A 60,948-nucleotide genomic window follows, 5' to 3' on the forward strand; every position below is an offset into this window, starting at 1 on the left:
GAAGAGAAGGAGCAAGTTCTGAAAGCAGCAAAACAAAAGCAATTCACCACATACAAAGGAAACAACATAAGACTAAGTAGTGACTACTCAGCAGCCACCATGGAGGTAAGAAGGCAGTGGCATGACATTTAAAATTCTGAGAGAGAAAAATTTCCAGCCAAGAATACTTTATCCAGCAAAACTCTCCTTCAAATTTGAGGGAGAGCTTAAATTTTTCACAAATGCTGAGAGACTTTGCCAATAAAAGACCTGCCTTACTTCAGATTCTAAAACCCTACCAACAGAGAAACAAAAAAAGGAGAAAGAGATATAGAGAATTTTAACAGACATATTTAGTACCTTACATCCCAAATCACCAGGACACTCATTTTTCTCTAGTGATCATGGATCTTTCTCCAGAAGGTACCATAAGCTGGGACATAAAAGAAGCCTCAAGAAATTTAAAAAAAAAAAAAAAATTGAATATACTCAAAGCACATCCTCCAACCACAACAGAATACAAATAGAAGTCAATTTTTGAACTGTAACTCCACTATTTACTTCCTACATGATACAAAATACACAAACTCTGATGACAAATCAGTGGTTTGCACTCAATGTAAAATACGTAACTTTAGACAACTATGTGGTGGGGGAATGGAGAATAGGAACATAGTTTATGTGTCCTATTGAAGTGAAGGTGGTATCAAAGAAAAACAGGATTGTTACAGATTTAAGAGGTTAATTTTAATCCTCACAGTAAACACAAAGAAATCATCAGAGAATATAACCATAGAGATAAAAACTAGAGTATGGATTAAGAGAAATGGGGGATGGGGCAATGGGGAGATAAGAAATGAGTGTAGGGTTGCTGTTTGAGGTGAAGGGAAATTTCTAGTAATGGATGGTGGGAAAGAGCATTACAACATTCTAAATGTGATTTATCCCACTAATGGAATGCTAGGGAGGGGGTGGAATGGGAAGATTTAGGCTGTATATGTGTTTCCACAATCAAAAACAGAAAAAACAGTCTAAATACATGACAATTGAATGCCAAGGATGATCCTGGATGGGATTGGAGGGTGGAGGACAGGAGGCTCAAAAAGACACAGTTGAGACATAAGGAAAAGGAAATATAGAATGTAAGCTTTGTATCATTGTTGAATCTCTTGTACTTCTTAGCTGTGCTTAATGGGATTGCATGAAAGAATGTTCTTATTCATGGGAAGTGTATATGTGAATTACAGTGTTATGCTCAAGGGTGTGTGCAGCTATCTCTCATATGTTCAGAAGACAGAGCAATAGATGATGGATGATAGGGAGGAAAAGAAATAGCGATGTGACAGCATGTTAAAGTTGGTGGATTGGGCTATCAGGGGAGGAGGTCAGGGTATGATGGAATTCTGTGTATGGGGTCAGTATTGTTTTTGCAACTGTTCCTATAACTTTGAATTTATTTCAAAATAAAAAAAAAAGAGCTGACCCTTCAAAATGCCACTAGAAACCAGCTCTGATACCCAGCAAGATTCACCCCAAAAGAGGTGGGCAAAGGAGGGAAAGGAAGGGGAGGCCTGCTTCTGGGAGCAAGGACTTGTTGCCACACCCTTAGGGGCACAGTGCTGAGCATGGGGGCCAGAGATCTGCTCATCTTTGCTGGCTTTAAACAACCCTTTCCTCTTTCTGGGCTGCAGTTTTCTCATCTGTACAATGGGAGTTATACCATGCACAGATCCAAGGTTCAGGCACTGCATAGACATGGATGCCCAATGGGCATTTTGTGGTGGGGTGGGGTGGTGTTTAAGATCTTGGCTCTGATGTCAGGTCGACCTGGAGTGGGAGGCAAGTCCCAGCCCTGCCCCTTAATGGCTGCATTCTGGGCAAGCTGCTTCCTCACAGTGTACTCATCTGTAACCCAACTTGTTTCATAACATTCTGTGTGTGCACAGAACATGGCACATAATGCATCTCAGGAAATGGAAGCTCTGTTTAAGTAAAATGATTTGCCCCCCAAAAATGCAGAATTTATTAACAGCCCCAGCTTACAACTCTATCCTGCTTCTGATTGTGGGCCCAGGGTTATACAGGGGGCTCAAAGCCCCCTGACCAACCTTGCAAGGTTCTGTCCCTGCCCTCTCAGACACCAAGCAGGAAGCCAACAGATCCCTCTAACCAGCAACTGGCCTTGGCCCTGAGCCAGGAGGAAACTCAGTCCACTCCCCAAGCCTGGCCACTCCCAGGAGAGGAGATGCAGACCCAGCCCCTGGCCATGGGGACATGTCCCTCAGAGCCTGCTCAGAACTTAAACCAGACTAATTCAGATAAGACACTAAATAACATCTGAACCAATGTTTCTGTCTACAGATGGGAAACCGAGTCCTAGAGAAGAGAAAGGACTTGCCCAAGGGAGCTGGAAGCAGAGCTGACTTGATCAGGTGCCTGGCTGACCCCTCCCTTCTCCTTGCAGGCCCCTCCCCAAGTGAACCTATCATGTCTTTAGAAACAAAGACACCCCAGGGTGAAACATCTGGAGAGCACCCATTACATCTAAGTTTGGGTGGAATAAGAACAGGAACACAGCAAGTTCTTAACCTGAAAGCTTCTGGGAGTCTATTCCTCTCCCCTGCCCCAAAATAGTCGACATAATGTTGGTTGCTGGGGTTTGTTAGAGTCTAGACAGAACTTCCTTCAGGTCCCTGCAGGGGTTGTCTACAAGGATTTGGGCTGAGAACTTCTGAGCCTATCCAAGAGATCTAATGTGTCATGAATGTCTCCTTATTCAGAGAGCTGATTCCTCAAACAAAATGGGATTCCCCAGCCACAGAGTTTCAAGCCTCGCCGGTACTCTGGAAGTGCCAAGGAATGAGAGTGGCTGCATGCTGCCCTGGGGGACAGGGGCCCCTTGCTCAGGGTTGCCCCTGGATGCCAACACCCCAATATATGCACCCACATGCACACTTATGTGCATGCATGTACAAACATGCACACACTCCCCACACATATCGTGTACACAAACGTGTGTGCAAGAGAGCAGGCCATTCCCCAGGTTCACGGAGGCCTTTTGTCTGAGGACTTACAAGGAACAGAGATGATGCAGGTGCAACAACTATAGAAACTCAGGGGTATGGGATGACAATGGAGGGCAACAATACATACACAGAAGCACACACACACTCACAGATACTGGTACAGCCTCAGTCATTCAGACTCATACTCACAAAAGCACAGATCTTCAAATAGGCACACACATATCAACACAGAACATATAGAAATACACTTAAGTAGCACCAGACACTTATACAGATAGTCCCAACTATGCACACTCAGATCCATGTGTCCCCCCCATGCACACATAGGTATGTGCAAGTGAATACACACACACTCACACTCCAGGCATCTAAACATTTCCCCAGGCCCCCACCACTACATATTCTCCCCCAGGGAGGGTGGAGGGGCAGAGGGGCAGGTCAATCTGGTAAGATTTTCATCTGTCAGGCCTGGGGGTTTGGGGGACCCTGCCTGTCAGGGCAGCACCAGTACATGCCTGAAGGAGAACACAGGCCAATCACACTCAGAAGCGGCTTCCACGGCGGCTTCAAGGAATCAGAATTTGGGGGCTGGGAGAGGAAGGATTTATTCTACCGAAGTAAACCTCTCACTTCCCAAAGTCTGATTCCCTCTTCTGCAGCCTCATCCAGCCCCCTGCATCTGTACACCCTCTCCACTACCTGGCAGCCCTGAAGAGATTCACCATTTTGAAGATCCCTCCCCCACTGAGACCCACCCCCCCTATGGAGGGATCCTTGCCAGAGACATCCGGGTTTACCCCACACCTGGAGGCCCTGAGGCTGTATCCGCCCCTGCACAGAGCATAAAAACATACCCACAGCCCGCACTCCAAACTCACCTGCCTACAGACCTGCGTGAACTTTGCCGGTGGCCACCCTTCCAGTCAAGCCCCTTTCCCCACAGGGCTGTGGCTGTCCACTTCCCCTGGGAACTCGACCTCTATGCCCCCCCCAGCACCCACCTCCTTCTTGATGGTGTGTTGGCTACCTCTGCTGGGTCTCCAGCTCTGGGAAGCCAGAGGGCGGCCCGGCAGCCTAAGGGGGCAGCCAATCCCCTTCCCTCCTGCCACCCCAGGCCGTGCGCCCCTTTCCTGCCGGGGCCCGACCCCTGTCTCCAAGTCACGGGCAGCTGCAGCAGGGCTGGCCGGGGGCACCGGACTGCAGGACCACGGGTGGCCACCCACCCCCACCCCTCCAGAAGGATTCTCCCCAAACAGTCTCCCAGACCAGTGCCCTCCCTCAGGCACAGGCTGTGCCCCAGCCCCACCCCGACCCTGGCATCCCCCACTGTGTGCGTCTCCCTGGGAAGGGAAGCAGCATCTGTCGAACCTGCCTTGGGCCAGGCCCCAGGAAGCCAAGGCCAAGGCGGGTCCCACCCACCCTTCCCAGCCTCAGTTCTCTCATCTTTGAAATGGGGTATTTTCTCTCATATGGGTACAAATTATAACCAACCATAGATGAAATTGATTGATTAAAATGCATGAAACATTGGGACAGTAACAATGACCCTAACTCTTACTTGACCAAACTGGACACTGTAACCTGGCCAAACTGACAAATGAAAATTAAACATAACTGTCCAATTGCTGAGAAACAGTGATAAAAAGAATCTTAAAAGCATTCAAAGACAAAAACATATTCCTCACAGGGGAACAGTGATAAAAATCACACTTTAAAAATAATGTAAGCCATCAACAATGGAAAGACATCTCTAAAGTATAGAAAGGACAACATAGCAAAACTCAGTTCAACCAAATCCATAACAAAAAATGAACTAAACACTATGAGGCCTACACTGTATACTAAGTGAAAAATCATTCACAAATGTAGGTGAAATAACATTTTCATATAAACCAAAGCAGTGAGATCTTTACTACATGAAATTCACATGAAGTTCTTTAGATATTAGAAGAATGATACTACATGAAAATATGAATTATTCCAAAGAACATAGAGCCTGATTAATATTCCTTTTACTTATTAATTTTTTGGCTGATTAAAGCAAAAATAAATTATTGGGTGCATAACAAATGTGGAAATAATATCTATATCAATAGCAATGGACAGAAAAAAGAAAGTATACTATCCTCATTTTTTTCCCTTTAAACAAAGGATAATATAGATTCAAGGTTCTACTCAGCAGAGTAACCAGGAAAACTAAACAAGACAAAGATACTATGAAGTATAAACATACCTCTAATAGAGAAGTTAAAATGGAATACTAAAACACCACTGAAGTACTATAGAAAAATAAACAGGAAAAAGTTGGGATAAACAAAACAAAATACTAGATGGTAGATTTAAAGACCAATTACATGAATACTTAAAATGCAAATGAACTAAATTTTTCTACTTAAAAGCAGAAGTTTTCAGATTGGATTAAAAAGGCATTTTGCAAACAAGACCCAACTATATGATAATTATTAAAAGATACACTTTAAATATGAAGGCACAGATACAGTAAAAGTAAAAGCATGGGAAAGATATTCCGTACAAACAGCAAGCATGGAAACTGGCATGTCTATGTCAGTAACAGGCCAAGCAGACTTCACAAATAGGAGCATGACTAGACATAATGGGTGACACTTCATTATTATAAGACCGTCAGTTCATAAGGGAGATATTACAATTTGACATGTGACAGAGCTCCAAAATATAGAAAGAAAAGGTTGCCAAAACTAAAGGGAAAAAACAGACCATTGCACAGTATAGTTGGAGAATTTAATGCTGTGTCATCAACAATTGATAGTCAAATAGATAAAAATAAAGTCAGGAAATATAAAGAAAATTTCAATAACCTTGCCAACCAACTGTTCTAGTTGATGTTTATAGAACACTAAAAAAACACAAAATACATTCTTTATAAGCATATATGAAAAATTCAGTGAGGTCGATTATACTAGGCCAATAAAAGGTCTAATTTTCAGAGGATTGAAATCAAATTACATTCTCTGAGCATAACACAATTGAATTAGAAAACAGCTGCAAAATACAGAGAATACTTAAGTATTTAAAAATCAAACCATCCACCACTGTTACCGCCTTGCTGCAACAGACAGGGCTCCTACTGGAGTGGATTATCTGGGTTCTGGGCCCCACCAAGAAAAGAATTCACAGATGGGACAAGGATCACTCTCAGGGGCTATGGTGTTATGGTTCAAACACAGTGACAGTTGGGATAGCGATGCGTCTCCGGCACAGGCAGGGATGCAGATAGTTTACTTACAGGAATTCCTAAGCGAAGGAACCTGAGAGAGAGTTAGGTCCAATGAGGGAGGTCTTGGCCTTTTATTGGTTAGAGGAGGCAGGCTTAGAAATTTTGGTGCTTCAGGATTGGCTTTTTATGCAAATAAGGGGCATCACTCTGGTCCAATGGGGCACCAGCAAAGAGTGACTTGTGATTGGTTCAAATGAAGGACATTTTGATTGGTGCACAGATATGTCAATTAGGGCTTGCATTCTGCCTATCTTGATTGGTCCAGAAAGGGGGTCATGGGACTAAGATTGCCAATCCTGAACCACCCTTGATGGGAAGGACATTTCTGACATGGTCCATATATCAAGGGTGGTTTATGGAGCATTTCATGTGGATGACCTCATCTACTTATCCCAATACCCCAAGAAGCAGATAAGAATACAAATTAGTGGATAAATGAAGGAGTTAAGGCACAGAGATGGCAAGTAACTTGCCTAACGTCATGGCCCTGATAAGTGCTTCAGCCCAAGTGTCTGCTCTGGGACCCTGCTCTGTATTACTCTGGAGTCAAAAACCAACAACCCACATGTGGTTCTGCAGAACTCTCCATGGTTCAAGCCTGGAGCCAGACTTCACCTGCCCTTCTCCTCTCTCCCACTTGCCTGTTTGTCTGGAGAACGGTCCTTGATAAAGCTCCTGGCATCAAGTTCCATTGCCAGGCTCTGCATCCAGACAAGTCACCTGAGACATAGGATCAAGTTAAGAGCCATTTCACCTCCTTATCTGCTGTCACATTCACTCTTGCTTGAATATGAGTCCTGCATCAGCTTGGGCATCTACTTTTCATATCCATCCACTCAGGGCTGACCCATTTTTTTTTTTTTTTAGGTTTTTAAATGCAATTTTATTTAGATATAATCACATAACTTATAGTTGTGGTTTCATCACCACAATCAAATCTTGAACATTTTCATTACTCCAAAAGGTAAAACAAAAATTAAAAAAAGAACACCCAAAACATCCCATTCCCCTCCTTCCCCCATTGTTCATTTACTATTTTAATACAGTTCAATTGAGATATACTCACACACCCTACAGTCATCCACAGTGTATCACCATTCACAGCACCATCCTACAGAATGTACCCATCACCAGAATCAATTTTTGAACTTTTTTTTTACTCCAAAATAAAAGCAAAAAATGAACACCTAAATCCATCCCACCCTTTTCTTCATCCAACTTTTGTCCCTATTTTTCAACTCATCTATCCATACAATGAATAAAGCGAGTGCAAGCCACAAGACTTGCACGTCATTTAGTCACGCTGTGCAAGCTACATAGGTATACAATCATTTTCAAGAATCAAGGTCACTAATCAAGGTCACTGGGTTGCAGTTTGACAGCTTCAGGTATTTCTCTGTAGCCATTTCAACACACCAAAACCTAAAAAGTGATCTCTCTATATAGCTCAAAAGAATACTCTCCAGAGTCACCACTTGACTTCATTTGAAATCTCTCAGCCACTGGAACCTTATTTTGTTTCTTCTCTCTTCCCCCTTTTGGTCAAGAAGATCCTCTGAATCCCACAGTGCCCAGGAGTCATTTCCTGTGTTGCCAGGGGGATTTACACCCCTGGGTGTCATGTCCCACAGTGGGGGGGAGGGTAGTGAATTCAACTGCATAGTGGGCTTAGTGAGAGAGAGGGCCACATCTGAGCAACAGAGAGGCTCTCTGGTTGGGGGGGGGGGACTCCTAGGCACAATGAACTTAGCCTCTCCCTTACAGCAAATAGCCTCACACGGGAAATCCCCCACAGTTCGAGGATTCTGGTCCACCAAACTGGCAGTCATCAATGTTTACAAGAAAATCAGCAGTACCCCAGGTGGGAAAGTCCAACATTTTCACATTTCTCCCCAGTTCCTTGGGGGGGCTGGCTCTGCAAATACTCATATACTCTCTGCCCATATCACTCTAGGATATATCAGGATTTTCCTACAGCCTGTACAAACTCACCAAATCCTACTTCCCATTCACTGCTTTTTGCATCTATGGTGTTCAAACAAGCTCATAGTACAAGTTAAATTATCTAGTGTGTGGCAGAAAATATAGATCCTGCACCAGAAAAACATCTCCTCCTTGGTCCCGCATAAAAGTTGTAGTTTTAAAACTTGGTATCATCCTTTGCCCTTGGGTCTGATTTGCCCTACTCCTAACCAGATCCTCTTCATTCTATCTCTATAGTCTGAATTCTTTTTCAGTTCTTTCAACAATTGCCATGTGGGGAATACCGACATTCACAGCTTCCAGGTTCTAGCTTCAAATCTCTTGTGTCACACAGATACCCCAAGTTCCAGAGATTGACCAGGTTACACAGAAGGGGCTCAGCATCTCAGAATTTAGAGATAACCATTACAAGTCAGGAATAGATGTGACTGCTCTAAGAGCTTACAATCTAGGGTCCGTTACAATAAGCATCCCCCTGATAGGCTGTGTTCTATGATTCAGTTCTCAGAGTCTACCCATTATAGTTAGCCCATATTAGTGAAACATTATGTTTGTCCTCTGGCCTGGAGTGCTTCACTCAAAAATTGCTGTACTCAACATCCATTCATCTAGGTGCAAGTCTCACAGCTTCATTCCTTCTTGTAGCCATTCAGTATTCCATTGTATGCATCCATCACACTTCCCCACTCTGTTGATCACTCAGTGTACTCTTAGATCACCTCCATCCATTGCAAATAGTGAATACTGCCACCATATATACTGGTGCATAAATGTCCATTCATGTCCCTGCTCTCTGATCTTCAAAGTATATATATATCCCATACTGAGGTCGCCAGACCTTGAAACCCCCACATACCTAGCTTCTTGTGGGACTACCATACTGTCCTCTAGATGTATACCATTCTACTACCCCACCAACACTGAACACACATATCTCTTTCCAAGTTCTCTCCAACACTTGTGTTCTTCTGTTTACATTTCTTCCCTGTAATTTTATAGCAATTGTATTAGGGTTCTCTAGGGAAACAATCAGTGAGAGGTGTGTCTGACTATGAAATGTGTAAAAGTGACTCTCACAACTGTGGGTATACATGAGTCCAAATTCTGTAGAGCAGTCAGCAAACTGTCAACTCCAAGGAAGATGTCCAATTAACTCAGGAAACAAACCAGCAACTTCGATGAACTCCTCAGGAAACACTTCACTGGGCAGCCAAAGAAGTGGTGAAGGTCCTCTGTCTCGCTTTTAAGTCTTCAACTGATTAACTGGATTAAATCCAGCCAATTGCATTCTCTCATTGTGGAAGACACACCCTTTGGTGACTCATCAGTCACAGCTGCAGTCCATTGATGATTTAATAAGCCAGGCTTTTGGTTTATTAACTAGCCACAAACTTCCTCACGGCAATTGTTAGAGCAGTGTTTGCTTGACAAGACAGCTGAGTACTATCATCTGGCCAAGTTGACACATGAACCTAACCATCACAGTCCACCCCTTGTCAACTTGGCAGTTATACACATCACCTAAAACCATACTTTATCTCTTAGATAACAGTAACAGACACATATTTTGCCTAACAATACTCGGCTGTGCAGCATACAACTGGAAATGCACTAATCTCTCCATAATAGGGTAAAGTCCTTGGGTGACATTAGCTCTTAAAATTGATTTCCTTTAGCTTAAATACAGCAAAATGAACAGTAAGGGTTATGCAATATGACAAGGGGATAACAAAGAAGAAAGCAAAGGTATCTGCTTTACAGACAAATACAAATACAATCATAGCAAAACAAGGAGAAAATATTCATGCCTTCATAGTCCTCATTTGTGTAACTGGTCACGTGGCCATAGATTATCACCACTACCTTCTTCCACTACCCATTCCATGTTCCCTTTACCTTCAAGCAAGCACTTCAGCTGGCCATGATTCTTTGCCTGGTGGGGTGACCCAAACCTTCATTTCTGAAGTTTCTTGGCTATTGGTAGTCCTGCCTGGATTGGGTTGTTGCAGTTTTCCATTCCCTTTAATCACAGGGCATGGTAGTATTGAGATTCCCTAGGGAGTCTCCTGTATTGCAGGGAAACACTTCTTTACTTCCATTGTGTAGATGCAGTGCTATTTCCCCTTGATAGGATCAATCACCCCAGCCAGTACAGTAACCCCCTCCTTGCCTGTTGATTCCAAGTCTTAAGACAACCAAAGTGGCCAGGTGGCAGTCTTAACTTCCAGTTCAATGGGATTATTGTTGTGTTTCCTGGTGGAAGCACTCCTCCTTTTGGAACCAAGGCCTGCAAACCAGCAGAGCTTAAGCTTGCAGGAACAGGAAACAAAAATGTACCTAGTGGATCATCAGGAGTGATAGCGGTGCCATTCCTGTTTCCACCTCTTGATTCCTGTACCCATGAATTTAGGCTATGGGAGAAACAGCACTATAGAGTAGATGCTGATTCAGAGCACACACAGCCTCCTGGAGAACACTGCCCCAACCCTGCAAGGTATTGCCACCTAGTTGGTGCTATAATTGAGTCTTCAGCAGGCCATCCACCATTCTATCAACCCAGCTGCCTCTGGATGATGGGGAACATGGTAAGACCACAGAATTCCATGAGCATGTGCTCATTCCTTCAGTTCATTTGCTGTGAAGTGGGTTCCTTGGTCTGAAGCAATGCTGTGTGGAATGACATTATGGTGGATAAGGCATTCTAGAAGTCCATGGATGGTACACTTTTGGCAGAAGCATGTCATGCAGGGAAAGCAAACCATATCTAGAGTATGTGTCTATTCCAGTAAGAACGAATTGCTGCCCCTTCCATGATGGAATTCATCCAATGTAATCAACCTGCCACCAGGTAGCAGGCTGATCACCTCAGGGAATGGCGCCATATCGGGGACTGAGTGTGGGTCTCTGCTGCTGGCAGTTTGGACACTCAGCAGTGGCTGTGGCCAGGTCAGTCTTTGTGAGTGGAAGTCCATGTTGCTGAACCCATGCATAACCTCCACTCCACTCCTGGTACGAAGCTGTATTGGTTAGGGTTCTCTAGGGAAACATTGAGAGGTGTCTCTGCCTATCAAGTTTGTAAAACTGACTCACACAACTGTGGGTATGCACGAGTCCAAATTCTGTAGAGCAGTCAGGAAACTGTCAACTCCAAGGAATATGTCCGATGAACTCCTCAGGAAATGAACCAGCAACTTTGATGAACTCCTCGGGAAACGCTTCACTGGGCAGCTGAAGAAGAAATGAAGGTCTTCTATCTGCCTCGCTTATAAGTCTTCAACTGATTAATTGGATTAAATTGAGCCAATTGCATTCTCATTTGTGGAAGACATGCCCTTTGGTGAGTCATCAGTCACAGCTGCAGTCAATTGCCTGATGATGTAATAAACCAGCCTGTTGGTTTATCAACCAGCCTCAAACGTCCTCACAGCAATTGTTAGGCCAGTGTTTGCCGACAGCTGGGTGCTATCACCTGGCCAAGTTGACACATGAACCTATCACAGGGGACATATTCAAATACAATACAATCATCCACAGTGGTCAATCAATTGTTTACAGTACCATGTGGTTGCACATTTATCACTACAGTTAGCACTTACACATGTTCACTAATCAAAAGAAAAGTATTGAAACAGTAAGAAGGAAAAGTGAAAAAATAAAATATGGCAGTAAGGTCAGTCACCAGCACCACTACCAAGAATCCTGTACCCCTCCCCCACACCCCTCCCTGAAAGCAGACATTCAGCTTTGGTATATTGCCCCTGTCATATTTAATGGGAACATACTATAATGTCACTGTTATCCCCAGACTTCACTTGCATTGGTTATATTCTTTCCCCCAATATCATCCCCTTTTCAACATCCCCCAAGGTCATCTGTTCTGCCACCACATGGAAAAACATTTTTATATTTGTGCATTTAGTCACCATCACTGACCACTAGAGGTTTCAACCAAGTTACACAGTCCTACTCTCCTAGTCTATCATCCATCATCCTTTCTTCTTGTATCACATGCCCCCAGCCCTCCTACCTCAACCCGACTCACACACATCCTTGGTCAGTGCACCTATTGTGCTACCATCACACAGCACTGCCTGCCAGGAGGAGAGGCTCCCAGGGCTACATGCCCCTGTCCCAGGACTCACCCAGGGAGGGCAGGATCTGAGGCTGAGAGCATCTGTAAGTTCAGATGGGACCAGAAAGGGCAGCAAAATCTCCTTCAGCAACAGAGTCTATCTCACTCCCAAATGGGTGAGCCAAGCAAGCATGGGACCTGGTGCCTCCATAAATACTGTGGAATGCCTGATGGTGACAGCATAACAGTACTCCTGCCTGACAGGCAATACCCTCACTGTATCATGCTCCAGGAAACTGAAGCCAGAGAGATTTAGCAGATGCAAGATGGCAGGACCATAAATGGGAACCAGAGTTGCCCAGTTCCCAAGTCTGGCCCTTTCCACCATTCCACACACTCAGCATGGCTCAGAACCACATGTGGAATAATGGTTTTGGCTCCAGAGTAATGAAGAGCAAATCCTGGAGCCAGACCCCTGAGCTGCACAACACTTGGTAGGGCCAAGACCTTAAGGCAAAGTACTTCCAATCTCTGTGCCTTAATTTCCTTATTCATCTACTTATTTCCCTTATCTACATTTCTTGGGATACTGGGATAAGCAAATGAGGTCATCCATTTAAAATCCTCCACAAATGCTTTTAAAAAATCTTTGTCTCTTTAAAATAACGTACTCTAACTCTTGTTTTCTTGAAGGGAATGAAGGCTCCCAAAAGGACTTATCAATCATCTCCTGAGTAATATCTCTTAAGTACATGTTTGGCAAACTCAGGAGTACAGAAAAAATGAGATTTGGGTCATAGAAAGAGTTAGATCTAGCCAAGTTGGGTGAGCTGAGGTTCAAGAAGGAACTTGCCAGGACCAGATGGACTGTGTGGGGCAGAACTGAGTCTCCTTCAGTCTCGTTGCTTCTATCCTGACAAACATCTTTTCCTACCTGCCAAGCACCAAATGCTACCCCAGGCTCCCCAAGCACATCAAGAGGTTGCTGCAGGGGGACACCCAGCCTGACTGCTTGGGAGACACAACTTAAGCAAGACAGCCAGGGTCCCTCTGCCACCCTTCTTAAATTGGACCAGAATCAAATCAAGCATGAGTGTTACATTCTTAGGATGTTAAATTTAAGCCCCATTAAAACCACAAAAATGAAAACTCTTCACCAAAAGAAATGAGAAGGCATTCAAAACCTTAAAATGCAAAATATTAAATGTGAAAGTATTCATTAGCACAAGAATTCAGGGGCATAAATGTGTAACACTTACAGAAACCAAATAGCAAGACAGCAGAAGAATGTCCTGCATGATCACGAGTTACTTTAAAAGCAAATGGAAGTATGGATAAAAAAGCATGACCAAACTAATTCAAAGATACAAATAGGTTGAAAGTGATAGGACAGAAAATAATACACCATGCAAATAACAACCTGGGGTATCTATACAATTGTAGATAAGGTAGATTTTAAGTCAAAAACTGTGATGAAAAACAAAGGTCACTATATACAGATAAAGGGATAAATTCAACACAGACAAAACAAATATACATGCAGCTAACAGGTTTCCCAAATATATGAAGCAATTATTGACACAATGGAAGGAATAGATGGTTCTACATTAGTACTAGAAGACTTCAATGTATCACTTTCAATAATGAATAGAACACCTACACAAAAGATCAACAGACACAAAGACTAACAATATCACGAAACAGCTAGACCTAACAGACACATACAGATCACCCAGCAGAAAACAGATCCTCCTTTAGTGCACATGGATCATTCCCTGGCATAGACCTTATTTCAGGTCACAAAACAAGTTTCAAAATCTCAGAAATATTGAAATCATAAAATGTATCTTCTCTGACCTTACTGGAATGACGCTAGAAAGCAGTATCGGGGGAGAACTGGAAAATTCCCAAATACATGGATATTAAACATCTTCTTAATGTTACAAAGAAAAAAACTCACTAGTGAAAGTAGGAAATATCCTGAGGTGAATAAAAATGAAAACACAACACACCAAAACTTATGGCATGCAGCAAAGGCAGTGTTGAGAGGGAAATTTATAGCCATCAATGCATACATTAAAAAAAAGGAAGATCTGAAATCAGACACCTAACTTCAAAAGTGAAGGACTTAGAAAAAGGAAACCAAACCCAAAGTGAGCAGAAGGAAGGAAATAATAGAATCAACAAAACCCCGAGTTGGTTCTTTGAAAAGATCAGTAAAATGAGCATTTACCTATAATCATACAAAGAGAAAACCAAAATCAGAAAGGAAACAAGGATCATTATACTATCTATCCTACTGAAATAAAAAGTATTATAAGAGGATATTATGGACAACCATATGCCAACAAATTAGGTAGCCTTGATGAAATGAACAAATTCTCAGAAATACACAATATGTATCCTGGTTCAAGAAGAAACATGGCTCAACAACTAAACAATTAGACATTAAATAAAAAACAGCCCAACAAAGCCAAGCCCAGGACCAGATGGCTTCACTGGTGAATTTCACCACACATTCCAAGAAGAATTAACAGCAGTCCTGCTGAAAATCTTCCATGAAATCAAAGAGGAGGGAATACTTCCTATTCCTAGATCATTCTTTGAGGCCAACATGACCCTAATACTGAAGCTAGAAAGATACCATGAGGAAGAAAATTACAGAGCAATATAAACACAGATGCAAAAATCCTCAATGGAATATTAACAAACCAAATCCAACAGCATATGAAAAGATTTCTACACTGTGATCAAGTGGAATTTATCCCAGGTATTCAACGGTGCTTTAACACAAGAAAATTAATGTAATATACATTTATAGAACAAAGGCAAAAAACATCTGGGTATCTCAATCATCACAGAAAAGGAATTTGAAAAAAAATGCAGCACCACTTGCCATAAAAATACTTAGAAAACTAGGAATAGAAGACAATTTCATCACCATGGGCATATATTAAAGACCACATATGAAAAACCTACAACTAACATACTCAAAGGTGAAAGATTTAAAGCTTTTCTTCTAAAAATAGGACAATTATGTCCACTGTCACCACTGTTATTCAACGTGGTACTGGAAGTTCTAGCCAAAACAATTAGGCCAAAAAAGTAAATAAAAGACATCAAAATTGGAGAGGAAGAAATAAAGCTTTCCTATTTGCAGAGAATATGATCGTATGTATAGAAAGTCATAAAACATCTACAACAAAACTTTACCAGGGGTAATAAATTCAGAATTGTGGTGGGGTACAAATCAGTAACGTTTACTATAACAGCAGTAATTATCAATCTGAAGTGGAAATCAAAAAAAAATTTACCTAGGAATAAATTTAACAAAGGATGTAAAGGAGTTACACACACACACAAAAGAAAACACTGCTAAAAGAAACCAAAGAAGATGTAAATAATAGAAGGACTTTCTCAGTTCATGGATTGGAGGAGTGAACATTGTCAAAATGTCAATCTACCCACATACTTACAGATTGAATGCAATCTCAAAATTTCAACAGCCTTCTTGACAGAAATGGATGAGCCAACCATCACATTTGTATGGAAGGGGTCCTGAATAGCCAAAAAAATCTTGCAAAACAAGGAAGTTGTAGCACTCACACTTCGCAATCTTTTACTGCAAAGCTCAATAATCAAAAACAGCATAGTACTGGCACAAGACCAGTAGAATCTAACAGAGTTCAGAAATAAACCCTCCCATCTATTGCCAATTCTATTTTCACTAGGGAGCCAAGTCTACTCAATAGGGAAGGAATAGTCTTTCTACAGGTAGTCCTGGAAAAACTGCATAGCCACATACAAAAGAATGAAAGTAGACCCCTACCTCACAATACATAAACTAGAAACAAAAATTAATTCAAAATGGATCATAGAAGAAAACACAGTGGCATCTTCAAGATCTTGTGTTGGCAATAGTTTCTCTGACTTTGCAGTCAAATGAGACTCCACTAAATTGAAATTTCTGTGCATCAAATGTTTACTTTCATCATGAAAGTAAAGAAACAACCTATACAACTAGAGCTAATATTTACAAACCACATATCCATAAGGGTTTCCTATGAAGTATATAAAAGAAATCCTACAACACAACAAAAAAGGAAGAAATACAAATGGCCAAGAGGCAAACTCAAGAAATATAAATGGGTCAACATCATTAACCATTAGGGAAATGCAAATCAAAAATGGAGTGAGATGTCGTTTTCTACTCATGAGAATAACTACCACTGAAAACAAAAAAAAAAAAAGGTTGAAAAATAGAAGGAGAAATACAAACACTTTTTCATTGCTGGTGGGAAGGTAATATGGTGAAGCCACTGAGATCATTTTGTGGGTCCTCAGAAATTTATGTACACAATAATTATATGACCCAGAAATCCCACTTCTACCTATATACCTGAAAGAATTGAAAGCAAGGACTTTGTGCTGATTTGGATAGATTATGTCCTCCAAAAAGCCATGTTCTTTAATGCAATCTTGTGAGGGCAGAGTTAATCAGAGTTAATCATTTTGATTAGGATGTGACCCCTTGATTGAATGCTTCCATGGAAATTTCAACCCACCCATTCAGGGTTGATCTTGATTAGTTTGCTTGAGTCCTTTAAAGGGAGATCACACAAAGGGCAGAGAGAAAAAAAAATGCCCCAGGATATGCTAAGCCAAGAGACCCAGATGCTTGCTGACACTTAGAGATGCTAGCCCAGAGTTTGTTCTGAAGAAGCTAGGAGAAGACAAAATGCCCCAAGAGCAGCTGAGACAGACTTTTGGAGAGATGCTTGCTGATGCTGAGGGATTTCGAGAATAGGACATTTGGAGATGCCAAGCTAAAAGTTGAAGTCCAGAGTTTGCCGCAGAGAAGTTAAGAGAGGACCCCCAGATGCTTACAGAGAAATAAATGCCCTGGGAGAAAGAAACAATGATGCATAGGAGCTGAGACATAGGAGCTAAGACAAAAAGCCCAGAGAGATTTTGGAGGAAGCCATTTTGAAACAATGCAGGAGGCAAAGGACCAGAAGATGCCAGCCTCATGCCTTCCCAGCTGACAGAGCTGTTCCAGATGCCATCAGCTGTTCTTCAGTAAAGGTATCTATCATCTTGATGCTTTAGTTTGGACACTTAGAACTGTAAACTTGTAACTTAATAAATCCCCTTTACACAAGCCAATCCATTTCTGATACTTTGCATAAAGCCTGCATTAGCAAACCAGTACAAACCTATATGCACATTGATGTTCCTGGCAGCATTATTCACAATCGCCAAAAGATGAAAGCAACCCAAGTATCTATAAACCAATGAGTAAATAAACCAAATATGGTATAAACATACAGTGGAATATTATTCAGCCATAAAGAGAAATGGAGTTCTGATAACATGTGCCAACATAGATGAATGTTAGAGTCCTCCTGTTGAGTGAAATAAGCCAAACACAAAAGGATCAATATTGTGTGATCTCACTGATCTGAAATAATTAGAATGAGCAATTCATAGAGTCAAGATCTAAAATGTAGGTTACCAGAGTATGGGGTGATGATAGAGAATAGTGTGTTAAGGCTTAATATATATATGGAGTCCCTATTTGGAACAATGGAAATGTTCTGGTAATGGATGGTGGTTATGGTAATGCTGCATAGTAAATGTAATTAACAGCACTGAAATATATATTGAATCCGGTTTGAAAGAGGAAATTTCATGTTGAATGTATTTTAATAGAATTAAAATTAAAAAAAAAAAAAAAAAACCATGGAACTACAAGACAAAGTGAACCCTAAATTAAACCATGGAACAGTTAGAAGTGCAATTATGAAATTCTACTTTTGACAATTGAAACAAATCTACCATAGTAATGCCAAGGATTAATAGTGTTATACAGGGGTATCCTGTATTTTATGGGTGATTTTTCTGTAAACCAACAAATTCTCTAATTACAAAAAAAAAAAAAAAGTCTACATGATGGACATTCACACCATTCTGTTGGCTCTTGGTCTTTAGTATTATTTAGCTGGGTGTTTTCATTGGATTGTGAAGGCTTTAACCCAGCAGATGAACAACTGTTTCAACAAAAAATATCAAATGTTGACTTGTGCATGCCATCAAGTTTCATTAATATGTGCCCTGTAGCCTAAAGAAGGTTTGCCCATCACCAACAGAAAACTGATGAAAAGGTCCCATAGTAATTGGCTAAATTGCATGATCTGCCTATGGATTAGTGTGAAGCTCCATCCTCAGCCATGGATTTTTGAATGCAATTTTGTTGAGATATACTCATATACCGTGTATTCACTGTCTCACTTTAAGAACATTCTAATTACTCCAAAATAAAAAAAAAAAAAAAAAGAAAAGAAAACACCCAATATATCCCGTACTCCTTACACTCCCACTTTCATAAATTTTTGTCATTCTTTATTCATCTGCCCTTACACTGTGGATAAAAGAGTGTCAGTTACAAGGTTTACACAGTCACACAATAGAAGCTGTATAGTTGTATAATTGCCTTCAATAATCAAATCAACTGGATTACAGTTCAAAAGATTAAGGTGGTCTCCTGGCCATTCTAATACACCAGAAACTAAAAAGGATATCTATATAGTGCATGAAAATAACCTCATGGGTTTTGTAGAGTTCTTTTAATTACACATTGTTATGTTTTCTGAAGGTGAATCTGAACCATGTGGAGGTATGGAGAAAACTGGGGAGAGTGGGACAAGCTGAAGTTTTCCAGCGATGTGCCTTTATGTATTACTCTTGACTGTTACATTTAGAAAGAGGTTTTAGAATCACGTTTTAGTTTTAGTAAAAGAAATGTCAATAGAGGAAAATAGTAAAAGCGAAGGCTATTTGTTGGTATTCTGAATTTGAATGGTTTAAATGATTTCCATGCATACACCATGTTTTTCCAGTAGCTTCATTTAAAAAAAAAAAACGCGTATTGATCATATGGTTCAGCGGGCTCTTCCAATGGATTAGAAAAATTGAGTGTCCACATTTGGCAACAATTTCATTTTTTAACACAATGCAATATGTATTTCTAACGTCAGAGAAAAGGAAAAGTGCAGTTATCTTCCAGAGAGTTCATTCAACTCAAGTTGGCCTTTTCCATATTATTTTTGGTCTTTTACCTTCTTACTGTAACAAATTAATGAGCCCAGAGTGATGTCATCAAGAGTTTAGAAAAAATAAAGGTTCAGTCTCTCCAGAAAACTTTTAAACAAAAACTGGTAGAACCATCTTTCTCAGAGCTCCAGAAAATAGAAAAAGGATTTTAATAACTAGATAATGGCTGAATCAAGAGAAAGACACATTTAAAACTATAGAAAAGCCTTGTGGCTCCATTGTTGGATCTTGCAAATATCCTCTCTCCAATTTGATGTGGAGCCAACCCATGATCTCAAGAGCAGGTCCCTGGTCCCAGTTCTGAAGGGAGCAGAGTAACTTACATGGTTACTGGGCTGCATGTGTATCTGCAACAGGCCTGACAGAAGCCTAAGGGAGCAGGACAGGATGCTGGTCTGTCTGGTGGGTCTCAGAATAAGATAGCATGAGTGGCATTCAGGGTGGCTGAAACACCATGAGAAAACCAACCAATTGCTGGGATAAAGATACAGGACCAGGAAGAAATACTGAGAATTTTATGGGGAAACGGCTGTGTTAGGGCTAATTATGTACCACACAAAAATCATTTTCTTAGTCTTAATTCATTCTTGATAGCATGAACCCATAGCCATCAGGATGTTTTGAAGATGTCACTTGTAGTTAAGATGTGCTCCAACTAAATGTGCCTGCAACATATATTACCAGACGTTTTACAAAATAAAGTCATATCAGAAGCCCAAAGCCACCAGCACCCAGGAGAGAAAGGAGAGGACATTACCATGTTCATTGCCATGTGATGGGAAAGTGAAGGAACCCAAGGATTTTTGCCAGCCAGCCCCAGAATGCCAGTCCTTGGGGAGAAAGCAATGCCTTGCTGATACCTTAAATATGCACTTCTACTGGCCTCAACAGTGTCAGCCAATACATTTCTGTTAGGCCAGCTCATTATGTGGTATTTCTCAAAGCAACTGGGAATCTGCAACTTCCAGGAACATTTGAAGTTTTTCTACAAATACGGTAGTTCACATAGCCATGTTTATATGCCTAGTAATATACATATGTTCTGAAAAGACCAAGGAGAACCTCATGCTTTACCTCAGGCTGTTCTATAAGCTCATTCTTAGGTTGGCTAAGCTCTGAAAGAGTACTTTCAAAGATCCAATCTGCAAAGAATGGGAAGTGTTTAGTTTTTCTTTTTTTTTTTTCAGCTACTGGCACTCAACACACATTTCAGTGACTAAATTCCAGAGTTTGTATATTAAAATGTCCAGTTTGCAACAAAAAAAACATGAGTCATAATACAAAAAAATACAAAAAAAAAAGACAATTTAAAAACATAGAAAACATAATTCCGTAGAGGAGTGCAACAGCAGACTGAAACTGCCAAAAGAAAATCAAACTGATCAAATATGAGGAATATGAATAAAAATTAAGAAAAGTGGAACAGAAGAGATTATGGGAGACCTGAAAGGAGAAGAGAGAAAAAAAGAAAAAGAAGTATTTGGAGATATTACATAAACATACCCTCTGTTTTGGTTTATATATATATTAAGGTAATTTTGTGGGGGAAGATGTATTAGTGTTGATTAGGTTGGAAACTTCTCATTGACTGTTTCCATGGAGATGTGACCCACTCAAGTCTGAGTGGCACCTTTGATCAGGGTGTGACCTCTTGACAATGTTTCCATGAAAACATAGCCCCAACCATTCAGGGTCGGTCTGATTAGTGCACTGGAGTCCTATAAAAAGGGCTCACAGAGAGGCACCTCAGAGCAACTGACAGTGACATTTTGAAGAGGAGCTGGAGCTATGAGAGGACAAAATGCTCCAGGAGCAACATTTTGGAGAACCCCATTTTGACATGCAACCTGGGAGCAAGCAGACACCAGCCGTGTGCCTTCTGGGTTAACAGAGGTTTTCTGGACACCAACGGCCATCCTTCAGTGAAGGTATCTCTTGTTGATGCCTTACCTTCAACACTTTATGGCCTTAAGACTAACTTTGTAACCAAATAAACCCCCTTTATAAAAGCCACTCCCTTTCTGATGTTTTGCAAAATGGCAGCATGAGCAAACTGGAACACCATCTAAAAAAGCTCAACTCCAAACAAGGTAAACTTAATGAGACCCACATTTGACACATTACAATTATACTGGTAAATACTAAAGACAGAGAATGCTGAAAGCAGCAAGGGAGTGGCAATGCACCACATACAAACCAGGCAATCTCAATAGTTTGTGTCATTTTCTTTTCAGAAACCATGAAAGAAGGGATGACACATTTAAAGTGCTGAAAATATTGCCAACCAAGAAATCTGTATTCCAGATCAAAACAGAAGCTAAGGGGGCTCTTCACCATAGACCAGCCACACAATAAAGGTTGAGGGCCTTGTACCTTCAGCTTGAAGGTGCAAGACACTAGAGAGTAGACTGAACATATGAAGAAATAAAGTCTTCCAATAAAGGTAAAATACATAGATAAATATAAATGCTAGTACTGTTGTGGTTTTGGTTTGTAACTCCATTTCAACTTCTTACAGGATTTTAAATGTAAATGCATAAAGTAACAAATGTACTTTATGCACAGAATGCATAAAAATATTACCTGTGAGAAGAACATAAAACTTGAGGAGGGAGGGGTTTAGGAACATAGATTGTGCATGTTATTTTAAATTGGTATCATTTCAAACTAGTTTTGTTATATGTTTAGCATATTAATTTTAAGCCCATGTAACCACAAAAAATAACCAACACTGAAGGAAAGCAGAAAGTCTTAGAAGTCTTTCAGTAAAAAGAAAACTAGCAGAATAGCAAAAATCCTACAATATTCCTTTAATTGTAAATGAATTAAATGATCTGATCGAAAGGTCGAGTTTTGCAGAATGGATTTAGAAAGTATAAACTACATGCTATTTACACGAGACAGAAAACTATTCCATGCAAATAGTAACCAAAGGGAGCTAGGATGGCTCTACTAATATCTCACAAAATAGACTAAACATTTCAAGGGACAATGGACTATATATTGACAGAAAGTTCAACTAAGGAAGAAGATATAGGAAGTATAAACATTTATGCACACCATACAGATGTCATTTTTTTTTAATTTATCAAAAAATGAAAAAAAAACCCACATTTCAACAAAACAAGGCAAAGGATTAAGAAAAACAACCTAAAATAACTACTTTGTTTCCAATATGCTCCTATCATACCCCAAGAAATTAACAAACCCTATCTAAAAAGGAATAAGAAAATACAAATAATCTATACTACATTGCTTCTAACATGTTCCTACCATATACCAAGAAACTTAACCCGTAATCAAAGAAATGCATAAAAAAACCAAATAACCTAAAATGACATTAAAGCTAATTGTTTAATCCAATAGTTTTACTTTATCAAAAAATGGAAGAGACAAATGAATAAGAAAAACCTAAAGTAACTTTTGCTTCCAACATGTCTCTACTATACACAAGAAAGTTTGCAAACCATAATCATTCCTGAGCATTCCCAAAACATTGAGATTACCCTCAAGAGCTTATCTGTTCTTATTGTTCCCCCTTCACTGGTTGCTATCTCTATGTCCCCTACATTCTAGAATATAATACATTTATTTTATGTTTTCCACAGAGTTCACATAAGTGTAACATACAATATTTCTTTTTGTGTCTGGGTTATTTCACTCAGCATTATGTCTTAAAGGTTGACCCATACAACACAGGTCTTAAATACATGAAGCAAAGATTTCCAGATAGGAACACTCTGGGCATAAGGCCCACCCCTCCAAATGCCAGGGTGGAAAGCCTGTGCCTTGCAATGGCTGGGGAATAAACTCCACCCAACCCCAAGTCTGGAGTGGAAAGCACTGTCTCTGGGCATGAGAAACTCTCTACTTCCCAGACATCTGTTTCCATGATTCTTCCCTTGGAGGTTTTTCCTTCATTTCACCCCATATCTTTACTTTTCAGTCCAGTCTTGAAGTCCTTCTGCTTATAGAAGATTCTCAAAAACTTTGCAGACCTCCATGCAATTCAAGGGGGTCCAAGCCTTCAGACAAAAGGATATTCCACAGATCCTTCCTGGATAATTATCTCCAATTAAAATTACCATCTGCAATGCCTGATTTGATCCCATGAATCATATGGTCAGCCACTCTCTAGCAAAAGGATGCGCACCTCTTCCCTTGTGTAGATCCTTACTCTATGGGTGCTCTGCTCCTAGGAGTTAAGGGAGGGTTCTCAAAATACATCATTTGGATAGGCAAAGAACTAAGTTTGGTTCTCAAATTATCTTTCCTCTCATATTTTACTATAAAAAAAAATGAGAAAGCAGGCTTTGCCCTCCATATGTTGCCTGGAAATCTTCTATGTTAAATATTTCAACTTTATTGCTTAGAAGTTCAAATTTCAATTGAATACTAACAGAAAATTCAGTCAAGTTCCTACTACTTTATAACTAGAGTTGACTTTCCTCCAGTTTCCAATAACCCATTCATTTCATTCTAAGTCCTTCAATAGAATATACTGTAAGAAATTATTTCTACAGCTCTTCACATTTTTCTGAGCTCTAAGAAACACCTTTTATACCTGTACCTCTATCAACAGTCTCTTCAATGTATTCTCTGCTTTTTCTTTCCAGTGCCTTAAAATTCCTCCAGTCTATGTATTTTGCAAATTCAAAGCCACTTCCTCATTTTTGGGTATCTGTAATAGCAACATCCCAATTCCCAGTACCACAGTTTGCTACAGCTGCTACAACGAATACCACACACTGCTTAGCTTAAAAAATGGGAATTAAGTGTCTCACAGTTTTTGAGCCCACAAAAGTTCAATACCAAGGTATGAGTTGGCTATGCTTTCTCCAAAGTCTGTAGCATTCTCATGGTGGCTTGCTAATGTTTTGTGTTCCACTGCTTATATCTCTGCTCTGTCACATGGCAATCTACCTCTTAGTTCTTATCTATCTAGATTATTCACCAGTCATATGGACTAAGACACACCTGATTTAATGTGGTCTCACCTAATTGGATCCTTGTAGGTAGGATCTCTTCAAAAATGCATCCACCTCCACAGGGCTGGGTGTTATGACTTGAATATTTTTCTTTGTGGGGGACATACTTCAACACACCACAGTTCATGAAACAAGCCTAAACAAACTTTGAAATGTTGAAATCATACAAAGTATCTTCTTCAACCACAATGGACCAAAGCTATAAATAACATATGGAAGACTGGAAAATAAATGAAGTACCTAGAAATAACTCAGTACACAAACAATGGTAAAAAAAAAATCACAAAGGAAATTAGGAGATATCTTGGGATGAATGAAAACATAAGTACATTACCAAAACTTATGGGTTGCAGGAAAGACTTTGCTGGGAAGGACAGGTTGTGAATGATCACATTGAAAGACAAGAAAAAGCTCAAATCAATAATGCAATCTCACACCTACAGGAATTCGAAAAATAAAAACTAAACCTGAAGTGAGCAGGAAAAATGAAATACAAATGCTACACAAAAATGAAACAGGGGATGAAAAACAATAGTGTATCAATGAAACCAAAGTAGAGTCCTTGAAAAGACTGGTAAAATGCATAAAATGTTAGCGAGACTGACCAAAAAAAGTGCACAAATGACTAACATCACAAATAAAAAGGAAGACATTGAAGGATCATAAGAGAATACCATGAATAGTTACACAGAAATCCTCAACAAACTAGTAAGAGATTGTATCACTAATCAAAAACCACCCAACAAAGAAAAGTTAACTTTTAAATTAGAAATAAGGCCAATACTTCTCAAACTACCAAAAATTTGAGGTGGGTCAAGCATTTCTCAATTGAGACTAGCAACACCATAATACCAAAGCCAGATAATGATATAAAGACAAAAAATTTTAGAAGATAATGTCCCTTATGAAAATAGATGCAAAAATCATACTAGCCAACTGAATCCAGCAGTGCATGAAAAGCATTATACACCACGACAAAGTGGGATTTATCGAAAAAATGCAAGAAAATCAATGTGATATACCACATTGATGGTGACTAATACATTCATATCTCACATGGAACAATCATTTGACAAATCTGGCATCCTTTCTTGACAAAAAGTCAGAACTAGAAACAGTAACTTCCTCAACATGAGAAAGAGCATATATGAAAAACCCACAACTACCATATCAGTTGTGGAAAAGCTTTACACTTAAGAACTAGAAACACAAGAATGCTGACTATCCATCCAAACTGCTATTTAACATTCTGCTGGAAGTTTATAGCCAGAGCAATTAAGTATGAAAATGAAATTAAAACCATTTGAGTTATCTTAGTGCAGGAGGAAGAAGTAAAACTTGCTCTATTTTCAGATGACATATTCCTACAAACAAAATCTCCAACAACCTGCAGAAAGTCTATGAGAAATGAATTCAGAATACACTGGCAGGAGTAGAAGATCAACACCCCAAACCCAGTTGTGATTCTGTACACTAGCACTGAACAATCCAACAATTCCACTGAAAATTCATCCGAAAACTAAACACCTAGAAATAAATTTAACCAAGTATGTCTGAGACTTACATACAGTAAACTGCAAAATATTGCTGAAAGTTACTGAAGAACACCTTAATAAACAAAAAGACATACTAGGTCCATGAATTGCAAGACAAATATGAAGATGCTAATACTACCCAAAGTGATTAACAGATTCAATGCAATCCCAGTGAAATTCCAGCAGCCTTCTTCACAGAACTGGAAAAACCAGTCAATTTAAGGTAGCAAGGGGCCATGAATAGACACAACCATCTTAAGAAAGAAACACAAGATTGGAAGACTCACATTCCATGACTCCATGGTTTCAAAGTCATTATAAAGCTACAGTAATCTTAAAACTTTGGAACTAGTGTAAGAACAGACATACTGAGCAAGAAAATAGGATTTAAAATTCAGGAAAAACCCACACATTTAAACCAAATGGATTTTCGATTAGGATATCAAGCACAGTCAATTGACTGGTGCTAGGAAAACTGGACATTGATGTGCAAAAAAAAAAAATAAAATATCACCCTAACTTTGTATATAAAATTATCTCAAAACAAATCAATGACCTAAATATATGAGCTAAAAGTATGAAACTCTTAGAAGGAAAGTATCTTTAAGACCTTATATTAAGCTGTGAATTCTTAAATTTTACATCAAAAGTGCAAGAAACAGAAGAATAATTGATAAACTGGACTTCAATTAAAAACTTTGCAACATTAAATGACATTTTCAAGAAAGTGAAGACACAGAGTGAGGAAAATATTTGCAAACCTTGTATCTGATGAGGTCTTATTTTTCAGTTTACATAAAGAACTCTTAAAAATCAGCAGCAAAAAAGTCCAGTTAGAAATGGGAAAGCACTGGAAAACACATTTCTTCAAAGATACACAAATAACCAGTAAGCATATCAACATCATTAGTAATCAGGAAAATGGAAATCAAAACCACGATCAGGACTTCACACCAAGTAGGATGACTATTAAAATTGGAAAATAACAGGTGTTGGCAAGGATGTGGAAATAACCCTTGTACATTGTTGATGGGGATGGAAAATAGTGCAATTGCTACGGAAAGATGCTTAGTGTTTCCTCAGAACGTTGATGGAGAATTAATATATGACCCAGAATTTCCACTTCTAGGTATATGTCCAAAACATTTGAAATCAGGGACTAAAACACAAAACTGTACAGTATCCACAGCTGCATTATTCACAGTTGCCAAAAGCAGGCGGAAACTCAAGTACCCATCAACAAAGGAATAGAAAAAATATTGCACATGCATATATTATAAAACCTTATGAATGAAGCTCTAATTCATATTATACAACATGGATGAACCTGAAATATATCCTGTTGCTTGCAATAAAGCAAACACAAAAGGAAGATTATTTTCACTTACATATTCAAATTCATAGAATCAAAAAGTAGATTACACATTACAAGGGGCAGAGGTCAGGAGAATGGGGGTTAATTCCTAATGAGTACTGATTTTGTGTTTGAAATAAAATAACTTTGATAATGGTTAGTGATGTTTAACCACAATACTGTGAATTTAATTTGTACCAAGGAATTTTTATTTCAAGTTGTTAAATGAGAAATTTTTAAGTTCTATATAGACCAAAAAAAAAAAAAAATACTCAAAATGAAATGAAGTGCATGGCTACAATACTCTCAACAAGCTAAACATGAAAACCGACCTTAAAAATATACAAACAAACTGGTTGCTTCTGGAAAGCCAAGCTCAGGGGATGGGCCTGGTCCGTGGAAGCCCAAACAGAGCAGGTGGTCGCCAGCCGCCCCGCCGCCCTCACCCCAGCCCCGCAGCTCCCCCCCCAGGGCCTGGGTCTGCAGGGGGAGGGCCCCGAAGGGGCGGGGCCACCGGAGCAGATGGGGGGCAGGGGAGGGGCCCAGCCTGGCTCAGGACCAGCCGGTGTCACGACCCCCACCCGGGCCCTTGAGGGTCGCGCCAGATCCCGAGCCCTCTCGGCCTCCCCGTAGCCCCGGCCTCCCCGCCCCCAGTCGCCAGGGTACCCTCGGCTGCCCGCTGTTATCCGGCCCCCAGGCCGCCCGTCGCCCCGGTCCCCCTGGTTCCCCGGCCTGTCGCCCCAGCACCCTACACCCCGCGGCCGCCCCCAGGTGCCCGGTACCCAGGCCCGGCCGCTCTGGCACCAGTGACCGCCCCGTCGCCCCGAGCGCCCTCCCCGGGGTCCGCCCGCCCCCGCCCAGCAGGGCCCGGGAGGGAGGCGGCGCCGGCCGAGGACCCGGGACCTGCGGTACCTGACGGGGCTCCCCTGCCACCTGCCCTTGGCGGCCCGAACTCCCCGCCGACCCCAGAGGCGCCACATCCCTGAAGCTCTCACAGGAAGACGGCGGCAGCTCTTACTTGTCCAACAACTGGACACGGTAACCTGGCCAAGCTGACACATGGAACAAACATGATAGTCCAATTGCTGATAAATGATGAAAAAAAATTGAAAAAACAAAGACAAAACACACATTCGTTACAGGGGAACAGTGACAAATCAGAGGAGCATGTCTTTCAAAACACTGAGTCTTTGACAATGGAAAGACCTTTTGAGTGCAGAAAGACCACCACCACAAAACACAATTCAAATCAAACCACAATGGAACAAAAAATGAGAATACCGGACACCTATATTGTATATTAACTGAAACCTCAATTCACAAACGCAGGTGAAGTACAGATTTTCATATATACAAAAGCTGACAGATCTTTAAAGTAATTCATGTAAAGTTCCAATTTAGATAGAATGATCCTAGATGGAAATATTATCCTAAAGAAATGCAGAGCTTGACTAATATTTACTTGTTTTCCTCACTGATTATTTGGCTGATTACAGCAAATATTACTGAGTGCATAACAAATGTAGAGATAATATGTATGTCAACACAATAGACTGGAAATAGGAAAAAAAGCATATTCAATTTTTTTTTGCAACAAAACGAAAGAATATTAATTCAAGGTTCTACTCAGCAGAGTAACAATGAAAACAAAATACAAGGCAAAGGTACTAAAAATTATAAATATACCTCCAACAGAGAAGTTAAAATGGAGTACTAAAACACTAAGTTCCTGTAAAAGAATAAAACAGGAAAAATAAAGTTGGGACAAACAAAAAATGTTAGATGGTAGATTTGTAAGGCAGGTAAGCAAACTGAAGTTTTGTACTTAGAAGCAGAAATTTTCAGATTGGATTAAAAAAGCATTGGGTAAAAAAGCAAGACCCAACTAGATGATAATTATCAGATACACGTTAAATATGAAGATACAGAGTAAAAGTAAAAGGCTGGGCAAGATACTTTCTAAAAGGAGCAAACATGAAAACCGGCGCGTCTATGTTAATAACAGACCAAGCAGACTTCACAAACAGGAGTGTGACTAGAAAGACCGCATGACACTTCGTAACTAAGACAGTTCATTGGGCAGCTACTGTGATTTGAAACATACAGCTTCAAAATATAGAAAGGAAAAGACAGCAAACTAAAGGGAAAAATAGACAAATGTGTGCCACCAACAACTAACAGACAAATAGACAAAAATAAAATCAGGAAACGTAAGGAAAAGTTTCAACAAGCTTGTCAACTAGTTAACTTATCCTAGTTGATATTTATAGAACACTGAATAGCTGCTAAATACATTCCTTAGAAGCATGTACAGGAAATTTCCTAAAGTAGATAATATACTAGATCATTAAATTATATACTAGGCCATACGTTTAATTTTCAAAGGATTGTAATCACACAGTATACATTTTCTGAGCATGACACCATTTAATCTGTAATCAATGGTTGCAAAACACAGAACATACTTTTTTAGGAATAGAAATACCCACTAGCATTACCAACTCACTGGAAAAAAACAAAGCTCCTACCTGAGCGGATTACCGAGTTTCTGGAACCACCAAGAAAGAATTCTCAGACGGAAAAAACGCCGCTCCGCCAGGCGCCGCCGCTCCGCCAGGCGCCGCCGCTCCGCCAGGCGCCGCCGCTCCGCCAGGCGCCGCCGCTCCGCCAGGCGCCGCCGCTCCGCCAGGCGCCGCCGCTCCGCCAGGCGCCGCCGCTCCGCCAGGCGCCGCCGCTCCGCCAGGCGCCGCCGCGCAGAGAACTTCACACAAAAGACTCCAAACGCAGAACTAAAAATAGGTACGTAGAGCTAGGCCTTTTATTGGCTAGAGGGGGGCGGGCTTAGACAATTGGTGTTTTAGGATTGGCTGAATTTTATGCAAATAAGGCGCTGCGCTATGGTCCAATGGGGGACCAGCTAAGAGTGACTTGTGATTGGTTCAGAGGAAGACCATTTTGATTGGTGCATAGCTATGTAAATTAGGGCTTACATTCTGGGCTATCTTGATTGGTCCATCAAGAGTGGTTCAGGATTGGCTGATTTGCAATGCTAGTCCTCTGCTGCCTTTTCTGCCAACCCAAGGTTCGCTAGTCTAGGCTTCCACACTAGGGAAATGATTGAAAATAAAAACCAACATATCAAAATCTGTGGGGTGTACTTAGAGCTTTGTTTAGAAGAAAATTTATGGCTTTTAGTGTTTATTAGAGGAAAGAATAAAGTTGATATCAGGGTATAATCTCAACCCTGAGAAACTAGAAAAAGCAGAGCAATTTAAACCCAAACCAATAAAACGGAAATAGTAAATATGAATGGAAATCAATGAAATAGAAAAGAGACAAAGAAATTGTCAAAACAAATGTTGGTTCTTTGAAAATATCAATAAAATTGATAAATCACTAGCTAAACTGATTAGGAAAAAGAGAAAGAAAACACAACAACAATTATCATGAATAAAAGAAGGGAACATCATCAGAGACTATGGGCATTAAAAGAAAATGAAAGGAATATTATGAGCAAATGTATATCAATAAATGGAACTACTTGGACAAAATGAGAACATTCCTTGAAAGACAGAAATTTTAAAAAACTGGCATAAAAAGCAACCAGATAGCCTAAATTGCCGTGAAGGAAATGAAATTTGTAATAAATAATCTTCTCATTACTAAATTCAAGAGCCAAATGATTTCTCTGGCTAAATCTGTGAAATCTTTTATTAAGAAATGATACTAATATTATACAAACATTTTCAGAAAATATAGAAGGAGGGAATATTCCCATCTCATTTTGTGAAACAGCATAACTCTGATACCAAATCCAGGCAAGGACATTAAGAAAGAAGGGAAATTTTGGAGTTGATGAAACTTTGTATATTTCAATTGTAGGGGTGGTTTCATGACTGAATGCCTTTTTCAAAACTCAGCAGGAGGCCGATGCCTTCTTGCCGCCCTTCCTCCGCTGCCTGCTGGCCCTGGTCCCTGCAGTTGGCCTTCTTGGCAGGAAACTTTTGCAGGGCCTGCTTGGCTGGCGGGTCCACCATAGCCTTCATCTCTTCCTTGGGCTTCGCTTTGTGCTTCTTCTTCTTGTCTTTCTCCTTTTTCTCCTTCTTCTTCTTTGGTTTGTCTGCAGCCTCCTGGGGAGACGGGGGTGCTGCCCACAGCCAGCTGCAGTCTCCCAGGCGGCCAGCAGAGTTCGCTGTTTGCAGGGGCCTGGCCAGGCCCTCCCCTGGCCTGTCTCTGTTTTTCCAGTGTTGGGGACCCCCTGCTCAAGTATTTTTTCACAAGTAGCACAGAAATGACTGAAACAACCCAATTCCCAGACTTCTGTGGGAGGAAATCAGTGAAGTGGAGCTGTGGGTTCGTCCGCCCCTCTCTGGTGGTGACTTTTTTCTGCCAGCAATTCTGGAAGGGTTTATTCAAGGGTAGTCATCAGTATCCTAATAAAAATCACAAAACCGATTCAGATTCCACCACCAACCCTTGCAACGTGAGGACTCTGGTGAAGGCAGGGGTGATAGATGACCATTTTTACAACTGTTGGCCATCCTGACCCTCTGAGTTCTGAGGCAGTTTGTTCAACTTTTAATTAAGCTTTGTTAATAATAAAAATCTAACTGAAAAAAAGTTTCTGTCTCATTTCTGGTAATAAATCCAAAAGCCTTCTACTAAGCATGCAAGTTTATGTATTGTCAGCTTATCACTGGAGTTTTTAAAATATCTTCCATTTGGTTCAAAATATCATCCCCCTCCAAGATATTGCATAAAAATTTGTCATCTGTTTATGCAAAATATGCTTTTTATTTTAGCATGGTTTATCCCTTTATTTAATATTATAATTATTGCATTAATGTTGTTAATTTGCATAAGTAGTAGATTATTTCTGATCTTTATGTCCATTGGGTATCTTTATCTCTGTTTAGAAGATCCAAGTATATCTTTATGTGTTTAGAAGATGAAAGCACAATGATTTTTAATGTTCCAATTATTGATATTGCATGCTGCTTAAAACCATTTAAAATGTAGTACGAATCCTATTATTAAACAAAGCAATGAGACTATTTGAAAGTGACAGGTTTTAGTAACTAATTCTTAGACTAATTATACAAATAATTTTTGCTAATAAAATATTATAATCATAATATGCTATATACTGTAAACATCTTATTTTACAATACTGTAGTTTTAGATTTACAGAAAAATTGTGAAGATCGTATGGTGTGTTCCCAGAATCCCAGATTTTTCCTGTTTTATTGAGACCTAATCTCAGTTGTTACTTTTCCCCAACTAATGAATACATTATTAGTAACTGAAACTCACATTTTATTAAGGTTTGCATAGGCTTTAACATTTCTGATCCAGGATATCACATTATATTTAAATTGCATGTCACCTTAGGGTCCTCTTGGTTGTGTCAGTTTCAGAATTTCTTTGACTTTGATGGCCTTGACAATTTGAGAAACACCAAACAGGTACAATGTTCCTCATTTGGGATGTCTGATATTTTTCTGATGATTACACTGAGGTATTTGAGTTTCAGAGGAAGACCACAGAGGGAAGTTCCATTCTCAACAGTTCATATCAAGAACACAGATCTCGAGATGACATGTCACTCTTGATGTTAACCCAGGTCACCTGGCTGAGGGTGTGTGTGTGAGGTTACTCTACTATAAAGTTACCCTTTGCCAGGCAGGAGGTTATGTTGTCTTTGGATGAAGTCTCTATATGCACCCCTCATTTAAGTAGTTTGGGAATTATGCTCCACATCCTTGAGGGCTGGGAATCTACATAAATTATGTGAAGATTCTTATAAATGGAAAAATTTTATTCCCTTGTTTATTTGTATAATCAATTGTTTATTTCAGTATGGATTCATGGACATTTATATTATATTTTTGGTTCTAATACAATGGTATTTTATCTATTTTTTGTCCAAATTGTTTCAGCTTTGGCCAATGGGGGCTGTTTCTGTAGATTCCCATGTTCCACTTACATAAACCAATCCTTCTCTTTTGTTTCTTGTTGTTTTCTTAGGATGGCCTTGTGTTTTTTTTTTTTTTTTTTTCTGGCACTACAGGATCCTGCAAGCTTATCTTGTATACTTTCTGCCCAAATCCTACAAGAAGTCATTACTATCAGGAGCGCTGGTTCCTTTTATTGGAGAATGGTATTTTAATTAGGTCTGGGAGGTAATTGTGCTCACTGCTATTGGGGTTTCCTTGCTTCTTGGCCCTCTCAGCAGAAGGTGCAAGGACATGAATGTCTATCTACTAAGCTACTTATATGCACATATTAGCATTTATATATGGAATCATCTGAATATGTATTATGCTACACAAACGTTCATACTGATCTCTCCTCTATTCCATTATTATATGGGTTTCTAGTCTTCTGCTCTGTAGCCTTCCACTCCAACAGTGAGAAAGCTGGCTCCCACCCTCTGCCATCTATAGACTTAATGTGCCACTCCAGTGTACACATATAGTGGTTTTGGAATTGTTAACCAGTGCCCCAGTGGGAAGTAATTCTATCAACTAGATTTCAGTGCTGCCATGAACATTATTTTAAGTTCACTTTTAAAGATTTCACTCACTTTCCTCCAACAACTGCATAGAGTTTGTTTGCTTTATATGTATGCAGTGGAGTGAGATTATTTTGTCCTGGTCTGCATTCTATTCTAGGATCTAACAATCTATAAATTGATTCTGTTAATTTTTTTACTTTTAATTTTTATTAATTTCATAAACTAAGATTCACATCTTGTGATATAAAATTCTATGGATGTTTACAAATACATACTGGCAGTTATTTGTCATTGAAGTATCATACAAAATACTTCATCTTTTCAACCCTCCCATAACCCCACTTACACCAGCTGACTTGTTAACATCTCTATAATTTTGCTTTTTACACAATGTCATATAAGAGGGATCATATAGTATGTGGCCTAAATGTGTATCAGATTTTAAAAGTAGTAAGTTGACATAGTGTAAAATTCTGATTATCTGAGACTTCTACTGAAATATCAAAATACCCTTTGCCCACCCCACCCCCCAAATCCACTTGAAGTCCTGAATTCTCCATGCTCAAGTCTCTCATTTTTTTTTACTATTTTCTCCACCTTACAAATAACACTGGGGTTCTCTCCCCTGGGAAGCTGCAGCCACGATGGGAGTTTGAGAGTTGAGCCGCTGTGAGGCGAGGCCGGGCTGGGGCGAGGGAGAGGGGAGAAGGCGGGGCCGCGGCCCAGAGCCCCTCGCAGCGCCCTCGGGGAGCCGGGCGGCCGGCGGTGGCGGGAGCGGCGACGTTTCCCGCCTCCTCTTCGTCGCCTTTTCTAACCGTGCTTTTCTAACCGTCGTCCTCGGTTTCTCCTGAAGGGGGAGGTGGAAGCCGCGGGCCCGGGAGGGAGCCGGCTGAGGGCGGCGGCGCCTCCCGCTCCTGGAGCTGCGGGGAGACGCGGCGGCGGCGGCCGGGAGGGGTCGGAGTCGCCCGTCACCATTTCCAGGGCTGGACGCGTCGGAGAGTTGGTCTCTCCCCTACTGCTGCTTCCAGCACGGCGGCGGCGGCGGCACATCCAGGGACCCCGGGTTTAAACCTTCCCTCCGCCGCCGCATCCCCCCTGGACCGGGCTCCGGAGGAGGCAGCCGTTCCGAGGATTATTCGTCTTCTCCCCATTCCCCTCCGCCGCTGCCAGGCCTCTCTCTGCTGAGGAGAAGCAGGCGCGGTCGCTGCACCCACCCAGCAGCCGCCGCAGCAGCCATTACCCGGCTGCGGTCCAGAGCCGAGCGGCGGCAGAGGGAGGGTCATCAGCTCCCGCCGAGTCCAGAGCCGTTTCCATCCTGCAGAAGCAGCCCCGCCACCAGCAGCTTCTGCCATCTCTCTCTTCCTTTTTCTTCAGCCATGACAGCCATCATCAAAGAGATCATTAGCATAAACAAAAGGAGATATCAAGAGGGTGGATTCGACTTAGACTTGACCTATATTTATCCAAACATTATTGCTATGGGGTTTCCTGCAGAAAGACTTGAAGGTGTGTGCAGGAACAACACTGATGATGTACTAAGGTTTTTGGATTCAAAGTATAAAACCATTACAAGATATACAATTTATGTGCTGAAAGACATTATGACACCACCGAATTTAACTGCAGAGTTGCACAGTATCATTTTGAAAATCATAACCCACCACAGCTAGAATTTATCAAACCCTTTGGTGAAGATCTTGACCGATGGCTAAGTGAAGATGACAATCATGTTGCAGCAATTCACTGTAAAGCTGGAAAGGGACGGACTGGTGTAATGATTTGTGCGTATTTGTTACATCGGCGCAAATTTTTGAAGGCACAGGAGGCCCTAGATGTCTATGGAGAAGTAAGGACCAGAGACAAAAAGGAATGTTTATTTTATAGATATAAAGTTGAGGCCCAGAAGATAAAGTGCCTTGATCAAGATTATCCAAGCAGTTAATGACAGTACTCAAGAGTAAAATTTGAGCCCCCAAGAAACGGTGAAACTTCTTTCTACACTATCATGTTCAGAAATCCTGGAGCTGAAAAAGAATTTTTAGACTGTTCAGGATAATTAGTCTATGAAAGTTTGTGTAATGCTGATGAATTGGTCTAATTTGACAAGGCACTTCAGTTTATTCCCTTCTCTATAGATGCTATGGCATTTTATGACCCCTGATTTAAGTAATAAAAGGACTTTGAGGTTGGGGGCCTTGTAAATATAATACTGCAGACTCCCTTAAAAACTTTGAGATTTTAATTGTCTTAAAACATTCAAAGGTATCATGTTTAATGGTTAGTGCTACTGAAATAAAGTATTTTTAACTTTTAATGGATAACTGATTTTGTAATGAAACTTAGCTGGGTATGTTAAAGCTATTGTTATGCAACTGTAAAATTCATCCTGAGAACATTGCCTTATTATAAATATAATTGATTATTCAGAGGAGTTTTATTCTTGAAACATTTGGTAATAGGCTTATTCTCTACTTGCCAGTATTTAATTTTAGGTTGAGCCTGTGGATTTGCATTTCTTGTAATTGTGAGCCACTATTACAGGTGGTATATTTTGCCCATTTTGCAGAGTGCATATAGGATTAATTTTATTCGAGTCATCTTTAATGTTATTTTGTTTGTATCCTTAATTTTAATTATAAAGAAACATTAAGAAATTTAAGAAACTCGTGTTTTGGTGACATTTATATAGGAATAGAATGTTTTTTTTTTCTTCTTGTGACAAAGAAGAAAAACAGTCATGATGTTTTGATGAAGAATTTATAGACTTTGCAGAGATTCTCCTCAAAATAATCCAGTGCAGCGCCTCAACATTTCCTCAGCAGACTTGGTGTGAATTAGATGTCAGAGTGGTGGGTACAAGCTGACCATAAAGTGTGTCATTGTGTTAGTAATGCTCACATATTACTTGAGGGTTTCAATGTTGCAGGGAAGTCACAGAACAACCAATACTTCCTGTAAAGAAAAATATTTTCTGAGCATGAGATAACTGTTTGAGGGAAGATGTCTATCTTGTATTCAGTTGCGGGGACTGAGCTTGTGCCTCGACTTACCAGGCCTGGGCCAGGGGACTTGATATCACCCCCTGGGGAGGGTAGTAGGTACGGGCGTGAGTGCCCTCTGCAGCCCCCCCGAGCCTGGGGAGCGAGGTCAAGGCAGCTCCCTTTTCCTCACCCAAAATGCCACTGGCAGGGGAGGCTTGCCGGAGGAAACCGCCTTTCTCCCAACTGCCCTTTCCCCACTACCTTATCTTACCCACTCACTCCCTGGTGCCAAGGCCACTCCTGCCACCGCCAGTGCGCATGCACCGTGGCCAGAACAACCCCCGCCCGCTGCAACGGCTCCTGAATCCTCTCAGAACCAATCCTAGCCCCTCTCCCTTCAATATTGCCATTTTAGGCTACTTCACCTCCTTTCTTGCCCTGCCCCTCTTACCAACCTATATAACCTGTAATCACCCCTGAATAAATCTCTTTGGCGCATACCCCTACTGGATGAAGAGTGTTTTTGTCCTTATCGCCGCCCTCCTTGCACGCCTCTCGCCGAGGACTCTGGCCAACGTCCTCCGCCTCGCCCTCGCCTCCGGGAAAGAGCCCCCGCCGCCGGTAACCTTTAAGCAGCCCCGAGAGCTGAGGGCTCGGCTACCGGCCGCCACTCCCCCTAGAAGCAGTAACCCCGACCGCAACTGGTGCCCCGTGTGAGGAGCGTCTCCACACGACAGTTTGGCAGGTCACTCGCTCGCCCGGACGCCTCTCCAGCTTCCCATTTCCTCGCCTGCAAGGTAGGGCCGCCTCTCCCTCGCCGCTTCCGGAGCCGTGGGAGGTTCCTTGCTCCGAAGCCGCTCCTCCCTTCCCCCACGCTCTCTTCATCCAGTAGGAACTCCTCCCTTCCCCCACGCTCTCTTCGTCCTCTTGTATGCGCACTTCTATGACCCCCGTTCCTCCTAACACTCTCCCTCTTCCCCTCCATTACTTTGCTGTAGTTCTTTGTATTTTTTTTTCCTCATTTGGCACCGTGTGCCTCTTTGCAACTGCCCCCCCTGACTGCTCTCGTTGCCAAAGGGCACTGCTTTCTGCTTTCGCCGTCTCCTTCGGCCTTGCAGCCACAGTTTATCTCATTCTCTCTGCTCAGTAAACTACTCCTCCGTCTCCTCCCTGCCAGCCGGCCGGCCCGGCTCGGGAGCAACTCCCCCTCCTCTCCCCTCAGCTATGGGTAATCGTATATCTACATGTCAGGCACCTCAAGTTCGTGCTCTAGCGGGTCTCCTAGATACGCATCGCTGTAAAATGTCTGTCCGGCAGCTGCAGATATACTGGGATCTCCTGCTGCCCTTTAACCCATGGCTCACCACTTGCCATCTTTGGGACCCTGTTACTTATGATCGCCTTATTGATCGAGTCACTAATGCCATGGAACATGAGAGCAAGCACTTCCCTCCCGGCTTGCTCCCCACCTTAATAACCATCCGCTCCTGCCTTCAAGGCTCCCTCCCCCCTGATAGAGGCCCCGTTAAATCCAAAGAGGCCCTATCAACCCAGCCAGCAGACTCAGATAGCGATACTAATTCAAATCATGACTCGGACACGGAGTCCTTAGTCGAGCAGATTAACAACGCGCTCGAGGTGACTCCCAAAAAGCAAAATAACACTGCGCCACGCCAAGATGGCGAACTTCCTCCTTCTTCTTCCATCGAGGGGAGGAAATGCTCCGGTGATGACATCAGCCCTAAGCTGGGCCGGAAACCGCATACGCTTTACCCCGCCCTTCCACAGGGCGGAGCTAGTCCACCATCTTATGCCTTGAACCCCACCCTTTCACAGGGCGGGGCTGATCCACCATCTTGTGTCTTAGCCACGCCTACCGCGCCGCCATTTTGCGACGCTTGGGGCCTCCCACTCCCGCCTCTCCCTCCGGCGAGCTCCCCTTCGGAGCCGCTACCGGCAGCTGCCGCCGCTCCTCCCACCCTGCCGACTAACAACCCCTGGCTGCCTTCTGCACCTCAAGGCAACCCTTGGGGCAACGCTCCCCCTACCCCCACTCCCGCGCCAAGTCCTCTGCAAGCGTGTCCTCCTTTCTCTCGTGCTTTTCGCTGTTTTCCTCTTAACCTTGCCCCCACCCCACAGAGGCCGCATGACTGGTATCCCATTGACTTAGATACTATCAAGCAGCTTCGCAAGGCCGTCAAGGAGGACGGGTTAGGTAGCCCATATGCTTCCCAAATACTGCAGGATCTCGCCATGAACTATTGCATCCCCCAAGACTGGGCCTCGCTTGACCGTTCAATTTTTAACCCCGGTCAGTTTGTTGACTGGCGTGCTCACTTCCAGGCAGAAGCAGCTAAGCAAAGTGAGCAAGATGCAGCCATTGGAGTCTATCATCCCCCCGAAGCCTATTTGGGCACTGGAGCGTTTCTAAATGCGTCTGCTTATATTAATGTACCTGCCACCTTTTGGCCTATCCTTTGGGAAATTGCCTTACGAGCATTTGCCAATTGCTCTACCTGTTGGCCTAATAAATTCACCAAGCTCTTCCAGGAGCCGAGTAAGCCTTTCGCCACCTTTGTCTCCAGAGTCGAAGAAACCTGCACTCAAAAGGTAAGTAATCCCCAGGCCCAATATTACATGTACCCATCCTCAAATCCTGGAAAATCGTACTGTAATTCCCCCAACGAGTACTACTGTGCATACTGGGGGTGTGAAACATTAGCCACTAATTGGAAGCCTCCTGTTCCTGATCATTACCTTACCCTAAAGTGGGCCCCTACAGGGTGCAAACTCCCTACAGTTAACTGGCTCGGCCAAGAAAGTGAAAAATCCTGCACACATCTTAATTTTACAGTGCAGCTCCCCACTGATCCCTCCTGGTTACTCGGTCAAACTTGAGGCTTCAGAATCTATGAGAAAGGAACCGACCGAGGATCACTTATTCTTATAAAAAAGGAGGCTATAAACCAACCAGGCCAAAATACTGCTTTAAAAACACCCTCTGACATTGGTCCCAATAAAGTCATTAACCCCCTTTTTCCACAGCTCTCCAGCCGCACCTCAGCTCCAACCAGCTGCACCTCAGATGCAAACAGCGCATCGCCAACCCCACCACCCCAGCTTCCTCTGCCCCCTTCTCATTATTCCTCTCCCCTCCTCAGCCTCATCCAAGCCGCCTTTGCCTCAGTGAACTCCTCCAACCCCAATTTTACCTCCTCCTGCTGGCTCTGCCTCTCCACCTCTTCCTCACTGTACGAGCCCGTTGCCTCCAACCTCTCCTTTTCAGAAAGCACAGAAGACAGCCCCTCGGAATGCAGTTGGAATACCTCTGCCGTCCCCCTAACCTTTCATTCAGTCTCCTATACAGGAAAGTGCGTCCGCCCTCGCTCCAGTAACTCTCCCGACCTCACTGCCTGTGCCAGCTACTCATCTCCCAGTAGCTCTGCAAAATTTCTCATTCCTCATAACTCCTCCCAATGGCTCTGCTCCTCTACAGGACTTACCCCCTGTCTCAGCACGAATATCATCAGCGAATATAAAGAAACTTGCCTCCTAATTGTCCTTATCCCTAGGGTCTTATATCATAGCGAAGAAGACTTCTTCCTCCGTCTAGAAAGAACTGCAGCTCCTGTCCTTCTGCAAAAGCGAGAGCCCATCACCGTCCTTACAATTGCCTCCCTCCTAGGTCTTGCCGGCGCTGGCACCGGAATCGCTGCACTAGCCAGTCAAGGCTCCGCCCTAACTCACCTCAGGGCGGCTGTTGACGAGGACATTCGTCACTTACAAAACGCTATTTACCATCTAAAAAATTCTGTCAATTCCCTCTCTGAGGTAGTGCTCCAAAACCGCCGAGGTCTTGACCTTCTCCTCCTCAAAGAAGGAGGCCTCTGCGCCGCCCTAGGAGAAGAGTGCTGTGTTTATGCCAATTCCACAGGTCTCGTCGAGGACAGCCTGAAAAGGGTCCGAGAGGGACTGGAAAAGCGTAAAAGAGATCGTGAAGCCACCAATTATTGGTCCAGTTTTTTCACTCCCATCCTCCCATACATCCTTCCTTTTCTTGGCCCCCTATTAATAATTATTCTAGCTCTCATCTTAGGACCCTGCCTCATCCGCAAAATTGTCCAGCTTGTAAGAAAACAAACAGATGCCATTTTTTCCTCGTTCGTGCAAATCCAGTATCAGCGACTCGCCACCTCTGACGCCCCCCACTCCAAGATAACAGCCAACCCTCCGCGACCTCAACGCCACCGGTCAACCCGCCGACCGCGAGGCCCTTCTCAATCACCTGAACATCGCTCTCACCTCGAGTTCCAGCTTCTCTGAACCCCTGAACTTTAAACCCATGAACTTTAAACCCCTGAACTTTAAACCCATGAACTTTAAACCCCTGAACTTTAAACCCCTCACCTTCGCCCAGCCTGCTGCAGCGGAGCCATTGTCGAGCGCCCGGGCACCACACCAACACTGAGCTCCAGCCTCGCTGAACCACCGTCAACCCCTTTTTCCCTTCCCTGACCTCCCCCTTCCCTCACCCTTAGCGGACCTCTCCGGTAAAGCCTCTTCCTCTAATTAGAAAAGAAAGGGGAATTGCGGGGACTGAGCTTGTGCCTCGACTTACCAGGCCTGGGCCAGGGGACCTGATCACCCCCTGGGGAGGGTAGTAGGTACGGGCGTGAGTGCCCTCTGCAGCCCCCCCCGAGCCTGAGGAGCGAGGTCAAGGCAGCTCCCTTTTCCTCACCCAAAATGCCACTGGCAGGGGAGGCTTGCCGGAGGAAACCGCCTTTCTCCCAACTGCCCTTTCCCCACTACCTTATCTTACCCACTCACTCCCTGGTGCCAAGGCCACTCCTGCCACCGCCAGTGCGCATGCACCGTGGCCAGAACAACCCCCGCCCGCTGCAACGGCTCCTGAATCCTCTCAGAACCAATCCTAGCCCCTCTCCCTTCAATATTGCCATTTTAGGCTACTTCACCTCCTTTCTTGCCCTGCCCCTCTTACCAACCTATATAACCTGTAATCACCCCTGAATAAATCTCTTTGGCGCATACCCCTACTGGATGAAGAGTGTTTTTGTCCTTATCGCCGCCCTCCTTGCACGCCTCTCGCCGAGGACTCTGGCCAACGTCCTCCGCCTCGCCCTCGCCTCCGGGAAAGAGCCCCCGCCGCCGGTAACCTTTAAGCAGCCCCGAGAGCTGAGGGCTCGGCTACCGGCCGCCACTCCCCCTAGAAGCAGTAACCCCGACCGCATTCAGTAATTTACTGGAAGGCAGCTATGTTACGCTCCCCTGAGAGTCCTTCATTTGCAGGTTTCATACTTTTGCTTTATGAACATGTGGCAAATTATTCAAAAGCAAGCTGTCAATGGGAATTTTTTCTCCAAGAAAGCATGCTTCAGGGCAACTCTTACTGTTGGTTCCTATTCAGTCCTGCACCCACATTGTCTGCATCAGCACTTATTCTTCAGTATTACAATCATTAAATTCACAATATTTATTCTGAACTATGAACAAAGAGTTTAAAAAAAATCTTTAGAATGCTGGTAAGTATGTGTTTTGGAAAGATTCTCCAAATTTCTGAGTATAGTATAGAAGTGTATTATATGACCAACTTACCCATAATCCCTGCTACCCTTGTCTCTTTCCCTTGTCCCCCAGTCCTTTCCAGAGTTCTGGCAGGTAAAGTAAGCATTAATATTTATTTTATTAGATTGATCTTGAAGGAAAAACAATTTCAGGAGCTTTTATTTTTATTTTTCTGGTTTCAAATCAAATAGGGAGTCCCAATATATTATGAACTCCACTCCACATGGGCGCATCTAGCTTATCTTTAATGAAGACTCAGATCTTCAAGAAGTAATAAATATTAACTTTACTCTAGGTGATTCCATAAATGGAAATTTACTCATTTTTCTGAGCAATTAATTTTTATTTCCTAACCTTATAACCAAGATATTTTTCCTCTAGCCTGTTTACTAAATTTCACCATGCTGTAACCTAATGAAGTGCTCATATTTTCTCTTCATTTAAAACAAAACAATGTGTAATTGCTATCTTTTTTTTTAAGACTCCTAAATAATGTTGTTATTTTTTTTAACACATTAATTCTCTTAGGCTGAACTGTGTTCCTCTAATATACAGTATTTAAGCTAGTCATCCAACCTATAGATTCATAAAATTGTAGTAGTTTTGTAACTTAAAGGACCACAACAATTATTTGAGACTCATTCTAATAAAAATGATAAAACTGAGATCTGCAAAGATCAACCTGAACTAGGTCATTTAGTTTCTCCATGTAAGAACTCAAAATGGTATCTCCTAATCTCAAACCCAGTGTTCTTTCTACCACCATACTGTGTTCTCCAGTCCAAGTTCTATTTTTTTGATCCCTGTGCTGGTTTGAATGTATTATGTCCCCCAAAATGCCATTATCTTTGATGTAATCTTGTGTGGACAGACATATCAGTGCTGATTAGATTGTAATTCTTTGAGTGTTTCCATGGAGAAGTGCCCCACCCAGCTATGGGTGATGACTCTGATTGGATAATTTCCATGGTGGTGTTACCCCATCCATTCAGGGTGGGTCTAAATTAAATCACTGGAGCCCTATAAAGGAGCTGACAAACAGAAGGAACTCAGTGCATCTGAGAGTGACATTTTGAAGAGGAGCTACAGCCAAGAGGGACACTTTAAAGAAAGCACAGAAGATGAGAGAGTAGCTGCAGATGAGAGAGTTTGCACACAATGTTGAAAGGAGACTTTTGCTCCAGAGAAGCTAAGAAAGGACAAATGTCCCAAGAGCAACTAAGAGTGACATTTTTGAGGAGCTGAAGCCTAGAAAGGAACATCCTGGGAGAAAGCCATTTTGAAACCAGAACTTGGAGGAGTCACCGGCCATGGGTCTTCCAGCTAACAGGTTTTCTGGACACCATTGTCCATCTTCCAGTGTAGGTACTCGATTGCTGATGCATTACCTTGGACACTTTATGGCCTTAAGACTGTAACTGTGGAACCAAAAATAAGCCCCCTTTTGTAAAAAAAAAATAACACTTTATGTTGCCTTTTAGTGCTATTTCATATAAATTCTATTAACATGAAAAATGAGGATCTTGCTCTTTAACTCCATGTGTCTTTCACCTATAGACTTTCACTCATTCTTCCAATAAGCTCTCAGCACTTCTGATTAAATAATTGTGATTTATATTATTATGTCTATTGAGGTATCTGGTAGTTAGGGTTCTACAGAACCAATAGTAGATACAACACACACACACACACACACACACACACACACACACACACACACACACACACACATTTTAAAGAATTGACTTGGCAATTGTGGGGTCTGGGGTTGGCAAGTCAGAAATCCATAGCCTAGACAAGCAGGCTGGAAACTCATCAGGAATTTCCTATGGACTTGAGGCAGAATTTCCCCTTCCCTGGAAAACCTCAGTTTTTACACTAAACTCCTTCAGCTCATTAGATGAGGCCCACCCACATTACTGAATATAATCTACTTTACTTAACCTCAAGTGACTCTATGTGGCTTACCTGCCCCAATCCCAGGGATAACTTTCTAACTTTGCAGATCTGAAAAGAGTTTCCTGCAGTCACATATCCTGACTTTAAAACAGAAATGAGAAATGAAATTGTAGAAATAATGATGTTCTGTTCTCTAATTTATATATTCTATGGAAGTAACTGTTTTAACAATTGGTTCTCTGTCTGAAGCCACATATTTTCCTCTTAAAGCCACTGTTGTTCACACTTCACCTTGACTTGAATGACATGAGCTGCATCATGGGAAAATTTGACCTCAGTTAAAACATTCCCATTAAAGAATTAATTCCCAAGAATGTAACTGAGTTCCAGTATTCCATCTATACATGATATACTTTTAATTTTCTAAGACATGAAATATTTATTTCTCAACAAATTTAAGGTATACAATGAAAGCTACAAAAAGTTTAGGCTGCTTCTTCTCTGAAATTTCTAGGGTATTCAATAAAAAAAAAACACCTTTCAATTTCTCTATTTTTTCTTTTTCCAATGTCTTCATGTATTATGGAAAGGAAATTTCTTAAAACTTCAATTTAAGTTCTGGGACATAATGCTTAAAAGAAGAAATGTTAAGAAAACATAACCCAAAACTATCCCCTGTATTTCATTTAAAAGCAATTGTTACTTAAACAAAAAGCAATTGATACCTCATTTGAGCCTAGGAGGAAACAAATGAGGAATAAAAAAATTCCTGAGGGGATAAATATTCAGCAGCATCCCCATTGCTCTTGTGTATGAAGTATTAGGCTAGATGACTGGATAACAAGATGAAAGCAAAGAAAATGATAATCTTTCAAGTCAGGCAGCCCACATGAATGACTTTACTTAATGGAAGTTTTTTTTAAAGGTCCAAATTAAAAAGTGTTCTACATTCAGTGGAGTAGGGACTGTTTAACTTGGCTAGAAAGTGAGAGTCTTCTCTCTTACCATTTCCTATTTCTTCTACTTGTTTTGGAAAGCAATGCTAAATGATGTGGAAATTACCCAAAGTTGTGAAAATTATATCCATTCTAGTTCCATAAATACAACAAGACTTTGTGGTATTAGTACTTGCAATTCCCAATCAACAGTCAGAAGAAAGTTCAGCTTTCCAGACTCTCACTCTGACTGTGGTCGACAACATGGGGAAATGTAGGGCTCAATTCACCTAATATACAGAAAGTCTCCAAAGCCAAATTATGGTAACAGTGAGAAGCAGATCTTTACCAAGTCCTGATTCTTCAGTCTGAACTCTCTCAGATTGAAACATACAATGTATACTTTGAATGATGTCATTCAGGGTTCCATTAGTCTCTTCAAATATTTTGATGTTATTTTTGTTAAAAATATTAAATCAGAAATAATTTTTATTATTTTATGTAAGTATTTAAAATATATTGCAGGATAAAGAAGGTATTTTACCTAAAATTTACCTTAAACTTACTTGATTTATCAGAGAGAAACATTCTTTCTCTGGGCATCTTGAATACATTCTTTATTTCACTGATCTATACAAATATGTAATAAATGATTCTTAATTGAAGCATATTCATTATCATGAAAGTGAAAAGAAACCTACTCAATGGAAGATGATACTTGGAAACCACATATCCAGTATGGATTTAAAATCCAGACTATATAAAGAAATCCTACATCTCAACAATAATAAGAAAAACCATTTAAAAATGGGGAAAGGACATGAATGGACATTACTACAAAAAGATACAGAAATGGTGAAATGACCTAACGCTCAACAACCTTAGCTATGAATGCAAATCAAAACCACAATGAGATATCATTTCACACACACTAGAATGGCTTCAATTAAAAAAAAGAACAAAATTAAAATTGTTGGAGAGGATGTGGAGAAATAGGAATGCTCATTCATTGTTGGTGGTTGTTCTAGTTTGCTAATGCTGCAGAATGCAAACACCAGAGATGGATAGGCTTTTATAAAATGGGGGTTTATTTCACTACACAGTTACAATCTTAAGGCCACAAAACATCCAAGGTAACACATCAGCAATTGGGTACCTTCACCAGAGGATGGCCAATGGTGTCCGGAAAACCTCTGCTAGCTAGGAACGCAGCTGGCATCTGCTCCAAAGCTCTGGCCTCAAAATGGCTTTCTCCCAGGATGTTCCTCTCTAGCAAGCTTGCTCCTCTTCAAAACATCACTCACAGCTGCACTCCATTCCCTCTCTTTGAGTCAGCTCATTTATATAGCTCCACTGATCAAGGCCCACCCTCAATGGGTGGGGCCATGCCTCCATGGGAACACCTCATCAAAATCATCACCCACAGCTGGATGGGGCACACTCCAAGCAAATCCAACCAGCACCAAAACTTCTGCCCCACATAATTACAAAGATAATGGCATTTGGGGGACACAATAGATTCAAACCGGCACATTCCACCCCCTGGACCCCAAAATGACATTATCTTTCCAAATACAAAATACATTCATTCCATCACAATATCACAAAAAACTTAAATCATTTCAGTAACGAAAGTTAAGTACAAAATCCCATCAAAATCAATTATAGGCATGGCTAGTCCTAATACAAAATTCCCCTCTATCTGTGAAACTTAGAACAAGTTATCTCCTTCCAATATACAAAGGAGGAACATTCATAGGATAAACATTTCCATTGCCATAAGGAGAAATAGTAAGGAAAACAGGGTTAACAGGAGCAAAACAGTTCCTAAAACCCACAGGACAAACTCCATTAGATTTCAAAGTCTGAGAGTCATTAACAGAACAATGTTGCATCCTTGGGGCTTGAGAGAGTGGGAGCCTAACCCTTCCCAAGGGCCTTTTTGGCAGCGGTTTCCTCTCCAAATGATTGGGTGAGTGCTCCCACATATCCACACATTGGGGAGACCACCTTCTTGGCCCCACCCTCCTCAAACATCAGGGCAGCTCCCGGATTCCCTTCCATCTCCGGGGCACATGCTCAACCCCTTCAGAACAGTGTGGTGGCAGCCAGGCTCTCCCCAATTCCCTGGAAATGTGTTCCACCCTCTTTGGGACCTCGGGTGGAAAAACTCTTCCAGAGCATCGAGGTGGAAGGCCCACCCTCGACCTCCGGGGCAAACTCACCCTTTCCATGCGTGTGGGCTGCTCCACTCTCCCAGCCCAAGGCCTCTTGACTCCAGACCTCAACCTCCATGGCTCTGTCTTTGAAGAAATTTTTCCTTCAATTTGTTCCTTGTCTTTCTCCTCCAGTCCCGACTGGCAGTGGCTCTGTCTGTAAAGATCTCACAAAAATTCTGTTGGCTTTGCATGAAGCATGCAAGGGTCAAAGCCATCAGACAGTAGGAGTTTCCACAAATCCTTTCTGGATAACTCCATCTCCAATCTTGGCTTGTATTGAAATGGCGGCTGGGTTCCATGTTTGGTTACATCCTCATGTTGGGCTGTAGCTTCTGGGATTCCACCCCCTGGAAGCTCATAATTTTCCAAGCCATCAGATTCTGGTTTCTTTGCACCCAAGAGTTCAGTTCTAAGTTTATCTCTTTCTGCTCGCATTTTACTATAAGCTGCAAGGAGAAGCCAGGGTACATCCTCCACACATAGTCTGGAGATCTCCTCAGCTAAGTATTCCAGGTTGTCACTTTCAAATTCTTCCTTCCATCTGACATGAGGATTTAATTTTGCCAAATTCTGTGCCACTCCAAAACAAGGATCACCTTTATTCCAGTCCGCAACAACACACTCATCATTTCTGCCCAAGTCCTCATCAGAAGTATCTTTAGAGTCCGTATTTCCATAAACAGTCTCTTTAAAGCAGTTTTGGCCTTTTCTATCAAGCTCCTCACAATTCTTCCAGAATCTTCCCCTTAACCTTTTAAAAAGCCATTCCAACAAGTTTGGTATTTGCAAACTTAGCAGCAAAAGCACCCCACTTCTCCAGTACCAAAATCTGTTCTAGTTTGCTAATGTTGCAGAATGCAAAACACCAGAGATGGATAGGCTTTTATAAAATGAGGGTTTATTTCACTACACAGTTACAATCTTAAGGCCATAAAACATCCAAGGTAACACATCAGCAATTGGGTACCTTCACCGGATGATGGCCAATGGCGTCCGGAAAACCTCTGCTAGCTAGGAAGGCAGCTGGCATCTGCTCCAAAGCTCTGGCCTCAAAATGGCTTTCTCCCAGGACGTTCCTCTCTAGCAAGCTTGCTCCTCTTCAAAACATCACTCACAGCTGCACTCCATTCCCTCTCTATGAGTCAGCTCATTTATATAGCTCCACTGATCAAGGCCCACCCTCAATGGGTGGGGCCACACCTCCATGGGAACACCTCATCAAAATCATCACCCACAGCTGGGTGGGGCACACTCCAAGCAAATCCAACCAGCACCAAAACTTCTGCCCCACAAAATTACAAAGATAATGGCATTTGGGGGACACAGTACATTCAAACCGGCACAATGGTGATTTAAAATGGTACAGCCACTATGAAAGACAGTTTGCTGGTTCCTCAAATCGTGAGGTGTAGAATTATCATATGATCTGTCAATCCCACTCCTAGGTATATTCCTAAAAGATTTGAAAGCAAGAGTTACTTCCATACCAATGTTCATTCTGGCATTATTCACAATTTACAAAAGATTATAGCCATTTAAGTGTCCACCAAACAATGAATTGATAAAATGTGAGATATATATAATGGAATATTATTCAACCATAAAAAGCAGTGAAGTCAGCAACACAGATGAACCTTGAAGATACCATATTGAGTGAAATAAGCCATTCAAAAAAGACAAAAAATGTATGATCTCAATGATATGAAATAATTAGCATAAGCAAATTAATAGAGTCAAAATCTAGAATACATTTTACCAGAGACTGTGGTGGGGCTACAGAATGGAGAGTTACTGCTTAAATTGTAGAGTTTCCACTTGGTTTCATTGCAAGTTTTTGGTAGTGGTTGATGCTGGTGGTAGCAAAACATTGTGAATTGATTTAAAAGCACTGGATTACATATTGGAATGTGGTTAGAAGGGTAAAATTTAGGTTGTAGATGTGTTACTAGATTAAAAAATAAAAACATGGTTTGTACATCAAAAACAGTGAACTCTAATGTAAACAGTGGAATAAAGTTGATAATACAATTATACAAATATTCTTTCATTAATTGTGCAAATGTATCACACTAAGGATAATAGGGTGGTATATAGGAAGTCTGCCTTTTATGCATTGTTTTTCTATAAACCTACAACTTCTCTAATAATTTTTAAACCATGAATATCAATCTGATATTCATTTTTGCATGGGAAAGGAAAACACTTCCACTGTTGCACACAGAGCTCTCTTGAATAACCATGTGTGTTGGCCATGTGCCCCTCCCAGTTGGGGTCTTTAGAGCTGTGCCTGGGAAATTTGGAGACCATAATGGCTCACTCTCTTCTCTTAGCTTTGCATGATTATTGCTCTGCTTACCCTTAGGAATTGAGAAGACATTTGACAAGTTTTCATAGAGGGGTTTATACCCATTATGCCATAGATGGCTAGGGGTTTCCCCTTCTTTTGAAATCGGAGAGTATGATTGTTTTCAGATGGTAGGAAGTTGTTACCCCTCTCTCTCTCACACACATGCTCTGGATATTCCTAATCCAGCCAGGTCTGTTCATCAAGATCCCCACTTGTGCTTTGCCAAGTGTCTCTGATTCTTATTGAAAGTCAGGGGTTGCTGAAGAAATCATTTCTTATTCAAACATTCACAAATTTTAAGGAGAAGCATTCACAGAGCAATTAAAACCATGCTTTTGTCATCAATACTTGGCCTCTCTGGGGTTATCATTCATGCTCTGAACAGTGACTGCAGTGTAACCACACATGAGTTGACAGGTGATTAAAATTACTACAAGAGAAGACATGTCCAGTCTAGTTGCAGAGTCAGATGTATCAGCAGGTGAGTTTCATCCTTACAGTTTTACAAGGGCTGGGATGCAGGAAAGTGCAGAATTGTGGGGAGCACAAATTAGAGCTGCAGCATTTCTATGGGGGTTGGTCAGGGAAAGAAATTAGAACTCTTCTAAAGATTTAATTCCTCCAAATCTATTAAAGTTGTGTAGATACTAATCTAAAATAGCAAGTTCTATTTAGTATTAAATATTGGACATGATCAATTTTGTCTGTAATTCTTTTTCCCTGGCTCTTTGTTTGAAAAATTCATCTCATATGTCTCAACTCAAATGTTTTATCCTGAGAGATAACCTCATTGGCTAACACCCTAAAAAGTTCCTAGTATTCCCTATCACAACAGCTGCTAATTGCTTTTTGTTTTTGTTTTTGTTTTTTCTTTTTTAGAACTTTGTTATATATACACATGTTTGGTGAGTGAGGGGGTGACAGAAGGTGGAGACAGTGTGGTCCACAGCTGGGAGAGGCTTGGAGGCTGGAAGCCACAGAGACAGATAGTCCTCCCCGCAGGGCAGGCAGGCAGCATTTTGGGACCTGTGAATACTTGTTGGTGGCAAGAATCGGCAGAGGGTCCTGTCCAGGGCAGGTGGGCCCAGCACCCTGGAGGCCCTTGGTCTGAGGTCCCGCAGCACCAGTGGCACCTGGGCTCAGCTCTCATCCTTCAGGGCCTTGTCAGCAAACTCAGGCAGCATGAAGGCTGCCTGCTGTGCATCCACATTGTAGTACTTCAGCCGCATCTGTTCCACTTGCTTCTGTGTCAGCTGCTGCACAGGCTCCCAGAAGTTGGTGCCCTGGGGAATGGGGGTGTGGGATCAGTGGAGGGTGCTCTGTGCCCACCATCCCACCCTTCACCATCCCACCCCTCACCATCAGGGCAGCCCACAGCTCTCCAGAATTTTACTACACAGCATGAAGCCAATCTGGCCACTGCAGTGGGTGGGGATGGTGCAGTAGGTGCCCCCCACCATAGGGCAGAGGGACTTGCAAAACAGCCTCATCTCCTTGGTAAGGTCCAGGTGTAGCCAGTGGTACTCACCCTGACAATGAGAATCTCATCCTCCTTGAGGGCTGTTTCCATGAGCTGGTAATAGGATTCCTTGAAGAGGCTCTTGGCTGGCCCCTGGGGTCTGAGGACTCAGTGATAACACCCAAAGCAATCTGGTTCTGTTTCATGAACCCAAAACCATCACCCATGGGTAGGGTCAGATTTGAGCTGGAGCATTCACTGCCATGCCTGGCAGGAACTTCTTGGAGACCTGGATGACATCCTCGTCAATCTCACACTGGATCATAGTTTCCACTGAGGGGTGCTTCACCACCTCCCGCAGATCATCCCCATCCCCGCCCCTGCTGATCAACACCTTGCCGGGATTGAGGTGGTGGCTGCAGAGGGGCAGGCTGGTTATCAGCCCCTGGAAGAGCTCATCCGGATTAGTGCACTGGATGATGCTGTCCAGCACCAGCGCGTTCCCGTGAGCCTTACTGCGGAAGAGAAGGGTGTCCCGGTAGCGCGATCTCTGATGGTGTCGCAGCCTTTCCACCTGCAGCGACAGGGCCTGGCTGGGCCACAGGCTGCGAGTCTCGCGGAACCAGCCCTCGCAGATGGCAGCGGGGCCGGAGGCGGCGGGGCGGTCGTGGCGGTCGGGGCCGGGCTCAGTTGCGGGCGGGCACCGCGCGGTCCCACAGCTGCCGGCAGAACAGAGCCGCAGCACAACCGCACCAGCTCTGCCCACCACCGGCGCCGCTTTTTAATTGTTTTGGTTACACTTTTTGTAATTATCTATTTTACTTATTTTGATATCACACTATTTATTTATTTAGTTTAAGTGTTTCCTTGTTTATTTGCTGCCTCATTTCACTAGAATATATGCTGTTTGTGTTGCATACATTTTGTCAGTTATTACTTATTTCCCAGAACTAAACCAAGTTCTGGAACTTATTAGGTAAATCAATGAATGCATTAGTAAGTTAATTTGGTGACTCAGATCCATAATCATATCCAGGACACTTTTGTAACCAGTGCACATTTATGGGTTATATTTGCTAATGAATGTCTGAGAAAAAATGTAGACATTTTTTTCTAAATAACTGTGCACATAGATAAAACAACCTTGCTGCAGAAAAGATGAAGGGCTTTACAGAAGGTTTACAATCCAACCTTAATCTATTGTCTTTATATAGTCCACAATGAGATAATCACTTCTCTGGAGAAGGAGGTAATAGAATCAACAAAAGGGGCTCCAACTCCTCATTCAGACCCCACTCTGTCTCCTAATGCAGGTCCTCTGTGGGCTTAAGTTATGTGATAAGCACACTCCCTGGTAGTCCTTTCTCTTTCCAAGTTTCTCAGGTCTGTTTCGGATAGGGCACATTGCTACACACACAGACACACACGGATTATTTGAGGGACATCTTATGGTGAGAATCCTCAAGGGGCAGTGCTCTGTAGTTGCACAGATCAGGCCATAGATCTCCTGATGTTTTAAGCCATTCTGAAAATGAGACTCTCCTCAATTCTGCAATATCTGTCTCCTAATTCCCCCAAATCTCTTTTCTCCTTTTGATTAAAGACCCATAACACCATAATAATACAGGGGATGACCCTGTCCTGACAGGGTTCTCTGGATATTTGCTGCCCAGGACTGGCACCTTGTATTCTTGATGATGATGATAATGATAATTGAGGTGGAATTCTCATAATCTAAAGATAAATATTTTAAAGGGTACATCTAACACCATGTCTAACAGTTCTGAAATATTTTCATCACCCCAAAAGTAATCCCCAAACCCATAAGGCATTACATTCTCTCTTTTGTGCCCTACTCCCTGGAAAACATTGATCTGCTTTCTTATCTCTATGGTTTTACCTATTTTGAATGTCTTATAAATGTAATCATACTATACACAATTATTCATACCTGGGTTCTTTCACTTAACATAAGGTTATCACTGTTAATCCACATTGTAGCATGAATTTGTAGTTCATTCCTTTTTATTGGTGAATGATTTCCCAATGTAGGCATATAACACATTTGTTTATGAATTCATTCATTAGTAGATGCATGGGTTTCCATATTTTATTGTGAATTACACTGATATGAACATCAGTTACAAGTATTTGAGGACCTTTACTCAAATCTTTTTTGTAAAAGTGAAGTTGCTGTATCGACACAGGTCAGAATAGAGAACCTTTAGCTGGCAGGAAGTGAGGCATGGGACTAGGATTGTAAATGAGCCAATCCTGAGCCATTCTTGTTGGACCAATCAAGATAGCCCAGAATGCATGCACCAATCAGAATGGCCTTCATTTGAACCAATCACAATTCACTCTTAGTTGGTCCCCCATTTGACCACAGTGCAGTCCCTTATTTGCATAAAAATTAGCCAATCAGAGTATACCAAGTGTCGCAGCCCTCCCCCCTCTAACCTATAAAAGTCCAAGACAATGCACCGAGGACGAGTCTCTCAGGTTTGCTGGAGCTGTGTTGTTTCCTTGCCCTGCCCAGAGCTGCAAAATTGTTGGAGCTGTAATATTGTTTATCCTGTAACACTGCATCAGTTTTGACTCCAAGTTGCAAGTTTGGAAGAGCTGTAACACTGCATGAACTGTAACCCTGCCTCAACTTTAACTCTCCGTGAGCCGCAATCTGTGGGGAGTGGTGTGGTTCCTCTACTTGGACATTGGTTTCTATAACGTTTCAAATAAAGGTTTGCTGTCGTTTTGCTGCTGGCTTTTCCTATCTGTGAATTCCTTCTCGGCGGGACCAAAGCTGCAGTAGGACTTCACTCTGGCAGGGGCCTGGCTTGATCCAGTGAGGGAGCCGGTGAGAGAGCCACGTTAATGTGATTCAATTTTCAAAGTACCATCAAATTTTTTTCTACAGCAACTGCATAATTTTACACTTCCATCAGAGGTGTGTAACTAAAAATCTCTCCCAATCCATCTCAACACATATTTTGCATTAAAAATTATTCCTGCAGGGTAGGAAGTGGTGTATCATTATAGTTTGTAATTGCATTTCACTAAGAAACTAATAGTGCTTTGCGTTTTCTCATGTGCTAATTACTCGTACCTAACATCTCTGGAGAAAGGTCTATTCAAAGTCTTTTACCTCTTTAAAAATTACCTCATTTGTATTTTTGTTGTTGGATTGAGTTTCTTTTATATCCTGCATATTCATCCCTTCTTAAATACAAAATTTGAAAAGATTTTCTCCCTTTCTGTAGCTTGCGTGTTACTCTGCCTTCAAAGTGTTCTGGTTTGAGAAGTTTAAAATTGTGCGTTATATCCACGATATCTGTGTTTTGTTTGTGCCAAAAACCTAAAGCCATGAAGGTTTTACCCCTGTGCTTTCTAGTGAGAATACATTGTTTTAGCTTATGAAAATAAATCATTGATCCATTTGAATTATGTACCATTTTTTCCTGGGAACTCAATTCTATTCCATTCATCCATATTTCTATGCTTACACAAATATAATACAGTTTGATTATGTAACTTTGTAGACAGCTTTGAAATCAGTAATGGAGACCCCTCCAACTTTCTATTTTTATCTCAATGTGGATTTGGCTACTTAAGTTCACTCAAATTTCCTTTACTCAAAAAATTAGGCCTTCTGATTCATGAAGTCTTTCCATTTATTTTGGTCTTAATTTATTTCAGTATTTTTTGTAGTTTATGAGATACAGGTTTTATGCCTTCATGGTTAAACTTTTTCCAAAGTATTTTCTTAACTCTGTAAATTGTCTGGTTTTTTTCACTTTCATATAGAATAATTTATTGTAAATATGTAGAAAGACAACTAATTTTTCACTTTGCTTTTGTATTCTGTAGCTTTTGCTAAAGAGTTTTATTAATGTAAGAGATATGGGTTACTGAGGGTTTTCTAGGTGTAAGATTACATAATCTGTGATGGCAGATAGTTTGACATCATTTTTTACAATGTGGATGCCATTCATATCTTTTTGTATTCCTAGTTTCTTGGCTAGAATTGTTGGTAACATGAATGGAAGTTGCAAAAACTGGTCTTAACCTTGTTCCTGATGTTAGAGGAAAAGCTTTCACACTTTCGCCATTGAGTATATTAGCTGTGGGCTTTACATGTATGGCCTTTCTCATCCCTGCATGGTATTCTCATTTTATGGAATGTTTCCATTATAAAGTATGGTTGGACTTCAAATGCCTTTCTGCTTAAATCATATGGATTGTATGTTTTTTAGTTTCTCCCTTTTGATCTGTTACTGTTCATTACATTGATATTCTTCTGTGGATTCATCCTTGTATTCCTGGGATAAATACCATTTGTCATGGTTATAATCTCTTTCACATGCAGGTGAATTCAGGTTGCTAGCACTTGAGTTGTTTTGTAATTATATTCATAATGCATTTTGGTCTGTGATTTTCTTTTCTTGTAGTGAATTGTTCTACTTTGGTATTAGGGTAATGATGGATTCGTAGTATGAGTTATGATGTGTTATCTCTGCTCCAATTTTTTGAAACAGTGTGAGAAGGAATGGTGCTAGCTCTTCAAACAACTGCAAGAATCCACCCATGAAGCCATCTGGACCTGGGTTTTTCCTTGTTGGAAGGGTTTTGATTACCGAGACAATCTACTCACTTAAGTCTTTTCAGATTTTCTCTATTAGGCCATTTTTGGTAGTTTGTGTGTTTGTAGGAATTTGTGTATTTAATCTACATTATCCAAGTTTTTGGTCTCTAATTGATCATAAAATTCTCTTATAATCCAACTAAGTTCAGTGAAGTCAGTAGCTACAACTCTTATTTCTGATGCATAATTGAAGCTTTTCTTTTTTCCTATTCAACACAGCTGAATATCTGTTAAAAATATCTTTTTAAAGAACCAGTTGTAGTTAGTTAATTTCCTTAATTTTCTTTTTTTTTTTTTTTTTTTTTTTTTTTTTGGCTTTTATAAAGGGGGTTTATTTGGTTACAAAGTTACAGTCTTAAGGCCATAAAGTGTCCAAGGTAAGTCATCAACAGTCGGGTACCTTCACTGGAGGATGGCCAATGGTGTCCGGAAAACCTCTGTTAGCTGGGAAGGCACATGGCTGGCATCTGTTCTGGCATTCTGGTTTCAAAATGACTTTTTCCCAGGGCGTTCCTCTCTAGGCGTCTGCTTGCTTCTGGGTTGCATTTTCAAAAATGTGTATGTAAGCTGCAGCTCCTCTAAAATGTTACTCTCAGTTGCTCTCTGCATCTAGGCCTGTGTAGTTCTTTTTTTTTTTTTTTTTTTTTTTTTTTTTTTTTTTTTTTTAATCATCATTTTATTGAGATATATTCACATACCACGCAGTCATACAAAACAAATTGTACTTTCGATTGTTTACAGTACCATTACATAGTTGTACATTCATCACCTAAATCAATCCCTGACACCTTCATTAGCACACACACAAAAATAACAAGAATAATAATTAGAGTGAAAAAGAGCAATTGAAGTAAAAAAGAACACTGGGTACCTTTGTCTGTTTGTTTCCTTCCCCTACCTTTCTTTTTTTTTTTTTTTTTTTTTTTTTTTTTAAATCATCATTTTATTGATATATATTCACATACCACGCAGTCATACAAAACAAATTGTACTTTCGATTGTTTACAGTACCATTACATAGTTGTACATTCATCACCTAAATCAATCCCTGACACCTTCATTAGCACACACACAAAAATAACAAGAATAATAATTAGAGTGAAAAAGAGCAATTGAAGTAAAAAAGAACACTGGGTACCTTTGTCTGTTTGTTTCCTTCCCCTACTTTTCTACACATCCATCCATAAACTAGACAAAGTGGTGTTTGGTCCTTATGGCTTTCCCAATCCCATTGTCACCCCTCATAAGCTACATTTTTATACAACTGTCTTCGAGATTCATGGGTTCTGGGTTGTAGTTTGATAGTTTCAGGTATCCACCACCAGCTACCCCAATTCTTTAGAACCTAAAAAGGGTTGTCTAAAGTGTGCATAAGAGTGCCCACCAGAGTGACCTCTCGGCTCCTTTTGGAATCTCTCTGCCACTGAAGCTTATTTCATTTCCTTTCACATCCCCCTTTTGGTCAAGAAGATGTTCTCCGTCCCACGGTGCCAGGTCTACATTCCTCCCTGGGAGTCATATTCCACGTTGCCAGGGAGATTCACTTCCCTGGGTGTCTGATCCCACGTAGGGGGGAGGGCAGTGATTTCACCTTTCAAGTTGGCTTAGCCAGAGAGAGAGGGCCACATCTGAGCAACAAAGAGGCATTCAGGAGGAGACTCTTAGGCACAAATACAGGGAGGCCTAGCCTCTCCTTTGCAGCAACCGTCTTCCCAAGGGTAAAACTTATGGTAGAGGGCTCAACCCATCAAACCACCAGTCCCCTATGTCTGTGGTCATGTTAGCAACCATGGAGGTGGGGTAGGCGAATACCCCTGCATTCTCCACAGGCTCCTCAAGGGGGCACTACATCTTTTTTTTTTTTTTTTCCCTTGTTTGTCTTTTTTCTTTTTTTTTTTTTTTTTTTTTTTTTTAACTTTCCCTTCCTTTTTCAAATCACCTGTATGAAAAAAAAGTTAAAAAGAAAACAAACATACAATAAAAGAGCATTTCAAAGAGACCATAGCAAGGGAGTAAGAAAAAGACAACTAACCTAAGATAACTGCTTAACTTCCAACATGTTCCTACTTTACCCCAAGAAAGTTACATATTATAGCAACATTTCAGTGAACTTGTTCCTACTACAACCATCAGAAATTAACAGACCATAGTCATTTCTGGGCATCCCCAGAACGTTAAATAGCTTATCTGTTCTTCTTGGATTATTGTTCCCCCTTCCTTAATTGCTCTCTACTGCTAGTTCCCCTACATTCTACAGTATAAACCATTTGTTTTACATTTTTCAAAGTTCACATTAGTGGTAGCATATAATATTTCTCTTTTTGTGCCTGGCTTATTTCGCTCAGCATTATGTCTTCAAGGTTCATCCATGTTGTCATATGTTTCACCAGATCGTTCCTTCTTACTGCCGCGTAGTATTCCATCGTGTGTATATACCACATTTTATTTATCCACTCATCTGTTGAAGGACATTTGGGTTGTTTCCATCTCTTGGCAATTGTGAATAATGCTGCTATGAACATTGGCGTGCAGATATCTGTTCGTGTCACTGCTTTCCGATCTTCCGGGTATATACTGAGGAGTGCAATCGCTGGATCGAATGGTAGCTCTATATCTAGTTTTCTAAGGAACTGCCAGACTGACTTCCAGAGTGGCTGAACCATTATACAGTCCCACCAACAATGAATAAGAGTTCCAATTTCTCCACATCCCCTCCAGCATTTGTAGTTTCCTGTTTGTTTAATGGCAGCCATTCTAACCGGTGTTAGATGGTATCTCATTGTGGTCTTAATTTGCATCTCTCTAATAGCTAGTGAAGCTGAACATTTTTTCATGTGTTTCTTGGCCATTTGTATTTCCTCTTCAGAGAACTGTCTTTTCATATCTTTTGCCCATTTTATAATTGGGCTGTCTGTACTATTGTCATTGAGTTGTAGGATTTCTTTGTATATGCAAGATATCAGTCTTTTGTCAGATACATGGTTTCCAAAAATTTTTTCCCATTGAGTTGGCTGCCTCTTTACCTTTTTGAGAAATTCCTTTGAGGTGCAGAAACTTCTAAGCTTGAGGAGTTCCCATTTATCTATTTTCTCTTTTGTTGCTTGTGCTTTGGGTGTAAAGTCTAGGAAGTGGCCTCCTAATACAAGGTCTTGAAGATGTTTTCCTACATTATCTTCTAGGAGTTTTATGGTACTTTCTTTTATATTGAGATCTTTGGTCCATTTTGAGTTAATTTTTGTGTAGGGGGTGAGGTAGGGGTCCTCTTTCATTCTTTTGGATATGGATATCCAACTCTCCCAGCCCCATTTGTTGAAAAGACCATTATGGCTCAGTTCGGTGACTTTGGGGGCCTTATCAAAGATCAGTCGGCCATAGATCTGAGGGTCTATCTCTGAATTCTCAATTCGATTCCATTGATCTATATGTCTATCTTTGTGCCAGTACCATGCTGTTTTGGCCACTGTGGCTTTATAATAAGCTTCAAAGTCAGGGAGTGTAAGTCCTCCCACTTCGTTTTTCTTTTTTAGAGTGTCTTTAGCAATTCGAGGCATCTTCCCTTTCCAAATAAATTTGATAACTAGCTTTTCCAAGTCTGCAAAGTAGGTTGTTGGAATTTTGATTGGGATTGCATTGAATCTGTAGATGAGTTTGGGTAGAATTGACATCTTAATGACATTTAGCCTTCCTATCCATGAACATGGAATATTTTTCCATCTTTTAAGGTCCCCTTCTATTTCTTTTAGTAGAGTTATGTAGTTTTCTTTGTATAGGTCTTTTACATCTTTGGTTAAGTTTATTCCTAGGTACTTGATTTTTTTAGTTGCTATTGAAAATGGTATCTTTTTCTTGAGTGTCTCTTCAGTTTGTTCATTTCTAGCATATAGAAACATTACTGACTTATGTGCATTAATCTTGTATCCCGCTACTTTGCTAAATTTGTTTATTAGCTCTAGTAGGTGTATCGTTGATTTCTCAGGGTTTTCTAGATATAAGATCATATCATCTGCAAACAATGACAGTTTTACTTCTTCTTTTCCAATTTGGATGCCTTTTATTTCTTTGTCTTGCCGGATTGCCCTGGCTAGCACTTCCAGCACAATGTTGAATAACAGTGGTGACAGCAGGCATCCTTGTCTTGTTCCTGATCTTAGAGGGAAGGTTTTCAGTCTCTCACCATTGAGTACTATGCTGGCTGTGGGTTTTTCATATATGCTCTTTATCATGTTGAGGAAGTTTCCTTCAATTCCTACCTTTTGAAGTGTTTTTATCAAAAAGGGATGTTGGATTTTGTCAAATGCTTTTTCAGCATCTATTGAGATGATCAATTGATTTTTCCCTTTCGAGTTTTTAATGTGCTGTAATACATTGATTGTTTTTCTGATGTTGAACCATCCTTGCATGCCTGGAATGAACCCCACTTGGTCATGGTGTATGATTTTTTTAATGTGTCTTTGGATTCGATTTGCAAGTATTTTGTTGAGGATTTTTGCATCTATATTCATTAGGGAGATTGGCCGGTAGTTTTCCTTTTTTGTAGCATCTTTGCCTGGTTTTGGTATTAGATTGATGTTAGCTTCATAAAATGAGTTAGGTAGTGTTCCATTTTCTTCAATGTTTTGAAAGAGTTTGAGTAAGATTGGTGTCAGTTCTTTCTGGAAAGTTTGGTAGAATTCCCCTGTGAAGCCATCTGGCCCTGGGCATTTATTTGTGGGAAGATTTTTGATGACTGATTGGATCTCTTTGCTTGTGATGGGTTGGTTGAGGTCTTCTATTTCTTCTCTGGTCAGTCTAGGTTGTTCATATGTTTCCAGGAAATTGTCCATTTCTTCTACATTATCCAGTTTGTTGCCATACAGTTGTTCATAATATCCTCTTATAATTTTTTTAATTTCTTCAGGATCTGCAGTTATGTCACCTTTTTCATTCATTATTTTGTTTATATGGGTCTTCTCTCTTTTTGATTTTGTCAGTCTAGCTAGGGGCTTGTCAATCTTGTTGATCTTCTCAAAGAACCAACTTTTGGTGATATTTATCCTTTCTATTGTTTTTTTGTTCTCTAT

The 60,948-nt window shown here is 41.3% G+C and overlaps 2 pseudogenes; one reads left to right on the top strand and one right to left on the bottom strand.

Annotated features, from left to right (window-relative positions):
- The first annotated feature begins 34,467 nt into the window (after window positions 1–34,467).
- On the top strand, window positions 34,468–36,857 carry LOC119524958 (annotated as a pseudogene).
- A 14,069-nt stretch (window positions 36,858–50,926) lies between these two features.
- Window positions 50,927–52,651, bottom strand: LOC119524959 (annotated as a pseudogene).
- Window positions 52,652–60,948: the final 8,297 nt, after the last annotated feature.

The sequence above is a fragment of the Choloepus didactylus genome (genome assembly GCF_015220235.1).
Source record: "Choloepus didactylus isolate mChoDid1 chromosome 23 unlocalized genomic scaffold, mChoDid1.pri SUPER_23_unloc11, whole genome shotgun sequence".
Taxonomy (NCBI): Eukaryota; Metazoa; Chordata; class Mammalia; order Pilosa; family Megalonychidae; genus Choloepus; species Choloepus didactylus.